At 35.4% G+C, this 72,089-nt stretch overlaps 3 protein-coding genes across 7 annotated transcripts; 1 reads left to right on the top strand and 2 right to left on the bottom strand.

The window, feature by feature from the left end:
* Positions 1-1,060: 1,060 nt before the first annotated feature.
* LOC109021444 (cyclin-SDS) lies at positions 1,061-5,352 on the bottom strand. Its single transcript, XM_019004062.2, has 7 exons — positions 4,198-5,352; positions 3,862-4,029; positions 2,655-2,821; positions 2,400-2,528; positions 2,112-2,292; positions 1,348-1,392; positions 1,061-1,195 (listed from the first exon to the last, which is right to left on the bottom strand). Exons 1-7 carry the CDS (start codon positions 5,350-5,352, stop codon positions 1,166-1,168), a joined length of 1,875 nt encoding a protein of 624 aa, XP_018859607.1. The 3' UTR covers positions 1,061-1,165.
* Positions 5,353-27,762: 22,410 nt separating this feature from the next.
* Positions 27,763-41,582, top strand: LOC109021445 (vacuolar fusion protein CCZ1 homolog B-like). 5 transcript variants are annotated; one of them, XM_019004063.2, is made up of 11 exons: positions 27,764-28,092; positions 29,300-29,503; positions 29,874-29,967; positions 30,897-31,077; positions 31,175-31,213; positions 31,320-31,429; positions 34,541-34,636; positions 34,822-35,280; positions 36,784-36,939; positions 40,636-40,865; positions 41,214-41,572. In XM_019004063.2, exons 2-11 carry the CDS (start codon positions 29,322-29,324, stop codon positions 41,242-41,244), a joined length of 1,578 nt encoding a protein of 525 aa, XP_018859608.2. In that variant the 5' UTR covers positions 27,764-28,092; positions 29,300-29,321; the 3' UTR covers positions 41,245-41,572. The 5 variants fall into 5 exon arrangements, with proteins under 5 accessions (XP_035542463.1, XP_018859608.2, XP_018859609.2 ...); XM_019004064.2 differs by having other exon boundaries at positions 29,321-29,503; XM_035686570.1 differs by lacking the exon at positions 34,541-34,636 and having other exon boundaries at positions 27,763-28,092.
* Positions 41,583-41,952: 370 nt separating this feature from the next.
* Positions 41,953-44,790, bottom strand: LOC109021442 (G-type lectin S-receptor-like serine/threonine-protein kinase At1g34300). The gene has a single exon (XM_019004060.2). It carries the CDS (start codon positions 44,646-44,648, stop codon positions 42,246-42,248), a length of 2,403 nt encoding a protein of 800 aa, XP_018859605.2. The 5' UTR covers positions 44,649-44,790; the 3' UTR covers positions 41,953-42,245.
* Between the last annotated feature and the right edge of the window lie 27,299 nt (positions 44,791-72,089).

Here is a 72,089-nt window from a genome sequence, read left to right on the forward strand (position 1 = left end):
TTTTACCATTCAAAGAGAGAGGAAAATGATTAAATAATTAAATATTACTTTCCATTGTGAATAGTAACTAGCCATATTTTGAGAGGACTTAAGATTTACTATTCATCAAGTCTTAAGCTTTGGATCATTAGCTATTCCAATGTGGAGGCTTTTTCTCATATTTAGCTAAAGTTTAGACTTGCATTGACATTTGGTTAGTCCATTGCCAATGCTCTAATACATGGGTTTTGACGAAGGCTACTATTTTTTTTTTTTATAACAACAGATGTCATTTCAATAACATTTATTGAAAGAAGACATATAAATTTGACTTTAAACAATAAATCAATTATAAACATTAGTAGAAATTCAGTACACTATTATGAGTGACATAGTCCAGTCCAGACAGTTTATATCTAAAGACCGAAGTCAAAAAGATAGTACAACTCTATTTCCTACAGAGTTTACAATAACTAAACATAAAACTTTATACTCAATTAGACGGAGTATGGAGAAACCAAATCCCAACATCACAGACTAAACGGAGGGGGGATAACATGACGAAGGCTACTAGAACCATGGGGTTCGAGTAATCTAGATACAATCGTACAGTGATATATAAATACTATACATTCTTTTTAAAAAAGAGTGATCGTTAAAAAGTTAATTTTTTATATAAGTCTTATATTCATTTTAAAAAATAATATTTACAGTTATAGAATGTACAAATATCACATATTTATTTTGAAAAAATTAAATAAATATAAAATTCACATAAAAAAATCAACATTTTAACGAAGAATTTCATTTTCTTTCAAAAGAAATGTCTGATGCATGCATAATGATTGTATCAGGCATTGCTCTTTAAAATATTGTTCAAGTGTAGAACTAATAGCTTGCAGCGGGAACACATTAACAACAAATGACTTGGAAGGTTAAGAGCTTGAGAGATTGAGATACAGATGGAATTCTTAATTTCTATGCACAGTTTATAACAAGCAGTCGTAATTTGCTTACATTGAAGAAAGAATCTTTTTTTTTTTACTCCGTATTTTTCAGGTTTGAAAAAGATCACCTTGACCTTGTGCTGCTACCTTCAGCCAAGCCTTTGTGATGGCTGAAGAAAAATGTATACAAATAATGCTGGATGTTCCAATTCCTTCCCTGCTAGCTAGCTAGCTAGCTATCATATGTAGCTTAATAACCACTCGAGGCTCTGTTTCAGCAAATACGGGTATCAAGACTTGGAGCTTTAGCGTGCTAGTTATGACGAATAATATTACAAAATTGAAAAATTAATGAAAATAAATAAATAAAAAGTTGTAGCGTTTAACATTGCTCTAGAGCAATTTATTTTACTCTCCATACCTCTATGCATTCATTTAAATCTTGATCTTCTGTTCTGATGTGAGTCTGCAAAAATCATATGGTGAAAATAGTAAGAATTTGGATTTTTTATTTTTATTTTTTCTGTAAGGGCACAATCTCATCACGATGAGGCCAGTTGGCACAACCCAGTGTCGGGTTTTCTGATATTTTATAGAGAACTGAAACCAGAATTGAGTAATATAACAGAGCTACCGGACTATAGTAATGTAACGTAATAGCCCTTGTCATTTTTGAAGGGTTAATTATATTTGTCGTCTTTTTTAACCATCTTTGAATGTTGCGTCAAATGATTCACAGATAAATAAAAAATAAAAACTAATTTTTCAATCAATTAAAACTATATTAGAAGATGATAAAAAAAATAAATAAATAAAGCTTGAAACGAAGATTTTAGGGTGGGGGACTGCTACCAGGGGCAGGGGTTGTGTAATCCACTAGTTCTTAACCATGAGATAAGATGAGATGGTTTTAGATGAATTAAATAAAATATTATTATAATATTATTTTTTAATATTATAATTATTTTGAGATTTGAAAAAGTTGAATTGTTTATTATATTTTATATGAGAATTTAATAAAATTGTAATGATGAGTTGAGAATGTTTCTATATCCAAATGGAGACTCTGTGAACACTTCAAGCAGTAAAACAAACCGGCTCTTCTCATTAGACACTTAGAAGTAACTAACCTCAAGATTCGATGTAGCTAATAATGTCTTATATATTCCAAGCATGGATATGTACCTTGATCACTTTTTGGTGGAATGCTTCTTGACTGCTCTCTAGAGAAGCCAATATGACAAGAACAGCTGCAACTGTTGACGGCCAGTAGCAAAGCTGCTCACCAGCCAAAACGACCAGCACAGCCAGGAACTTGGCCCTGTTCTCCACCTCTGCGTCAGCTTTAGAAACTTTAAGGTAGAACCTATGGTATATGTCGTATAAGCATTAGTAGGTAGAGGAAACATTACAAGCTGCTTTAAATGTTGACCGAACACGTCCTAAGATATAATGATGGGTATAAGGATGTACCACAAGAAGTTGTAGATGGTGGGCAAGAAACACTGGAAATTGAGGAGCTCCTGTACTAACCATTCCATGGCCACCACTTCGCATCTGCTGTACACATTGCTCCCTATGCAGAAATTATCTTCCCGCACACTACAAAATACCCCCATCAGAAAAATTGCAGTTAGTAAAATTCTCATTTATCTGGACAACCATAGAATTTTAAGTCATTCATCTGGGCAGACGGTAGAATTCTACTAATCGTTTTAGCTTCGAAACCTGTTGTGAGGCTGATTCTCTTCAATCCTGGTGGCTAAGGTAAGACAGGCTATTCCAACAATTTGAAGGTTCCTCTCGTCTCTGAAGAATCCTTTGCTTAGGAATCGGTCTAGGAGGCCAACTCCTAGGAACATCGTCTCCTGCTGAAGCCTCTTTTCGGTAGATTGCTGCCGGTTCATACCAAAGTGCATACATTAGCAACTAGCATGTAGCACAAACAAATTAGTGACTAATGAAAAAATGTAAATCGGCCGGCCACCTCCCACCTTTCCCGAATCCTAGTACCATTGAAAAACCTCTTAAATAATTAAAGAAAAACCAAAATAGAGATGGCTGATATAAATGCACTAGTCCAATACTGCTATTTTGTCCAGTTATGAGTTTCTTTGGATTTTAGATCATGATAAATCTATGCTTGCAGCTTGGTACTTGGCGCCAAAGTTAGTCATTAATTACTCTTTAAAGGAACCAACAGGGGGCATAGAAAATTCGAGAGGAAAGAAAATTGTCTATCTTTCACATATATATTTGATGTAACAGATCAGGTTTTTCAAACCCAACACACTGTATCATCCACACTACTTGTGTATACGAAGACTCGTGAGGAAAAATCGTCCAACAAACATGTACTTAACACTGACAGCCTATACGCCATTTGGTGCTCTCCACATCCTATAGGTTCAGTTAGTAAGGAAATGCTAACTAAAACTATAGTGCCACAAGATTACGTGCTACTGGAGACCCTTGCTAATGTTTAATGACCAAACCGCCCTCAGAACATTTGTCGAATCCGCTTTACGATTGTGGCACAGTCCCACAGGGTTCCGTATCAGTTGCTGGCCAGTAGAAGAAAAACAAAACTCGTTAGTTCTAACTACCTAGCGAACACTTGAGCAGTGTCCCGATGGATCAATACACGAGAAAAGTGCATACAATGATGCGTCAGTTTCCCTGCGGTATGACTTTTCACAAAATGACTTGAAGGACCAATGATTGCTAAAAGAAAGAAAAGAATAGAACGGTCAATTTAGAGAATACTTTGCCTCTCCCTAATTTATTCTGTGCTTTCGTTGAACGTTTTCCCACTTTGCAAGTGTATAACTATCTCGGAGCACACTGAAGTGAGAAAGCTCGCTAAAACGGAATAGATTTCGTTTCCAACTACGGGGATTGATACATGAAGAAAGACGTCTGTGGAGGCACTGACCTCAACGATCCAGTGGACCATTTGTGACCGTTGTTGGAGGACGAGATCGCCGTACTCCGTCCGGGAGCAGTACTCCTCGGCGTAGTTATGCAGAGACACTGTCCTCCTCTCTCTTTCTCTCAACGCCTTGTAACTCTCTTCGTCCGCCTCATCCTCGAACCTCATATACTAATTGAAGATTTTCGAATACAAAGTACATCAAATAAGACAATCCGTAAATGAAGATACGCTATACTAACTTAAAAATGAAAAGACGTAATATATTCCTGTGTCTGGTTGCCGAGGAGATGAATATAAAGAAAGCAGAAACCAAAAGAAGTGCAAGTGAAAGCTCACAGTTGCTTGATCATGATGCTCATTTTCTAGGGGTGTAACACTTCCTCTGTCTAGAGAAGTTGTTGACCGCGAGAATTCCTCTCTGTACTGAAGGAGCAGGGAGAAAGTATGTGAAGAAGTTGAATCTGCCTCGGACCGCTCGGAAAATTGGCTTCCAGAATCGAATGAAGACGAAGTGTAATCGGAAAACTCCTGTTCCGAATTTTCCAGGAAAAATTCCGATTGTAGATCAGAAAACGCTGTCCCGTGACTGGAAGAATACTCGGACATGTCCTCGTACGAGAATTGTTCTGTACATGCGAGATCAGAGTCGAATTGTAAGTTCTTTTGCTTCTGATCCACCGTCGACTCCGAGTTAGGAATCATGAAATTCGCATCGAAGAGATTTCCTGAAATTTCTGAAAGGTCAAATTCCAATGCTCTGTTTTCAGTTTGTTCTGTTGCTTCCTCACCTAAATTCGCCACAGAGCATGATTCGACACCAGAGCTAACCGGAACGATCTGTTTAAATTTCGACGGAATGTTCATGTTTCTGGCACTGAATATCGTATATACATCGGAAAGTTGCCTAACACAAGAAATCTCCGATTTGGAGACCACTTCAGAGCCGTCATTTCCTTCAATCTCTTTCACATTTTCACTTCCTTTTCCACTTTCGCTCTTTAACTTGGAGCTAGTCTCTCGAAAAATTGCAGCATCAGCTCCTGAACTTGACTCCACACATGACAACTCGGGCACGTCCACTTCACCACCTTTTCCTTCATTTTCCTTCCTTCTGTAACACGATCTGGTAACTCTACGAATCCGCGCATCACGAACAACCTCACTTGCACGAACTAGAACTTTAGAACCTCTAATATCACCGAGCTGTTCTTTCCTCGATTTCAGCCTCGCATTGCTCTCCAATCCAACCGAAACCCTGCTGGAATCGCATGAAACTTCGCTACCGAAGTAGGAGCACGAGGTAGAGTCCAGAGAAAAGGAAAAACCAGAATTCTTCAAAGGAATAGCTAATAAATCAAGAGATGAATATAGGATAGGAGAGAACTGAGATCTTCTCCGGCGAGGTAGCTCCGAACGGAGCTTCTTCTTGATGATATACGGCACGGGTTCCGCTTCGAGACGTCGCTTCGCTCGGTTCAATGTGAATCTCATTGTGAGTGGTCGTTTGAGTTTGGGTTTCTGATTGAAGTTTGGGAGAGAGTATTCGATTTAATTTGGAGATACTGATTCGGTTTTGGTGAGAGAGAGAGGGGAGGGAGAGGGAGATGGAGGAGGTGTGAACGGTTATGGAAGTTGAGGCCTGCAGAGTCTTGAATTGGAGTACGGACGGCTTTTATATGATGTGGACCCACGTCAGCATGAGTTCTGTGGTCGACGTGGCCACCTATAAGTGCTGTCTTCGTAATCTTCTCATCATTATATACTGTATTCTCTTATTAATTTCGACAATTATGTTTTTTATTTATTTTTTGTTAAAAATAAAAATTAAATTTAAAATCTTAACCGAACGTATGAATTTGAACTTTTGCGGTTTAAAAAAAAGTGAGATGTGATAAAAAAGTTTTAGATGAGTTGAATAAAATATTATTATAATATTATTTTTTAATATTATTATTGTTTTAAAATTTGAAAAAATTGAATTTTTTATTATATTTTGTGTGAGAATTTAAAAAAATTATAATGATGAGATAAGATAAAATAAAACATTTTTAGAATCAAAATGAGACTAAATCTTCAATTTTTATAATTGTATGAATTGAAAAAAGAGTAATATTAAATACAAAGTTCAAATAGACAAGTCTCATATAAGTCTTTTATAAAATAATGGGTCTCATAAATAAAGAATAGTTTTTTTTTTCACTTTTTTAAGGTCGGGTCCACATTTTTTACAAAGATTATATGAAATTTGTCTATTTGAAACTTGTACAAATCACTTCTCTTGAAAAAATGATAGATGGAAAGTGTAAAATATGATTTCCCAAATTCCCACAAACAAAAATAAAACACAACATTTTCTATCAAAAATAATAAAACATAAAACACAACAAGAAAAACCTCGCCTTTTTTTTTTCTGCCACCATATTTATTTAACTTTCTAATTAAAAAAATGTAAAGATAACATAATTAGTAACGAAATAATTAAACTTTTTAATATTTTTTCATGAGAAATGATACTTACAGTTTTAAAATGTGTAAATCTCACGCACTATTTTTGAAAAAAATAGAGAAATCTAAAACCCACATGAAAAAATATTTTTTAATAATAAATCTTATTTTTTTTAAAAAAAATACTCGCACACTCTATAAATGAAAATATTATTTTCTTTTTTATAATGTATGTTGGACTATATATAATATTTAATATTATAAAATTGAGTCTATATACAATTATTAATATATTTATCAAGATAGGGGTATTAATATATTAAATTAATATATTCATTTTTCTTCTTTAGCAAAAAAACTATATGGTCAATGTTAATTACAAAGAAGGATATTAAATAATAAAAACTTAAGATAAAAATGAAAATACTTATAGTGTACAAACGATAAAATATAAAAGAACAAAAAGTAATCTTGAAGAGGACTCCAAGAAAATACAAAAATTATAAATTCTTAACATCTTTCTAAAAAGAAATATTTTAAATGGATAATAAGGGAGTTTGTTTAAAGAGAAAATCTATTTGAAAAGGGAGTTAGCACACTTTTTTTTAACACGCTCAGCACACTACCGATGTGGAAGATTTCCACGTCAATTGTGCTAAAAAATAATTGGTCTTTTTTGAAAAAAAAAAACACTATAAGTGGTGTGCTGCACACCATCTTCTTTGTAGCAAAATTCTAGTTTAAATCTCTTGAGGAAAAAATAATATTTTTTGTATATTTTTAAAAATACACCTTATAATTGTTTTTATTTTATGTAAAAAAAATCTTGGGGGTGGTGACCTCCTCCCATATTTGCCCCTGAGCAGCTCTTCATTCTCTCTAAATTCTCCCAAACTTCAGAATCGGCTTGAGAGGGTGGGAGCTTAGGCTCCTTCCCTTCCCCTCTCGGTTTTTTTCTTGTGCAGTGTTTAGATTTTGTTTTTTTATTTTTTTAGGCCAAATAAAGGGAGAATCGTCGTTCAAGACTTTTCGGCACCTAATAGCCAACACGTGCCCTACCAGGAGGTTGCCCAGCTGTCGAACTACACGACCACCAAATGTGGCTCCAACCAGAGTGGAGTGTAGCCCGCACGCGTGGGTCAAAAAATTCAGAGCTCCCTGACATGTGGCTCTTACGCGCCACCAATGAGCCCTCTGCCGCTGCAATGTATGGCTACTCCCGAACCAGCAACTCTAGATCTCCCAAGATCGACCATCGGTTCTCCCTCCAACCGCCTTTTGTGCACTATTTTTTATTTTTTACAGTGTTTTCACAATGTAGTTTATTTTACGCTCTGTCTTTATTTTCAAGAAAACAAAAATCCAAAAACGTAGTGTCTTCGGACTAATGTCCAAAAGGTGTTCTCTCCCCTCCGCTTAGGCGGTGATGATGGGGTTGTTTTTCTCCATATTCCGATTAACCGAGTATGAAGTTTTGTTACTTGGTTACTGCAACATCTGTCGTGAACAAAGTTGTGCTATCTCTTAGATTTTAATTTTTAGAGATTTATCGTCTAGACTAGACCATGTCAGTCACGAAAGTGTACTGAAAAACTACTAATGTTTATAAATGACTTATTTTTTAAGTCAACTTTGTATATCCTCCTTTAATGAATGGAATGAGATCCGTTATTATAAAAAAAAAAATATATTCACCCCTGAGCATGAGTGTAAATAAAAAAAATGTTTTTTTATAATAAATAAAGAATTTAAAATAAACAAAATGCGCCCAGTTCTGACCACCCTCACGGTGGCAAAAACATGAACATTGGTGGATGAATGACAACCAATGGCCACATTGAGTTTTGCAACTCATAAATTTTTTTAAATTAATTGAATTCTTCTACTCATCATCCATACAACACATATTTAGTAAGAGAAAAAAATTAAAAAAATTAAAAAATTATGTTTAGTGTATAATGTGAAGATGAGTTAAATTTTTCTTTTAAGTAACTTGTACCATGGGCTATTATTCCTAAAACAATTGCACATAAACTTAATCCTAAGTCGGCCATAACACAAGGGCGTTGGACTAAATTTATTTTAACTATCCAAAACGCAATTACAGTCTCATGATAAATTGATAATATATTAAAAGGAAAATATTCTAGCCACAAAATGATTACACAAAAATAATTCTATAAATTAATATAGATTGATGTGGTTCGTTAAAGTTAATTTTATTGTAAAGCAGATCTGGCGGATTGCATAAAACTACGTCAGTTTGTAGACTACTTTTATATAATCATTTTGTGCACTTAACACTCCTCATATTAAAAACGTGTATTCATCTTATCTCCAATACTTCGTATCATTTTTGCAGCATATATAGTCTCGTTTAGATAGTGAAAGTATTTCATCTTATCTCATCTCATAATTATAACATTTTCAAATTTTTATGCAAAATATAATAAACAATTCAACTTTTTGAAATCTCAAAACAATAATAATATTAAAAAATAAAATTCTAACAATATTTTATTCAACTTTTAACTTTCATCTCAATTCATTTTATCTAAATTCATTATCCAAACGGCACCTAATCACAACACGTGACCCAAATTCCCAGACTGCCAAAAAGAGAATATCTCCATGGGATTAGATGCACGAACTTATCATCCTCTTACTTATTGCTATAAATGGTAGGGTTGTGCAAAAAACCCGTTAAACCAAACAACCCGTCTGAACCGATCAGATCCGTCCGACCAAATACAGTTTTGCTTCAGTGTCGGGTTGAACCCGATAAATGACGGGGCAGACCGACTCTTAACATTCTTAAGTGTTCAAATGAAAATCCCTAGCGCAGCAATCCATTTCTGAAAATGAAAAGAAGCTTTTTGTTGACGTTGGTTATAGTGGCGGCCTCGTCCGTTGGAGTTGTTACGTTTCTTTTGATTCTTCTGGTTTGGCGGTGTTTTTGTTTTAGAGAACGTAAAGATTTCGCACCAAAAGCTCCAAGCTTTCGAGCAACAGTAGGGAGTTCTGCAAGAGTTCAACAAATAGTGAGTTTAAATCATCAACCTCGATACTCAGATGTCAGAAGAAGAGGGAATCAGTACATTTTCGCACGAGGGGTTTCGGTGAAACCTCTATTTAGTTGGGTTGATCATCCATCACTGGTTAACGATGCCGTCGAGAATGGATGGTCTCAATTTGCTTTCACCGGCAACAAATCCTCGACGACAAGATCAACGTTGCTGGGTTTCTGCACTGTCGGTGATCAAGGAATCGAGACCGAGGCTGAAAACAGTGAGCATAAGCCAACCTTCCATGGCTGCTGCGTCTGTAGTTAGGGCAGAGTTCTTCACCACCTCCCTCCTCCGCTCGCCATTTCCCACGTTCCAAATCTCTTCTCTCCGCCCAAAAACTCAAGTGACTTGCAACAAACAGAGTGATTTAGATATCTTTTCAGTCCCTTTTTTGTTTGTCTGAGCTTTAATTAGTCAAGAGTGTAGTGATGTAGTGCGAACGCTGAGCGGATTCGTTTTCGACCAGACCTGACTATTATGGGTTAGGTTGTTTTTGTTCATAGTATGCGGACGGATCGGGTCGGGGCCAAAACCAGTACAGGTTGGACGGTGTGCAGGCCTAATAAATGGATCGAGGATATAGAAGTTGAACAAGTCAATTGATAATGTTGGTTTCAATTCTAAACTATGAGCCATTCCACATGTTGCCTTGGAAAGAACTATTTACATATTAGAAAAGATATCAACAACCTCAGATAATCTGCAAGAGATAATTCCTGAGTTCTTGGAATGCCATTTCTTTGAAATATTGTGGAGGGAATCCTATTGGCGCTTGAATACACGACAATTGGCAGCAAATCACATAAAGGGAATTAGAATCATTTTAAATCTTTTTTATATGCTTAATATCCACCCTGATGAAGCCAACGATGAATTCTATGATCTACTACATACAAGTTGGCATAAAAATAGACTACTTGTTATACGACTCATTATAATTTTATTATTGTAGTTGATGATATAGAAACTTTCACATTAACGATGTGCATGCTGAGTATGTCAATAGAGTAGATTTCAAATAGATTTTTTCTTTTTTTTTTCGCTAACTATATTATTTTATTTACAATTAATACCATGAATATCATGTCGTGGCTTCTAATGAACGAACTAGAGAAAATCGAATGTGGGGGGAGACACAGTGAAGAAAGAAAAGTATTACAGTCATAAAAACATAATATAAAAATAAACTTACAAACTAATATGATTTCGTATAATATTTTATATTTATTTAATAATAAAAGTAATTTTACAATCTAATATATTATATCAAAATACGTTAATTTGTTAGTTTATTTTCGTAAAATCTCTTTGTGGCTAATTAAAATATTGCTAGCGAATAAAACCTATAAATATTGTAAAGAAAACTGACAATAAAGAAGTAAAGAACCATGTGCAAGAGGGAAGAACCATGGACATTGCCCGTGGAACCACAGAGAGGGAGGACTTATGTCAGCAACAATTTGTCATGACGAAGAAAACTCCTCCATGCTAAGACCTAGCTACCGATGTCATCCAAATGATCCTAAGGTGGGAGAAGCTAAATCAGCTCTCATGGCTATATACGAAGGAAACAAGGAACTTTAATCAGGAGATATTTCTCTATAAGTCATCACGGTCATTTAGAATGAGGAGTGAAAAAGTAAAGAAAAAAGGCAATGCACACCAGGTGTTTGAATAAAGTTCTTTGAAGAACTTTCTTACAGAAACATGCTTTTCATTTCAGAATATTCTCTTCTTTGCAGCACAGTATACACGAGGATAGTATATATAAACTTTTACATAACAGAATTTACAGTCTATTGCCATGCATCATTTGACACCTATCTAGCCTAGTCATTGTTTCCGTTACAAGAAGTTTCTGTAGACTTATTCTTCACTATTCTAGAAGGGTCTTTGGAGGCACACAATTCTGCTGCCTTAACATCCCGTCATGATGCAAGTGGCACTGAGGTAAGAGTGAGGCTTGATCGAAGGTGCAAATAACGGTTTGGTGAGAGAGGTTTTGTAAGGATATCAGCGATCTAATCTTTGCTGGACATGAATGATACTTGAAGGGATTTTACTGCCACTCTTTCACGTACAAAATGGTAATCAAACTCAACATGTTTGATCCGAGAATGCATAATTGGATTCATAGACAAGTAGGTGGCACCAAGGTTGTCACACTATAGCGTAGGAGGAGAAGAGAGAAAGACACCAAGTTCTCCTAAAAGAGACTGCAACCAAAGAAGTTCACAAGCAATGTTAGCAACAGATTTATACTCGGCTTCTGTGGAAGATTGAGCAATTGTGGGCTGTTTCTTGGATCCTCAAGAAATCAAATGATTCCCAAAATACACATAAAAACCACATGTGGATCGACAATCATATAGGTATCCGACCCAGTTAGCATCAGAGAAGGCAGATAATTGATGAGAGGAAGTGGGGGAAAAATAGAGACCGAGTGTTATTAAGATAACGTAGAATACGTTCGACGTCTGTCCAGTGGGGAAGCCGAGGACTATGCATATATTGACACACATGATTCACAACAAATGAAATATTAGGACGAGTAAAAGCAAGATACCATGAATCTAGGCTCTCTCATCAAACCCAGTCTTTGCTTTTAGGAACCACTATCGCAGTTCATAATACCACCAAAGTACCACCTCCTGCTAATTTCTCCCGTGGTCGTGGAAATGATTTCCGTGGGGGACGTTGAGGTCGTGGAAATGGCAGGGGTATTCTTCCTAGTCCACGCCCACCTCAACAACTGTTTAATTTTTTTTCCCTCTCACTCTGATAGCATGAAAAAGTAAAGAAAAAAAGGCAATACACACTAGGTGTTTGAATAAAGTTCTTTGAAGAACTTTCTTACAGAAACTTGCTTTTTATTTCATAATATTTTCTTCCTTGCAGCACAATATACACAAGGACAATATATATAAATTTTTACATAATAGAATTTGCAGTCTATTGCCATACATCATTTGACACCTGTCTAGCCTAGTCATTGTTTCCATTACAAGAAGTTTCTACAGACTTATTCTTCACTATTCTAGAAGGGTCTTTGAAGGCACACAATTCTGCTGCCTTAACAAGGAGTAATGGTACAGGCCTCAAATATATAAGTCTTGTACAAGGTTTTTGTAAAATTGTGGATTCCATTAAGAAAAAATGAGTTTTTCGTAGTTTTTCATAATGAGACTTAACTTTTTATAAAAGATTTACGCGAGATTTGTGCATTTAGAACTTGTATATATCATTTCTTTAGAATGAGAGCCTCACATCGGATTAGAAGTTGGATCCTATAGTGAAAGACATTCTCTGAATTTTGAAGGATGTAGAATATAAAAGCACATAAAAAAATACCAATTTCATTACAAACAATATAATCAAATGCATTGCTTTGGTATGTATTATAAGAAGTGTTAACGCCTAAAAATAGCGCAACAGATCAAAATGGGAGAAAGATTCATTCTCGGCATCGCTGGAGTTGTTCGAGTCTCGATCGGTGTGGCGTGGAGCCCCCGGCAGTGGTCTGGTGCAGCTCTACGGTGTCCGTGCAGATATCCATGATGGTGAACAATAAATAAATACAGATTAAATAAATAGAGGGAGACATACAGATTTACGTGGTTCGGCACTGGGCTATATCCACTGGGTTTGGGAGGGGAGAATCCACTGTAATATGCTTGTTTACAATCTCTCATGGCCTCTCGTCCTCACTATACAATAGAGATCTGAGTTCTATCCTCTAATTTTCATCCTCTCGCTAGAGTCTCAGTGGTTAGGTTGAAGAATGTGAAGTCTCCCACAAGTTTGGCCAAAAGTCCCTGAAGTCGTATGTACATGTGCCTTTTATCTCCTGCCCCATTTACTTTATGTCACATCATCCATTTTTCCTCCTGACACACATGCCCTCCCTCATGCTTTTGTTCCCTCATTCCCTCTCTCTATTTCTTCTCTCCTAATGAGTTTCCCCTCGTTGGACTAGGCGTAGGAAATGCCATGTAGCCATACTGCAATTCGTTATGCTCTTGCCCGCTTGTGCATGGCAGGATGCAATGGGCGGGATGCATGGACGAGACCCATGGGCGAGAGAGTAACTCTAGTGGGTGAGGTACACGGCCGAGCAAGAAGTTGAGATAGATCTCGGGCAGAGGAAGGGACGTTTGTTGCTTGCTGGTTGAGTTGAGTCATGTATTAGGCCGAGGGAGGGGAGTCCATGGGTGAGAAGCGTCTGTCCAAGGAGTATATGGTTGAGGAGTAGACTGCAAAGGAGGTGGTCACCCTCCAGCGGCTGAGAAGCTTGTTGGCCGAGGTTGCTCGCCAGTGGCCGAGGAGTCTGTCCGAGGAGTTTGTTCGTGGAGTGGCTGGCCAATGATCACATGGCCGAGGAGCTTGTCCGAGAGGCCAACAGCCGAGGAAACCAGGGTAAGGAACCTGTGACCGAAGGACCTGCCCTATGGGCGAGGAGCTCGTGGGCCATTAGTTTGGTTGTGAAGGTGTGACTAGTGGGGAGGCTCCCCACTGGGATCTTTAGCAGTCGAGCAGCAAATCGCCGGCGACAGATTTCGCCAGGGGTCACGGTGGCAACGTCATGCTACCTGCCATCCCATAGTGGGGATAGGGGGCTTACAGCAACTTCGTGAGCTTGTTGAGCGCCCGCTACGTGCACCAAGTGCACTGCCGCGAGCCACCTCACGTCTGTGGTGGTGGACGGCGACAGTCTCTGACCCAGCAAAAGGTGCCGACAGTCCAAGTAGTGACCGTCGGCTGGGACAGGAGGGGGGCTCCTGGTTGTTTGTTGTGGGCTCGTCAGGAGACTACAACGTGCACCAGGTGCACTGTTGCAACCACCTCACATCTACCATAGTGGTCGGCGACCGTCTCTGACCTAGCAAAAGGTACCAGCGAGGTGCTAGTTGCCGCACAAGGCGCACAACGACCATCTGTGGCCCTTTTAGGTGTACGGCACCCCTAAGTTCGCACTATGCATGTGCCATGCATAGTTGGGACATGCATCCATGCACTGCTAGCACTTAAGTGCACAGTGCTTGCTCGCCTCCGTAAGTGCCCATAGATATATTGTATATATTTTTGTCTTTAAAATGCATACCAACAGTGTACATAAAATGCATGGAGGACTTGTAGTTCAAGTGTCCAAGGAGTTTAGGCTCCCGACTTACACATTGTGTGCATGGAAAAGCATTTAAGTGTAGTGCACTTAATCGCTTGGGTGAGGAAAGGTTCACTTGCCTCTTTTCTGTAGTAGTGTTTTTTATAAAAATAAAAGTGGAAAGGCTGAATATACTTATCTGGAAGAGTTTCATCTGCTCCTTCAGAGATTATTTAGCGCATTGGAAAATCATCATTCTTCCACTTCTAGTTTTAAAATAATCTCGATCCCACATACGACATCAACTGTTAACGCCTAAAATAGTGCAAGAATCCGGAAGGAGAGAAATATCCATTCCCAACCCGACTAGGGTTGTTCGGGCCTCGATCGGTGTGGTGTAGAGCCCCCAAAAGTGGTCCGGTGTGGCTATACGATATCCGTGCGTGCATCTATGACGGTGAATAGTAAATAAATGTAGATGAAATAAATAAAGAGAGACACACATATTTACGTGGTTCGGCACCTACCTCTACGGGGTTCGAGGAGAGGAGAATCCACTATAATATGCTTGTTTACAGTCTCTCATGGTCTCTCCATCCTCACTGTACAATGGAAATATCAGTTTTCATCCTCTCGCTGGAGTCTCTGTGGTGAGGTTGAAGAAGGTGAAATCTCCCACAAGTTTAGCCAAAAGTTCCTGAAGTCGTATGTATCCGTACTTTTTATTTCATGCCCCTTGCTTTATGTCATTTTCCTTGGTTTTATGTCAAATCATCATTTTTCCCTCCTGAAGCATTGTCCTCCCTCATGCCTTTGTGCCCTCTTTCCCCCTCTCTCTTTCTTCTCTTCTGATGAGTTCTCCCATTTGGGCTGGGCCTAGGAAATATCATGGGTCTGTTATATTTTATCTCTTATAAGAAGGATTCTCATTAACCTCACCCCTGACCATCTTCTTGATCCTACCTTTAACATTAAACCTATGTGGGGGAGGCGTTGCTCCACCCCACCGGCGTAGAACCCTCCCCCATTTTTTTCATTCATTTTTTGGCTTCTTATATATTTTTATCAATATTCTTTTAGTTTTCTTTCTATTCTTTTTATATATTTTTAAAATTTTAATTAAGTTTATTAAGGTTTTTTATTTTTATTTTTTAAGCATTTTTCTTATTTTAGTTTTTTTTTAATTTTTAAATTTTTTAAATTTTAGGAGTTTTTTAGGTTTTCTACAATTTCCTATTTTTCTATTTTGTTAGAATCTTTTGGCTATTTTTAGGTTTATTTTTTGGTTTAAATATTAAAATAGTCCTTGCACTTTGCCCTTTAAACAGATTACTCAGTGGATTTTAAAAATCAACTTTTTGAACCTTATACTCTGTTCAACTTTGAGCATTTAGATCCTTTGGTTACAAAAGGATCATCACCAAAAGGAAATCCACCACGTCACACTATTTTAAATCAGAATTGCTACATACAACCGCGGTGTAATCGGCTGAAGTGGCATTTTGCCACGTCGGATGATTTAAAAAAAAAAAAAAAAAAAAAAAAAAAAAAAAAAAAAAAAAAAAAAAAAAAAAAAAAAAAAAAAAACCCAGACGAAACATGAAGAAGAGAAAGTAGCCCAGTTAATGCAAACTGTAAGGTTGAGTGTTTTCAGTGAGTCTCCCATGGCCAAACCAGCTGTGATTTTCTCTTCAACAATGTATCAAACACTTTGCTAGCATTCTTAGCCTCCATCGCAACAGCTCTTCTGCATTTATACCGTTTCTTCCTTGATACAACCAAACCAACAACAAGTTTTTAAGACGCCAAATACAAGAAAATGAGTGAACTGAAGCTGGTTATGTACTATATCTTCAATTCCCACACTTTTTGTATATTTTTATTAAATTTCTACTAATTTTTCTAATTTTCATCTCCATCTCTACGCTCTACAGGATATCTCCATCGTTACTCGAAATATTAAAACGAGAAACTCCTTCTCTACGCTTTAGTCCCATTTAAGAAGGATCCAACGTTATTTCCTCACCTGCAAGCATATTTGCTCAATCTGCTGCCTCCAACGTTACCTTCCTCACCACAGGTCTTCTATTCCTCTTGTTTGGAATCTTCCATAAGGGGTGGCCATAATACCATAGTGGAGTAAAACAATGAGTTGTATTACCATTTCCAAGAACCCCAACTATATTACCAGAGGAGAGAAATGTAGAGGGAGAATGAGAGGAAGAAGAGAGAAGACGGTAGAAAAAATTAATAGAGAGAGGGGATGAAATGAAGGAAAGAAATGTAGAAAAAACAAAATTCATCAAAAGTAGTGCCCGGTTGCGTGGGGGTTTCCCAGCCCGGTTGCATGTAGAGTTTTTGATTTTAAATAGGGGTGTGCAATCAGGCCGAATTTTTTTTCGGTCCGGTCCAAAATCCAGAAATGCTGGTGAATTTGGGCAGTTATATGCCCGGATTGGATCCGGGCGGGTAAGATGAAACCAGATCCGATGTAGACCTTGTTACGAATCCGTTATGTAACTGGGTCTTATCTAAAAAAAATAAAAAATAATTCAACTTTTTTTAAACCTCAAAACAAAAATAATATACAAAAATTATATTATAATAATATTTTAACTTTATAATATTTATATTCATTTTTTTATCTCTCATCTCTCAAAACTCCATAAAATCAAATCATTTATTACTATTCACATATTACTTCTCTACTTTTAACAAATCTTCTCATCTCATTTTACTATCCAAACCAGGTAATCTCATTTCAACATCCAAAACCACGACTTAAGAGAAATGTTATGCTAAAATATTAACATTTTTTTTTATAATAAAGGGTCACATTTCATTCATAAAAAGGACATACAACTTTGACTTAAAAGTCAGTTACAAACGTTAATAGCTCCTCAGCACACTTTCGTGGCTGACATGGTCAAGCCCAGACGACAGAACTCTAAAGACCGAAGTCTAAGAGATTCGTCGTACACATCTCTGTCCTCGACGGAGTAAACCAATAACTTGATGACAAAACCCATACCCCGACTACGCGAGGTAGGGTGCACCAATCCCATACACCGCCAAAGTGGAGATGGGGACATACCACCAGTTCGGACCACGGTCCGCAGGGACTAAATTTTTTGATTTTTTTTTGATTTTTTATTAAACAGGACACAAGAAAATACAATGGAACACAACTAAAAACAACAGCAAAAGAAAAAGCTCCGAACGGCTGCGGAGGCGCGTACAGAACACGCGCCACCCTGGGAGAGAACCATCGACCGATCTTGGAAGTTCCGGACTCACATACCCCAGGGCGCCGCGCGTGGCGACGGTAGAGGGCCTCTCGGCGTCGCGAGAAGGCCACTCGCCGAACGCCTCCAAGTTTTTTGGCCGCGCGTGCGAGCAACTCGCCACTCCGGATGGCATCGCCTTCGGTAGACTTGAAGATCGGCGGCTGGGCAACACCATGGAGAGGCGCGTGCTGATCTATTGTCGCCGGAAAGACCAGAGCCGCTGTTCCCCCTTATTTAGCCTACATAACAAAACAACACAAAAACGGAGCGGCTGTGTGCACAGAGCGGACGAAGGTGGGGAGAGGGGGGAGGAGCCGAAGCTCCCACCCCCTCGATCCCTCGAACCAAAGCTGTATCAAGCGCTGAGGGAGACGGGTTCGAGGAGACCCGCTTCGCTAAAATATTAACATTGATCATGCATGTATGCAGTAATTTTTCTACTTTTTTCTTTTTCTTTGAAGCCGCCTTAGATTTAACCTATTTGTTATGCAACTATACTGTCTTCAGAATGCGCATTTTCACAAACATCTCGAGTCTTATTTTGACACGTCGAAGTCATATATACACCAATATTAATTAACATGCATGCATAAGTGATTGTCTCATGCAACACTATTGAAAATTTCTAGCATATTTTTCACTAGTTTTGTGATAAATTAATGCTTGGAGTAGCATTCCCAACCAAAGTTAATCTTAATTTCAATTTCCTGATATACATGTTCTTATTTTATCACCAACTAATAATTACTAAGTAAACTGAAACAATCAGTTTGGGTAAGCTTATATTGGAGGCATATATATAGTATTGAGAGTTACATCTTGATATTGTTGTGATTTATTATTATTTATTTTTTTCTATGTAAATTGATGTTTTGCATTATGATGTAAACAACAATGTAGTATGTAGTATGCATGCATTTTGTGTGTTGATGTATTATTATTTATTTTGTATAAAAAAAATAATAAAACATAAAGGCCTATAAAAAAAGCCTTTTGAATTGTTAAAAAGATTTTTTTAAAAAAAATATTTTAAAATTTTAAAAAGTGTTTAAAATATATATTTTTTTTAAATCTAGTTATTAAACATGATATTCAAATTTTAAAAAAAGTACTATAAAAATATTTTTAAAAGTTTTAAGAAGTCTTTTTAAAAACTCAAAAATAAAAAAGGTAATAACCCAGATATCCGGTTACAACCCAGATATCTAGATTTACATCCGGTTATCATCCAGATTTTTTTCAAGCTTAACCGGGCGGATAACCGCCTAGTTCTTAAAACCCAAATCTAGATCCGGTTATAGTCGGATCTAGATCTAGATCCGACTATAAAAAACAATTTTAAAAAACAATTGTCTTGGATTCAGATCTAGATCCGGTTCTACACCTCTAATTTTAAAAAACAATAAAGTTTAAAACTAAAAGAATTTAAAAATAGTCCAAGACAATTAATAAAATTTAACGGAGGTGACTACCGCCCCCTAGACATGAATTGGGGTGGTCGTGGCCATACTAGATCAACTCAAGCTGGTGTGGCCGCGACTACCCCTTGATAAGAGGTGAGGTCTAGCCTCCTCTTGATCTCTATTATTATTATTATTTAGTTTTTATTTATTTTTATAAATATTGTGACATGTGACACATTTTTATTGATTATGACGTGGTATGTGAGCCACGTGGTTGGGGTTCCCTTAGTGGGTCTAACATATCCGTATATGTAATGGAATGATTTATAAACAATCAAAATTGAGAGTATAAGAATATGATAAAATAATTAATAGTAGTGGAATATTATCAGAATATTTCATAATCATTAAGGCTTATTTGGATAGTGAGATGAGACGAGATGGTTTTAAATGAGTTGAATAAAATATTGTTAGAATATTATTTTTTAATATTATTATTATTTTGAGATTTGAAAAAGTTAGATTGTTTATTATATTTTATGTGAAAATTTAAAAAAATTATAATTATGAGTGAGATGACATGACATGAGTTTAGATAGTTTCTATATCCAAACGAATATTGTAATTTGTGTAAAGGTTAAACCACATGGACTAATTTAGTATTATCCCCCTTTTTTTATATTTTTATTTTTTGTGCTAACTTTTCTTTTTTCTTAAGAAAAAAACTTTTTAGTTACAAATGTTATATATTATTTAAATTTTCTTAGAGTGGATTTGGATTGACTCACTACTATTCACAAATTTCAAATAATAAATCTCACTATTATTTACAAACTACCTCAACTCAACTTATCTCATCTATTTTCTCAATTCAAACGGGATCTTAAAATAATTGCATACATGTCATACTCATGGCACATGTCAACTTTCAATTGGCTGACATGTGGCATTAGTATGCCACGTGACAATACTCCCCTTTGAAAATTAACATGAAATTGATGGGAATAGCAAACTTAGAGTATTTTTAAAAATTAAGGAGCCTAATGTTCAAAGGTTCAAAACTAATGTAGATTTTTGTAAATAAGTACAAGTTCAAGTACTAATTTTACAATTAACATGAATAAGAATGCAATTCATGTATTTAATCTCAAATTTCCCTTTCTTTTTTAAATACTCTATCATTCTCACCAAACACAAAGATAATAAAGGTAAGGGTTGATTACTAAAATAGTTTTTAAGGTTTGCCCTCAAGACAATTGATCTATATAGTTTAATTTCAAAATTAATTCCCAGTGGTTTCAATATTGATCAAACCAATCCTTCTCCTAACATTTCAATATTGATCAAATCAATTTTTTTGCAACTATTTTACAACTTATTTTCAAATAACTAATAAAATCATGGGTCATGCTAGCAGGCTGCCCAGCATTTACCACTGGGCAAACCACTAGTTATAAATTTTTTGTTCCTTTTTTTTATTATTTTATTTTAAGTATTTTTTAAAATTCTTAATCACTAAGAAAAAATAAAAAAATATACAATTTTACTAATAGTCATTTTCTTATTCATTAAGTAAAAAATTAATAAATAAATAAAATTTAAAATGCATGAACGGTAAGTTTGAGCTGCTTCACTAATATTTTCCTAAAATCATATCACTACATTACAAATAGATTTTAATATTACAAAATCACTGTCAATTTCTTATAGAATTGTAAAATATTTGTAAAATAGTTATAAAATTATCATTTTCCTTTTATTAATTAACTTTTAAAACTATTGATGTGACATGCCACTTAATATTTAAAATTATATTAACATCCAATAAAAAGTTATAAAAGTAATTTAAATTAGAAAAACTAAAATCAGGATTGGGAGAGGAAGGCTCTTCGCTACTCATTCCTAACATCCATTGTTAAAGGGATTTGTCGTTTCCCTATTAACTCAGCATTTTAACCACTTCGTCTTCTCCAAACGTGAAGATAACTTACCTAACCAAAATGTTCTAGCATAAAAACCCCCAATTAGTTGCAAACATGGATAGCTTTTTTAACCAAAGTGTAAGGAGATTTTCCCCTCAAGGCCCAATTAAATCCGACCCAGAGCAGAAAGCCATTAACTCGGCCTACCAGGAGGCTCCTCTGTACATGACATATAGGAGGGACGGTGCTGCAAAGGATGAGACTCGTTAATCAAAGAATCCCTTGGATAGTGTCCATTCCTCAAGTGCTTGCCTGCACAACATGCATGATATATAGGGAATCGTTGATCTACTATTGAGTCCCACATTACTCAAGTAAGACTCTTGTATTGCTTTAGCCTCTTATATAATAGTTGGACTAGGTGGCTAATGCAATACATGTATATCTTGTAAGCAAGTTTTACACTCTTGTGTATCTTGTGTACCTAATCCCAGGTACGAGAATACTCTCTCTGATTCTTAGACTCTTACTTATTTTCTACCCTCCAATAATATTTACTAACCTTGACATCAGAGGTTACTCGGTCCCGAGGCAGCCCTCTCAAAGCAGTAGTCTTTTCTACCTTATGCAGGGCCTCATTTTTGAAAGCCTGAGTTATTGGAGCTTGGCCTAAAGGTATGCGAACCACGACACTAACATTGGCGCTGTCGTGTTTTAAAGTCTTCAAAATATTTTAAATGTCCAAAATTATTTTAAATGGGGTATTTTTAGTATTATTGAACCAAACCTAATTTTCAAGTAAGCCTTTTTATATTTTTTTGGAGTCCCAAAAATAATATAGTTTTAGCAAATCATTTTAATTAAATGATTTTTGTCCTTTAAGAATATTATGTAATATTCCTTATTTCATTTTATGTTAAAAATTCTATTTATTTAGATGATTTTATTCTTTTAAAAATATTTAGCAAACTTCATCATTTTATTTTGATGAAAGATTATATTTTTAGAATTTAAACTGGGTTTTAAATTAATCATATGGTATTTCTATTTTAATTCTTATTTTTAGTTAGTTTATTTTTTGTGTTTAATTTTCACCGTTAGATCAATCTAGGGATCCCCAGATGAAGGGTTGAGATTAAATTCCAAAAATCCTAACTTTCCCCTAGAGGTGCTACCCGCCCCCTACAAGGCGGGGGGCCACCCCTATCCTGCCCTCGCATGGGTGGGGGTTGTGATTTTTCCCTCGGGCTCCGCTCCCATCCATGCAGGGGCGAGGTACCCTGTCCATTGATGGGGGTGCGGGGGTGGACCTCTAACTGTCCACCCCCCGCCCCTCCAATCTCCACAACAATTCAATGATTCACAGCACATTGAGCACAATCAAGCAATTCACAAGACCACATGCACAATCAAATCCTCTACAATTCACAATCCTATTCTCCTTTAATCTCATTCTCCAATCTCCATCCACAAATAATAAAGAAAAATAAAAAATTTGGGGCGATTCACGAAGAGATGCAAGAGTGAGTCATTGAGCCTTACTTACATTCACTCAGTGCTAAGGCTGAGATGGCGATGGAAATCTGCGACGGCGACTCGAAATGACGATGGTGATTGGTGAGGCAAACGACGAATTGGAGAGAACCGAGAGGTGAGAATTGCAGAGAGAGAGAGAGAGAGGAGAAGAGGAATCGCGAGGAAGAAGAGAAACATGGGCTTGGGGGCTCTTCGATTGGGTATTAACCCAAAATAAAAACGCCGTCGTTTTTGTGCCTAGGTATTTCTTTTTATATAATATGTATTATATATAATATATATAATTAATATATATATTACAAACGGAGCGGGGTGGGGTTCCGCCCCATCTTGCCCCTGCCTCCGCTTGAAGCCCCAGATGCGGGCGGGGCAAGCCAGGATCCCAGTGAGCTCGGAGTCGGAGGCGGGGCCCTGCTTCCCACCCCTACTTTCCCCCCTCACTTTCCCTCTTCCCTCTCTCTCCTCCCCTCCCTCCATGTCCCCTTCTCTCTCCCCGATCTCCCTTATCTCGCACGCCTCAGTTGCGGCCAGCCCCTCTTCGTCGCCGCACGTATGGCACCACCCTCGCGACGGGACTGGCAACCTTTTTCCACCTCTGATTGCCTCCCCCACCACGGATCTCTCTCTCTCCCCGAAGCATGCTTGTAGCCCCTCTCTCCCTCCTCCCTCAGTTTCTCTCCACGGCGCCGCACGCTACCATTGTGAGCAGCCCCCATGAGCTTCATTGACCACCTCTTCCTCCTCCTCCCCCAACCCCACTTCCCTCCCTTTCTCTTCCTCCCCGAGCCTCACCTTTCTCTCGGGTCTCCTAATCGCCGCCGCTGAGAGACGTCGCAAGCGACCAGCGTAGCCACCCACCACCAACTTTCCACTGGAGCCTCTGCTCCTCCCTGCCAAGCCTGAGGCCTCTCTCTCGCACTCCCTTTTTGTTCCTCTCGGGCTCAGCCCCTTTCTCCTCCTAGCGCTGCAACGACACCATTAGCACCACCATGGGCCCACGCCACACTAAGCAACCACCGCGCACCCAACCCCTTTCCCTTATCTCCACGGTGCACGGCCAAACCCAGCCACAACTCACAAGCCATTAACCACCACGGTGAGACCAAAACCTACCACTTACCGCCACCACAAAGCCCCACCAAACCCTAGCTCCAACCACCCAAACAGCCCCTCCCTACACAAATGTAGCCACCACCATGAGACCACTAGATAGCAAGCGGCACACGACAAGTCAGCCTCGACGCATGGTGGATTCCTATTCCTTTCTCTCGATAGTTATTTTATTGTGAAGCTATATTGGCGTTGTGGATTTTGCTGTTGTTGTGAAATGTGGACTGTGGTTGTGGTGTAGTTGTGAAGTGTTGGGAACTATGAATGGTGCTCTATGGAGTAGTTTGTATTGTGGCTGTAAGTAGTGTGAAATGGCGGAGTTATGCAGTTATGACGTAGTGGTGGTATGGCGTGATGTTGTGAAGTGTTGAGATTAAATGTATAGTTGTGCTGTGAGAAGAATGGGATGATTGAGTAGTTGTGCTATGGCCGGATGCCATGTGAAGTGATGGGATCACGGTGCAGCTTGGAAGTGGTTGGGAATTGTGTGAAGTGTTGGGATAGTTGTGTAGTTTGTGAAGTGGCATGATGTCAAGTGAAGAGTTGGGATTCTGAAGGTTAGGAAAGACTGTGAAGCATGATGATTGTATGTGTTTGAGTTGGATGTTGGTGTCGGGTGTATGAAGCTTGTTTACACAAGCGGGCGTTTAGTGGATTATATGTTAGACGCATGTGTAATTTGGTTAGACGCATGAGTCGGATAGACTTACCATATGTAATGGATAATCTGTCTTAAGCATGAGTACACGATGTTTAAGTCTCAATATTGGCTTAAAATTGTGTATTATGCATGATTAAGATTACGATGAAGTGTTAGTTAGATTATGCATGAATGAAGGAATGGATGTATGTATTGACTAGGTTGAGTTGTATAACTTGGTTGGTCCAAGTTATGCATCGGAAGTGACGGTTTGTAGGAAGAGTATGATGAAGGTGATTGTGTGTCTTAACTTTAAAATGATGTCAAAGTTATGTATGCATGTAGGTTGCCATCTGACACGCACATGAATGGATTGCATGAAATGTAAATAGCATGTAGCCCAAGTAAGTGTTATGTTCATATTTTTTTAGAGTTTTCTAATGATATGAAAATGAAAACTGAATGTTTCTTCTTATGATGCTTTATGAAATGATGTTTTATGAGAGTATGCTAAGTATTAATGTTTAAAATGTATGTGTATGTAAAGACCTTCTTTGCCAGCCTCCATTTATGCACCTAAAGTAATAATTGTATGCATGTGAATTGATGTTATATGTAGTAGTTATTGTTCTTATTTTTATGAAAGAAAATGTTGAGGTTTATACTTGATGCTTTTAAATGATGTTTAAATGATGCAATGAAAGTATATTTAAATGAGATTATGAAATGAATTTTAAATAATGTTATAAAAGGATGTTTAAAGAATGCTATGAAATGGTGTTTATGATGATGTTTAAGCTTAAGCTATGAAATGATGTTTACTGATGATGTTTATGCTTATGCGTTTAAATGATGTTTATGAAATGAAATTGACTGACGAATGAAATGAATGGAGTGGAAAAGATTGAAAGGAATGAATGAATGAAAGGAAAAGAAATGAATGAATGTTTTAATGTATAAAAATACAAAACGACCATGACTGACTGAATGAATGATGATACTAAAGGTCTGGGTAGATTGCAATACTGGGTAAGTAGTACCGGTAGTACACTCAGTGTTGGCCCTTTACTAAAAGGGATTCCCAACCTATGGCCCCGAGCGGAATCCGGGTCTAAAAGACCACTAACCCCAACACACGGGACGTAATAGTGTGTATCAGCCAGAGGAAAAATGAAAAGAATTAAGTTGAATGTTGTGTAATCATTTCGCTCTTTATGAATGATATACAAGGTGTGGGGAATGTTTTATGAGAAAGGAAAATATGAAAAACCCCACCTTCTAATGTTTTAAAGGAAATAAATGTTTTATGTAAAGTATGTAGATGAATTATGAATGCAGGAATGAAAACCTATGTTAGTATAGTTTTACAGTATGAAGTAATACTTATTGAGTATTCGACTTATTTTAATTTTTATGTATATCTCTCCCCCTCTCTTCTTAGAGACAAAACGAGGAAGAAGCATTAGGACGGACATGACCCAAGGGAAGTGTGACAGAAGTCTAGACAAGTTTTATGTAACGTATGAAAGAATATTTTTTGTAAAAGGACTTTTAATGTAATTTGATGATTTCCACTGTAACTTTAATTTATAGAACATGTTTTAATTTTAAAACATAAAATCTTTGAAAGTTGAGGAGAAAGTTGGAAGGAAGCGGCTAGAAAGGGAAGAGTGAATTATGTTGATGGGTATCAATGTCTTACCTAAAATACAACAAGCATATTTTCGTTAATATCAAATAAAAGTTATGGCAAAACTTAATCCAGATAAGCAGTGAAGATTTGTGACAACTAATACGTAAATCTCTTATTTTTGTGACATTTATATTGCTGGGATGTTATTGATCTTTGTAAAAAACCATATGGTTGGACTTGAGGATATTGTTTGTAATGTTGGATATTTGTATAGTACTCAAAATTCATTCGAATGAATTGTTTTCAAAGGCTGGAGAATGCATATGAGAACAAAAAAATAAAAAAAGAAAAAAGAAAGAAAGCATAAATCAGGTAAATATTAATCCTGAAATGAAAGCGTACATAGGAATGAAAAAACCAAATTAACAACATACGTAATACTATACTTGTCATTTTCTACTTCTTGCTATATAAATGTCATTGATGCTCAATTAGATTTGACTGGAGCTAAGAATGCGCTAAAGTGTTTCTAGTTTGATGAGGACGTTGAATGAATTTTATAAGTTCACTTCTACGATTACACGAGAGTTTAGGATGACTACCATCAAGTTGTTCGCAATCGAAGTCGAATATTCTATTATTTTCTCACTCATCTTAGATAATCATGTTATGTAAAATTACACATATTTTCATAATGCTCTTTTAGATTTGTGATTTTGCACATTAGAGCTGGTCCATAAAAAATTGTAAAACGTCGTTGAAGGACCCCAAGTGCATGTTTTACATCCTTTTTTTGTTGATTCTCCATCTTTGTTGAGAACTATCTCCAACTCATTATTAGAGATTAAGTGAAGAAGCAATTTGTAAAGAGAAATGATATTTGTAGTAGTGAGTGTATAAGTGCCGTACAGTTACTTTAAAAAAAATGAATAAATATGGGACCTACATAAAAAGAAATTAATTTTTTAATAGTAAATCTCACTTTTTTTCAAAGGGACTGCACTGCGTTTGTGCATTTCACGACTGTATGTTGCATTATTCATTAGCAAAAGCAAAAAGAGCCATAGAAAGAACCAAGTGAAGAATGAGGCCCGAATGAAATTCTTTTCTTGATCTCAAATGGAATTTAGGTTTATGTGGATATCAACGAAAGAGCAAGCTCTCATTTATACGCCAAAATAATATAGTTAGGAAAAAGACAACAATGATTACCATTAAAAATTTAACTACTAGAGGAGGAAAATTTTTAAAATATGACATTTGGAATCGTTAAAAAATGACTCCATTAAATCTTATCAATTTGGAAAACGCAAAAAATAATCATATATCATATTATTAAGAACGGATAACTTTTGAAAATATTATTGTCTTAAAAAAAATAATTAGAATTTTTCTTAAAAATATTTGTTAGAAATCAATAATGTCAAATAAAAGGAAAAAAGATAAAAAAAAAAAACAAAATAGTTAAAAATGTAAAATGAAATAAATAAAAAAAATAATAAAAAAAATTATTTTAACAGAATAAATAAAGAATATGGATAAGAAGTTTTAGGCCTGGATTCAGAAACGATTAATCTCATTTAATTATTATAATTTTTTTAAAATTTTATATAAAATATAATAAATAATTTAATTATTTTTTAAATAAATAAAAGTAATATTAAAAAATAGTATTTTAATAATATTTTGTTTAAATTTAAATTTTTATTTCATTTTCATTTAACTCAGTATCCCAACATTCCATTTGAAAGGTAGAAGGAAAATAGGAAAAAATATTTTTGCGTAAAAATTTGGCAAAATATTTTTCAGCCCAATGTGAATGACCTGATACTACTATGGGAGGGTAGTGAGCTAACAATTCACTCCTCAGATAACAGAATTCTCCTCCAATCCCAACGTAAATTCCATACCAGAGCGAAAATAGGGTTTGTTCCTGCGTGAGTTGCATGAATTCATTTGGCTTCTGTAAACTGGATTCTTATTTGCCCATACAGCTTTAGCCTTTGGACGCATCCCGGGCGTTTTCTTTCAAATCTGCAAAATCCCCAACCCAGAGCCCGACCTGTGAGCACCCCCCATATTTATGGTAACTTTTCTTCATCCATAACTGGCTTTCCACTTTTGCAGCTGCCATTTTCATTTTGCATTCAACTCTCGATTTTTATTTTTCCCTCTAGCGATGGAGAATTAAATATCTTTTTTTTTTTTTTTTGTTGACCAAGAATTAAATATCTTCTTGATAAAGTTTTTCATGTAATTGTTACTGTGGAGATGCCTTTTGAGTTTCTTATTCCAACTGTTTGTGAAAATGCCTCAGTTGTGTCTTTTGTTAAATAATTTAACATGAAACATTAATTTCTTAAAGGATCTTCCATCTTCTATAATCCACGATATTAAATAATACAAGTTATAAATGTAACTCTCTCCATTGCAGTTTAATGGAGCATTTCACCTGTTTATGAGAGGACCACCCTATCAACTTTCCTCTAAGCCTCTCCTGGCTAGAGGCATAATTATGTTGTAGGGGAGAACCCTTAACCCTCTCACTGCTTAAATAAACTTCTGGCCATCTTGAAATCTAGAAGTATTTTGTGTCCCACTATAACTCATTACTTAAGTGATATAATTTGAACTAGTATAAACCCATAAAAATATGGATGTGTGTGGCATCAAGTTGTAATAAAACTCTTACATCTTTCGCATGGCTAGATATTTATATGTTAAAGGAACATGGTAGATCTATATGTTGGACATTCTACCTTAATTTTTTGAAAGAACCACTATCAACAGACTACATTGCATGCCTGCGTGTTTGGAAGAAGAGTGAGAAATTTGGTTCTATTGAAAGTTAAAGGGTTGTTTGAGTCGTCTTCCTATTGTATCCATTTTTACATTCTCAATTGAGTTTTCTGCTATGAGATGCAGTAACTTCAATGAATTGATTTTCCTTATCAATTCCAAAATCTCTGTATTCTTTTATGCTAAATTTGAACGGTGGTGGGTTCCCAGGCAGCATTCATCGGAAGTGAGGACCAAGGAATGTTCCCTTTTCACTATTTTTCTTGACTTAAATTGAGAAAGTTAGAAACTAATTTGGCTGATTAAACTTGATAGAGATATCTTGGTCATCATTTTCAAGTTTGATTTTGGACAAGTTTGTTAAAAATTTTCCACAGTTATGCAAGATATTCCAGCATTGTTGGGCATTCTTGCTAGGAGTTTTACAGTAATTTTTCCACAATTTGGCTGTATCTCATCTAAACACCCCCTTCTTTTTTTTCTCCCTGTCAAAGTTTATGAATTGTGGAAGACAGAATGGGACTTTCATCGGCTGATACTGCCACTGAAGCCATACAACTTTGCATATTTGATTTAAGACGGGGACAACAAGAAGGACAGGAGCTAGACAAGATATTGTTTTTCTTTCCTGCTGATTTTCCCTTTTCAAGACAGCTTTCCGTAATAGGGCTAAGTGAAGGACTTATCACGTTTACAAGGTTAGTACTTGTGTGTATGCTATGTCCTCCCCTTTATTTCCCCTTTGCTTTACTTCTGATGAAAGAAGCTTGGGTTAAAGATGCCGCTGGTTTTTTAATTGTTTACTTTTACATTCATAATACCATAGCAATTTACTGGGCCACTTTGGGGTTTTTTCAATGAAGAGGTAACAGAAAAAATTATTGGTTTATAGTGATAAGAGACATATTCTTACAAAAGCATGGTTTTACTCATATATAGGGCTTAAAAAATCCTATTACAAACGAAGTAAAATAATAGGGCCTTTTGTCACGTCCTAACATTATCAATACGTTTTCATTTTCTATTTTTAGCGTTAACTTAATGGTGCAACATTTCTTTTTTATACAGAATATTTTCTCCAGAGGTTGCTTGTGAGGTCATAGAAGCAGATAGGCACACTCATGTATTTTATGAGGCAGAACCAGATATCTGGATGGTTATGGTAAGTTACCTCGCTTGTATTGTATTTTTTCGTACGTATTTCTATATTATATCTACTGAATACTTTGATGAAGCAGTTGCTATTATCATTGATGATAATGTGAATTTTAATTCACCAATAAAAAAGGCATAGATGTTAATATGCCCTTTATTCATTTGCAGATCTGGCATAGTGTTCCCTGCCTCTTTTTATTTGAATAATCTACATCTCAGACTGTAGACTGGTCCTTCTCATCACATAATCAATTTAAAACTTCATTCTTTCATATCTCTGTTTCCATTTTATTCTTCTTGATTTGCCTACTGTTTTGCACTCAAATCTAAGCCTTGGAAACACATATTGAGTATAATATGATGGCATATGGCATATTAGGGATCGACCACTTGTTAAGGAAAATAGGGCTTGAGTTTTCTTTGGAGATTTCCATTGTCAATGTGTTGACAACATTTTCCTCTATTCCATTTATGTGGATTTGGCTCTATAGCATGAAAGCTTTCCCTCGATTCTTGTGCCCTGGGGAAATGAGTCACATTATGTGGTAGAATCACTTATCTAACTCACTCACTAGCTGACAGGGTAAATGAAAGAAAAAAACAAGGTATGGTCTGTGCATCCATTCACTCTGTCAATTTCCAGTTTTGGATAATAAAGGGTGTAGAAAGGATAGGAAGAAATGAAATCTCAGCCTATGCTTGCCAGAGAAGGTGGTTGCATGTGAATAACATTTAGTGCTCAGTATATCACATTCTATAATCCTTTCTGGAGTTTCCTTCATCAGAAGTTATTCATGAAATAAGATAGGTTTGGTTAATGTTTAAATTTTGGTTACATGAATGTTTGAATGGCATCAATTATAGGTTTTGGTCGCATGATGTTCAAATCTCATCACTTATTTGCTTAGTTCTAAATTATGCTCTGTTTTATTGAAGATAGTGGAGAAAAATGAGTCAGAAGCTATATGGCGGGTTGATGCATTACAAAAAGTTCTCAAAGAAATTCACTCTCTTTTTCTAATGTTTCATGGATCCATAAGAGCATTGCTTGAGAAAGAACCTGCTGGAGGATTAATTCGATCCCATTTGTACCCTTTCATCATTGATTATCTAAGAGGTAAATCCAAGCAATCACATGCCCACAAAATTATCCTAAATCTAAATTTCTTTTGTCTATGCTTAAAAATATTTCATTGTAAGTCACTAATTGTCAGCATGTCAAAAGCGGTCTCCATTGGATAATTGCTGCTGCGGTAATGCTGAAGTTGCTGTATCAAATGCTTCCCATTGGATTTGTGCTACCCACGTAATGCTCAAGTTGCCATATCTCATACCTTGTAACTTTTCTCTTTGAGGCAGATTTTCTTTTTGGCAAGAAACTCCTGTTACCGTCATTCCGTGACTGTTTAAAGGAGCGTGGAACTGTGCAGATGTTAACTGTAAGTCGGGAGGCTGCAATTGAAGTTCAGGTTTGTCTTTGGAAACAATGTTCATTAGTAATATGGAGTGAAAGTCCTTCGCGTCGTCATGATTAAACTAAGTATTTGTGTTTAATGCTTTGAGAGTGTAGAGTGTTATTTTTCTACATGAATTTTGTATTATTATTTTTCTTATTTATGAAGATCTGATTTCTGGTATGCTGTGGTTGTTTACCTTCTGTCATTTAGGTGTGTAGTTGGTTTAACTCTTTTTGAGTCAGATTTTTATGCCAGTTTGTTAAACTCTTTTTAAATAATATTTTAACTGTCTTTGTATGATTTTCATCATATTTTACAAATGGGAGCTTTGTTGGAACAGGGTACTGCGATTTGCGGTAGTGGTTGTTGTGATTTGTGCTATATAGTAAAATATCTCATCAATATTTCCTCATGACTAGTGAGCAGTATCGGTGGGTTTTATACTTATCTATTATATTTTATTTTTGTTAGATCATTAGTGGTGAATGAGCTACTCTTTGGCTAAAATTTGACTAGAAAATTCACCTTTTGTAGTTTAGCTAGCCACTTTTCAAAAGCACCATGTAACAAACTCTCTGAATCTATCTCTATTCAGTTTAAATATTTATTTCCGTTCTTCCTTGACAATTTTTTATTCTCATGGCAGTTGGATGGTTGGTTTGAACTAACCATTTTAAAAAAATACACATGAATCAAAACATGACAATTTCCAATGATTATATATTTCCAATGAATATATTATTTATTCAACTGAACTATATAAACGTGCACTGCTCTGAAATGGGTTGTTAACATATAGTACTTGATACACTGCATGCATACACTACATCCCCCTTTCTGTGAAAATAAGAGTTAACAACAGAACATATAGTACTTGGCAGAAAGACACCAACAGAATGTAACGTGATACCTGTTCCATTCATTTGCTTTTCTCTCATGATAGAGTTTCAGGTAAGAGGGTAATGGGTTCATAATTTTCAATTCCAGAACTTGAACCCGTATAGAATATGTGCTAATTCAGAGCAGATATAGTAGCAATATAATGCAAGTGACTAGCAAGAAATGCAAAAAGTCTTGAATATAAAAAAGTTCACAGCATGCCAATTGTGCAACACAAAGTTTAAAGGTTGCATTTAGTGAAGCAAATAATGGACACTTGTTTGTTCCCAACTCCAATGATATGTACACTTGTTTCTTCACCCTTAATAAATACAACTACTAATAATGGAACCACTTGGCTGAAGTGTGATACCCCCATATGATATGGATAATGGTAGGTAGTGTATGGGATCCCACATTGCTTGGGAAGGAGAAGTTCTTGCTCTTTATAAGGTTCCAATGGGGCTCTAATTGTATCATTGACTAGTCCTTTTGGAGTATAGGCCATGTGGTTTGGGTCTTCTATTGGGGCATTACATGAAGCCAGCCAGCTTTCAGACCAACCTACTTAAAGCCACTCCACTGCTTTCACTGGATTTCTAATTCCGCTTTAAATATTTGAAGTCAAATTCCTATTCGAAGTCCACAAGATGCGTGACTGTACATGGACCCATCAACATAACGAAAAAAGGAAAAAAGAAAAGGATGATTCAAAGATTAACAACGCCACAATGGACTTAGAGAGGGGGGGGGGGGGGTTCTGCCAAGGAGAGAGCATACACGAATGAACTTGAATGAGGAGAGCTTTCAGGAATGAAAACTAGCTTCTGATTTTTCTTAGAGGGTAGAGGTGTGAAGAGAGAAGAAGAAAGAGCGAGAGACACGAAAGAAATAAAAAAAAAGCAAAGAAATGGAATGGCCAGCAAAATTGGGTCAACAGTTTTGGCCTCCGGAAATGACTCTAGCTATTTTAACTGTTCATTTAACTAGTTCATTTTATGATGGTTTTCAAGGGAACTGGCTAAAGTATAGCCAAGCAGTGGGTTTGTCGAGCCCACTACGAATGCTCTTATGTATTATTGTTATCGTCATTATTTCCAACATCACCGTCAAAACTTCCAATAGTTTTGCAATTTTATTCGTCTTCTGGTGATTTGTTTTACTTTAAGTGTTTGGCTTAAATTGTCTTCGCGTTATATCCTGTCCGCTGTATAGTAATTGTTCAAGTTAAGCAAGGGGACGTCATATTTTGTTGAACCTTCTTCATGCCCTTACTAGTTTGGTTGTGGTTGTCATTGAAATGGTCCCATGTTCATTTGAAGCACGAGTCATTAAATGGGAATGCTTCCAATAATTATACTGCTACTTAAAATGCTTTGGATCTCATTCTCTTGTTTAAATATACATTTGTATCTTTCAAAAATAGCACTTTTTCAGAACAATTATAGGAGTGTAACTGAGTGCCACATATTTATGAGACTGAGCTTTCATTCGCCTGGAAGAATAAAGTAAATTTAGGATCTTTGGACTAAGGGGAAGTGACATTAATTGTAGTTGATCTCATGTATGATTGCTTTCTTTCTAGATTAGAATTCACGTATTTTGCCCTATCTCCAACTGCCAATTATTTTCGTCTTATTTATTTTTGTGTAGCTTTAAGGATCAACATATACTTATAAAAAAAGGAGCAACATTTTAACTTACCTACCTACGAACGGCTGACCAAAATCTTCCAAAAGGAGGAACTTAAACATTTAGGCCCCGTTTGGATGTTGAGATGGTCTCATCTCATCTCATCATAACATTCAAACACCACTCAAAAATTTCAAATCTTCAACTTTTTCATCTACCCATTATCTAATCGTTACAACATTTCCTAACTTCCAAACTTCCAAACAAAAAACAATTCAACTTTTTTAAATCCCAAAACAAAAATTATGTCAAAAAATTATATTCTAACACTATTTTAAATATAATATTTTTATTTAACTTTTTCTCTCTCCTTTCCCAAAATCCCATAAAATATTTTAACTCAAAACTATTTCACTACTATTCACAAACCTATTTCATTATTATTCACAGATTTCTCATCTCATCTCATCTCATCTTAACATCCAAACAAGGCCTTAGTATTTTCTTTCTTCTTTTTAACTTCATTGGACTCCTATATATTAAACGTGATGGTGAAATGTAAACTGTTTTGCAATTTTTGTTCACCTACTTCTAACGATATCTTGCTTTCAGTCACTTGTCAGGCTGCTAGAAGGTTCTGCGGGAAACAAACCATGTTACTCGCTGATTTTATTTCAGGACCTGCTAGTTTCCACTACACTTTCTCCCGTATGGATAAATTCTTGTTTGATCTTTATGCTTTTAAATTTATACCATATAGCTTAGATTTCCATCCATAAAGTCGACAAGATGCCCAGAACTGATCGGCATTCCTGTTAACAGAATGATGCTAGAGATCTTTGGTGAAATAATTTTATTTCCCTCTCTAACCTTCATTTTTAAATATTTTCCAGGTTGACACCATAAGCTTATTTACATATGCTGTTCTAAGGTTGACTCCGCATGCTCTTTCCTCTGGAGTAAGTTCTTGGTCCTATTTACGCAAAGGAAGTACAGCATCTCACGTTGCCACTGGCTCTACAATGACCCACTCAGCTTCTGTTTTAGAACAAATTTATGGTTCTCGGGATACCTCCCATGGTGGAGATGACAGCTATCATGTTGCAAGACCCTTACAGCAAGACAGGTGGTCTAAAGGCAATGATGGTTTTCTTGTGACTGACTTATGGGGTGCAGAGAATGGTAGTTCAACTCCTGCTGCTCCAACCATTTGGCTCCAGCAGACAGAGGAGAGAATGTATCTCAGTGCTTACCAGTATAGGAGTCTTACATTAATCCTTCTTGTTCCTGTTGCCTCTATTCTTAATTGGGAGCAAGGTGTTTCTTTGGTGAAGCAGCAAGTTCATGAAAATGTCAGTCCCTTGCTGTTCTAGTGATTACAATTTTGTCTCTTCTGAATCCTTTTATTGCTTGTTTAAGCAAATTTTATACCTTAATTATTGGCCTAACTTATACTTATTGGATCCGTCACCCTCTCACCGATTCAGTGATACTTTTCTTAAATATGCCATATTGTTGAATCTTATCTCATTTGTTTAGTCAGAATCTTGTTCCTTTAGATCCTTCTACCTCCTCCTTAGCACTTCATCTCTCTGGGTCTTTTTTTAACAGAGCACAGGGTCATACAAACAATCACACATATCCTTTTCCAGCTTATTAGGGCTATTACAGGTTGATTGAATATAATACTATTAGTTTTGGCAGATTCCTAGCAGGATTAGGCAACTTTGAGAAATATTATATAACTGAAAAGCAACATCCAATGTTATACATCGAATCATGTCATTTATTTTGCTTGCTTATGTGGCGTCTTGAATACACAAAAAAGCATGTTTTTAAGCATTGCAATGCAGGTTCAAAGAAGAATGATTCTGTAGTACACGGCAGTGTCAATGTGTGACGCCGATCAACTGCATTCAGAATTGATATATTTCTAGAATGAGCATGACAAGTAACTCCTGGTGGTGAAGTTAAATGTTGTCACTTGTTGAGAGTTCTGATTATATTGTTCTCGAATACATTGATAAGAAATTGGGCTTTTTTTTTTTTTGTTTTTTGCATTATATTCTTAATAGTTTTGGATTTCATACACATAAACATAGTTTTGGGGGAATGACCAAGTCATGTAAGTAAACATACTTGAGGGAGCAATGGAGTTACAGAGCAGAAAGAAACAGGAGCAGGTAAAGAAATGGAAAATGTGAAAAGTGAACATGGAGTTATTGCCTCTTGAAGCCCTCGACTGTTTTGACTTGGAACCAAAATACCCATTGTTGATTGAAATAATACTCTGACAAATGACTGACCTACTTTTGTTTCTCCTTTATGTTTTTGTTGGTTGTCTTCAAATGATTGTCCATTTTTAGAAGTTTTTAATTTTCTAAAATCGGTTGTTTCCTCCTAATAATAATTTACTGGAACAACATAGTAGAAGGGTAATCCTAGAAAGACAAGACTGAAGTAGTAGTACTTGCTCCTTGCTCCTTGTATTACTGCTACTTTCTTTTGCCTTGTTAGTAATGTGCTTTTCCCAAGGTGTGACAAGTAATATTTAGGTCATTTCTGGCACTCCCGCTTGATGTTGATGATATTGTTTGCTAAATAGACATTATTTATTGCCTGTGTTTTGCTCATTCATTTGCAGCTTTCTCGCTTTACATTGCACATTAAAGGCAGGGAGTTTTTGTTTTTGGGGGCAGGGGGGGTTATTAGTTTTGTGCATCGAGGGGCTCAGTATATAACGTTGGGCTCATTATCTATGTGCTTAAAGACTTTGAAAAAATCAGTGATATTGCATCAAGAATAGGAAACATTTCTACTGGCTGAATCTTACACTTCCTTGCTGAATCTGTCAGGCATCACTGAAGATGTTGAAAGTTGAAGAGATACTTTCAAAAGGATGGGGTGGTGAGAATGCTTATCATGTCAGTGGGTATCGTTATCTGCTAGTGGATGGTGACAGAAGTGTATCCAGATCTTCTCCACCAGGAAAGGTTACAACCCTAACAAAGGTAAAACATCATAGCATAGTTTAGTTTGGTGATGGCATGCTTGCTTGTTTGTTTCTGTGGAGGCATGAGTTTTTGTCTTTTTCCCCCTTTACATGAATATATTTAAACTTATTTATTTATTTTTTCTGGGTGGGAAGTACAAAAAATTTACCTGAATCTTTTTCTCTTTTATCCTTATCTATTTGGCATTCAAGATCCAACTGCTCTAATGCATCGTATTGCCTTTATATCAAATTAATGAAATTATGAATTCGGCACACCTGGGCGAAAACCTCCCTGCTTTTCCTTTTGGACAAACAACTTTGGGCAAACCCAGAATGGGCAGGCACGAGCAATCTGGTGTCCAAGTCAATTGGTCAGACGACGACTGCCAATACCATTCTCCTGTGCTTCCAGACATGCCAAGCTCCACAAACTATCAAAAAGAAAGAAGAAAGCTAGTAAATTGTAAACTGTGGAGGATGTTGAGTCGGGATCTTCATCTAGTGACACCATTTGTTTATGAGGTCAATTTGGTGGCTTTTCTTTTCAATGATGTTGAGGAACTCATACTTTCTCACTTCCAAATTGGATAGTCTCATTTCGCATTTTCAATGGTCTGTGTTTGTTGGAAACTCTAACTGCCTTTTCTCCTTAATAAACTTCCCAAATAGTTGAGAGTGCTGTCCTTTTCGCTCTCGTTGGTTCCACATACTAACTTTTGCCGAAATCGTCGTCATAAAACCATATGATTTCCAGTAGTGTAAGGACAAGTGGTAGCTGCCAGTTTGTTGTCTTTCTAAGCATAGTTAAGGAATTTGGTGGATATGCAGCTGGTAGGGCTTTCAGAGGAAAGAGGTGCCTGGGCTGAAAATTTGCCTCCTCTAACTTTGTTCCTCATGAATCACTGAAATTTATTGAAAAAAGATATTGGATACTGTAACAATAAAAGAATCAAGTCATGATGGTAGCCAACTGGGAATCTTTGTAACAGCATTAAATTATCTAATCTTCTCTTTGCCGATGACACTTTAATTTTCTGTGAGCCTAATCAAGAACATCTTCGATCTTTGAGAGCATTGTTGTTATGTTTTGAAGCTGTTTCGGGTCTAAGGATTAATCTTAACTAGTCTGAAATCGTTAGTGGGTGCAGTAGCCAATATTTCAGATTTGGCTAATATTTTGAAGTGTAAGATTTCTTCATTGCCACTGAAGTATCTTGGTCTTCTGTTGGGTGCCTCTCACAAATCTATTTCCATATGGGAAGGGGTGATTGAGAAGATTGAGAGAAGGTTGGCTGGATGGAAAAAACTATACTTGTCTAAAGGGGGACAAATTACTTTGATAAAGAGTATGCTGTCTAATCTTCCCATGTATTTTCTTTCACTTTTCCCTTTGCCAGCAGGGGTTGCAAAAAGAATTGAGAAAATTTATCACAATTTCTTATGGGGAGGTATAGGAGAAGAGAAAAAGTTTCATTTGGTTAGTTGGAACAAGGTTTGTCAACCAATTTCTTGTGGAGGATTCGGGGTGAGAAATTTGAGGATGTATAACAAAGCACTTCTTGGGAAATGGCTTTGGAGATGTCATTTAGAGAGATGCTTTTTGGAAGAATGTTATTGCTGTAAAATATGGGAGTGGGTGGGGGGATTGATGTTCTAATGAAGTTAGAGGAGCGTATGGGGTGAGTTTATGGAAGTTCATTAGGAAAGGTTGGGGGGAGTTTTCGAAACATATTACATTTAAGGTGGGGGAAGGGAAGAGGATTCTTTTTTGGCATGATATTTGGTGTGGGGAATCAGCTCTCAAATCTAATTTTCCTCTCTTTATAGGATTGCAAGGAATCAAAATGCTGCTGTGGCAGATAATATCTCCAACATACGGATAATAATATTCTGTGGAATGTTGATTTTATCAGAGAGGTAAATGACTGGGAAGTGAATGATGTTTCTGATTTTTTGGGAAGACTTTATAATTAAAAAATGATGCAGGGAAGAGAGGACTGTTTACTGTGGGACCATGCTAGAAAGTCTAGGTTTTCTGTTAGTTCTTTTTATAAGGTGCTGACTTGTCATTCTGGTTGTGCTTTCCCTTGGAAATCCATTTGGAGAGTGATGGTTCCTACTAGGGTGGCGTTTTTCAGTTGGGTGGTTGCTCTAGGGAAAGTTTTGACCATGGATAACCTTAGAAAATGTGGTATGTGCATTGCCAATTGGTGTGTCATGTGTAAGAAGGATGGTGAATCTGTAGATCATCTATTTCTTCATTGTGAGGTGGCAAAGTCTTTATGGTATGTGGTTTTGAGTTGGACAGGTTTATATTGGGTGATGCCAAAGGAAGCTGTGGATCTTCTTGCATGTTGGAGAGGTTTGGAGGGAAGGAAATGTGTAGCTGCCAGATGGAATATGATTCCTTTGTGTTTAATGTGGTGTTTTTGGCTGGAAAGGAATGGGAGATGTTTTGAAGACAAAGCGTTCTCTTGGAGAACTTTGGAATTTTTTCTTTTCTACTTTGTGTTTGTGGGCTAGGATTTTTGTAAGGGATGATGATAATTTACTGAATCTGTTTGTCTTTTTCCAGCTTCTAGAGTGTAGGAGGCATTTCCTTTGTATACTTCCTGTGTATTTGGGCTGTGCCTATTCTTGGTAATAAAATCTCTTATTAATTATCAAAAAAAAAAAAAAAAGTCTGCAACGGCTTTTCCTCTCTTTGGTATGTCCTGGGTGTTTCCCTGCATATTCATGATTTTTTGCTTAGATGGAGATGTGAGCCTTGAAGACTTATTTTTGCCCTGCAGTCTTGTTGGTTGGTTTTGGAGTATTTTAGAAAATCTTTAGTTGGGTGTTCACCACTTTAATTGAGTCACATAATATATAAATATAATGCTTAAGAACAAATGCAACTCATTTTTCAATAACTCTCTGGGTTCTGATCGCTGTGTATCCTCTTTTCCTTTCATTTTATTTTCTTTCCTATCGTCAGTATTGTCATAAACATTGGCAACAGGGTATGATTGCAAGATGATCCATATTTGCATCAGAGTATGATCAAGATGATGATGGTGATGATCATGATTGTAATGATGACTATGGTTAACGCTAGATATATTTGAGTTAGCATGATGACCCATGTTTTCTTCACATTGAGGCCTCCAGCGTAATGCTGAGCAGATTACCTTGGCTGCTTGAGGACAAATCTCCTGGTGGACCCAGTCGTTATTACTATTATTGTTATTCTTATGCTATGTGATTGCAAGATGTTTGAGATTAAGCATGAAAAGTGATACTGGGTTGTAGCCAAAGAAGTTTAGCATGAAAATGAATTCTGGATGAAATCCCCTATCAAAAAAAAAAAAAAAATTCTGGATGAAATCCTCCAAAGCCTTGCTGGCTGGGTCCACTACTGTTGTCTGGGGCCTAAATCTTGTGGTCAGTGTATGAACATAGACGGCTAGATTAATTGACTGGATGGACAAATCATTTTGTTCCAATCTTAAAATGCATCTAAAATTATTTATGGACGATTTTTATTCTGGGAGTCTTGCATGTTATTCAAACCTTCAGCTTTGCATATTAGGTTAAATGTTGGTTCTGTTGCCTGCAACTTGACAACATAATTTCCGATAGTGGATGCTGACTTGTCAGTTAAGAAACACCCATTTTTGGTCAGCTGATTACTTTAATCAAGCGATTTAATTGAAGTATTGTTCTGTTGCAGGAATCTTTGCTTGTCTTAAGTAAGGTTAGAGAAGAGGTTGATTTGGAAAAAGGTCAAATGGTAGGGGATAATGCAGCTCTTGAGAAAGATTTGGAAATATGCATTAGAGCTAAAAATAACGCCTGGGTTATTGCTCGGATTACAAAAGGGAAAGAGGTTTATATGGTTCTAGAGAGAGCCAATGAAACACTGCTTTATGCCTCTGAGGCAGTCGAGAAGTTCAGCAACAGGTAACCAGTTATTATTTTATGCTTTCTTTGGGGTCAATTGTTTTTAAGTTTACCATAACCAATTGAAAAAAACATGCATATCATGGCCCGGTTTAGTCCAAGTTATTAGGTTGCATATCTTTCCACACAAGAACAATCTTTTTGTTGCAGAAAATCCGTAAGTGATAATTTCCATAGCTGCTATTTCTCGGGAAAGTGCATCTTGTGCTAATAAGTTCTCTCTTACACTGTCACCGATGAGTATGGGACTGGTTACTGGATTATATAATACAGTACTTAAGTCTTTTATCTATCAAGATTGTAAATCAAAGCATATGGTAGTCATCTATTTGGTTTTCACTTCTGCAGGTATTGCAATGGAGCATTTTCTTTGGATTAGGGTAAAATCCTTGTAGTTTCTAATGCCCAAAAGAAACAACTAGCAGTGCATGAAGATGGTCAGCATTCTGTTATTTGTTACCCACCTCTTTCTTCCCTGACGCGGGCATACTTTTGCTGTATAATTCTCTAAGGTCGAAAAAGTCTTTAGAAAAGAAAAACAGTCAGTTGCATGTATCTCCTGATATATTTGTGCACTACGTTTTTTCTCTTCCTTTTTTCTTAAGAGGAAAAAAATGTCTGTAGTGTTAAGATTAAACTATCTCACCTCAGCCCGTTTGGATACGAAGGTGAGATGAAACCATCTTATCTCATCCTATTTCATCTCATTTTATTTAATTTCAACTAATGATCTCACTAGTATTCATAAATCATTTCAACTCATCTTATCTCATCTCATTATTCAAACTGGCCAAGTTGATAGATCACAGGTCGAGAACATACACTACCAACTTTATTACATTATTGCCCCTCACCTCTCCTGATGAATAGATCCCACATTTTAAGAGGTCTTGTTTGGTTATGCAGTTCAGATGAGATGAGATGTTTTGTTAAAAATTGAATAAAATATTATTATAATATAATTTTTGTTTTGAGATTTGAAAAGATTGAATTGTTTATTATATTTTGTGTGAGAGTTTGAAAAAATTATAATAATTATATGAGATGAGATAAAATCAAATCTAAGGTTGTCATCAACTGCGACATGAATACAAAATCACCCACTTTGATATACACAATACCAACAGCTAGTGCACCTGTGTGTGAGAGAGTCTCACCGGGTTGCAAGGTTGCTAATCATCAAGTAAGATAAAGTTTGAAGTTCCACTCTGACATTTTACCATACAACTGTCCTGCACACTTGCGCAGACTTCTTTATTCTAAACTCCGACGAAAATAGATCCACTTTGACATTTTAGTATTTTACCAAGCGGTTTTACAACATCAAGCTAATTTACACGCAACTGCTGAAAAGGCGCGAGGCCGGTAACAAAAGGGTTATTAATCCCCAAGAAAGAAAATGGTAGGCTTTCCTGGTTCTGTGATCTCCACCGTACCTTCCAACATCTTAGCCACCTTCCCCATCGGCGGCCTCTTCTCCGGTCGATCTTGAAGGCACCACATCGCCGTCTTCACCATCCGATCCACCAAATGAAAATGGGCTCGACTATCATAACTATGTTTGATTCGACGATCCAGGATGTCCTCCACCTTTATCTCCTTGTATACTTTCTCGAATGCCCACCCCGGGAAATACCAATCCTCGCTGTGCTTCACGGACCCTTGCATCTCAAAATTCCTTGTGCCTGTCACTATTTCCAGCAGCACCATCCCGAAGCTGTACACGTCGGCCTTTGCAGTAATCGGGTCTGATCTAACCCATTCCGGCGCCATGTACCCTCTTGTCCCCCGCATCCGTGACATGCTCACCATATCCTCCTTTTTCTTCAGCTTTGCCAACCCAAAGTCGGATATCTTGGGGCAGAAATCATCCCCCAAGAGTATATTCTCTGGCTTAATGTCACAATGCAAAACCCACTCCAAACACTCTTCGTGCAAATACGCTATCGCTCTAGCCACGCCGAGCGCAATCCGGTATCGAACGCCCCAATCCAGTATCGGGTTCAGGCCGTTTTCAGAAAGAGGACCCATTTCCAGCTCCCCATCTTCTCTGGAATTTGCCCGAGCAGAACGAAAGATGTACTTGTCGAGGGAGCCATTGGGGACATACTCGTAGACAAGGATTCTCTTACCCTTCTCCGCACAAAACCCCCACAATCTAACCAAGTTGAGGTGGTGCATCCGGGCAATAATTGTGACCTCTGCCCAGAACTCGGGGTCGCCGCCGGCAACATGTTTCAAACACTTCACCGCGACGACGCGGTGATCGGGGAGCTCTCCTTTATAAACATCTCCGAATCCACCTTTGCCTATCAGGTTGGAGAAGTCTTTGGTGGCTGCCTTGAGCTCGGCGTATGTGAACCGCTTGGGTCCACCTGCCGGAAGGAACTCGAGGCCTAAGGTCTGAGCCATGTCCCTGTACTTGATGTACTTCTTCAGAAAACGCCAGAAGAAAAACACCCCGGAGAGCAGCTCTGCAGCAAAGAGGGTACAGATTATCGCTATATTTCTCGCGGTGGTGCTGGATTCTTCGGGCGGTAGAGGGAGGCTTATATTGACCGGGCATGTCGTTTCCAGCAACTTGGTCATGCCGCTGAAGTTTGATATGTCTGTCTCCGAACTGTCAACGCGCAAATACATGACGGCCTCGGTACCCGGCGACCAGTACCCATATAGCAGCCGTTCGAGTTGAAGAGAGCAAGAACCTTTTCCGTCATACTTGAATCCAAACCCAAGACATTTGGCGACTTTAGAGCAGTTAGCTTGACACTCCGCCAGATTCCTAGCAGTAATCTTATTAGTATTGTTCGCCCCACTGGAATAATTGACATAATCAAGCGGAAGGAACTTGGTCTTTGCCGGGTTGTTGATCGGAATTTTGATGTCGCATCCTTCTTGTGCTCCACCGGAACGCGGCCGAAACCCTGGCGGACATGTACAATTGGTACTAGAATTCGAGCCATCACTTATGCAAATAGCGTTAGGCCCACACGTGCCATAAACTCTGCACATTTCTTGCATTGCTTTCCAAACAACGACCCACGCTTTTTGATCTGGATCATAACTGTAAATTCCGAGATTACCATCGTCGTCAAGCGTCAATCTTCGCAAATCTGTAGAACCGAAATCCGCAGGAATGAAAAACTCTCCATTCTGGACCATTTTCCCGTCAGTCTGGAGCATTTGGAAAGGTCTTCCCTTTGCGGCTTCCCAATAACTATCGGTGTTATTGAAAAGCAACTTCGAGGAGTTTGCGAAGCTATACTTACCATTCTTGGAAACTAATGTGGTATTAGTTATAATCTGGTTCGGCAAAATGGTATCTGTTGGGAATTTGAAACTCTGCCAGTTTGCGAAAGAAAGATTACCCTCATTGCTTAGGCTGAGACTGGAGTTTGGGTTTCCTGAGGCATCCCGCGGCCACAAGTTCTGGCCCGAGAAGTCGTTGAGACGGAGCTGTCCAGAGGTGGTGATGACAAGCGATGCGGAGCCGTTGACCGCAGAGGTCTTATTGGTTGACCAGACGATGAGACTTCCGGAGACGTTGTAGTACCAAACTGAGAAGTTGTAGTGCGTTTCGGAGCTGGGTAGTAGCTGGAATCCGGCGGCGAAGACGGAGTTGGGAGAGACAAGGATTCGGTTCTGGCCTGGGCTCCATGGGGAGTCCGACGATTTGAAGGATGAGAAAGTCAGAGATGGGGCTTGTTGTTGGGCTGAGGATGGTGGACTGATTGAAAGGAGGAAGGCGAAGAGGAAGAGGAAGGAGAGGAACTGGGTAGCCATGGAAATATTGGTTTGGGGAGGGGGAGGTTCTGTGGAATTGTGAATGGCTGGGCGAAGGAGAGGTTTTTATTTACTAGGTTGTAATTAGTACAATGTATTTCCATGGCGGCTGCCGGCTGGTGGTGGATGATTCTTCTGGCATTGACCAAGACTATTGACTTGGGATAACGGCCCACGGGGGTTACTGATCCTTGTGGTCCTCGCTTTGATCGCAACATGAACCCGACGTTCAACGTTCAACGTTCAACGTTAGAGCATTCATAATGGATTTTATAATCTTATTCTTTAAAATATATTATTAATTTTTTCTATTTTACGTACTAAAACATACATTATATCAATTTATCTATTTTTTATATTATTTAAATAAAATATATATTTTTTATAAGAGTAAATAATATATTTTTAACATTTCATATTCATTTTAAATGTCATTTAACTATCAATAAATTTATAATATCTCTTCATATATAATGTCATGAAATTATGTCTTATACACATAAAATAAAGGTTTATAAGCTAAAAAAAATTAAAAATATAAAAAATGAGATTATAGTATGAGAATATTAAAAAGTATATATACTTATTTATTTTATCTAGCAAATTTGCAGTGCCTTTACATCTTTCAATATTTATTTATTATCAATATTATTATTATCATTAAACTTTTATTACTTATTTATAATTTGTGATTTATAGCTTTGGTATCAGAGTCATTGGTAATTATATTGCTATATTATTATATTTTGTTGTTATCTTCTATTTTATATTGTTGTTTAAATTTGAATGACATATTTTATGATGGGATTATTATTATGCTCAAAATATTGGTTTTCGTAATATATATGTAACGATCCGATCCTATATTTTTATGGATAAATTATAGGAAATTATTTTTAAGCTCAATAAATGAGTTAAAGCCCATATGAGAATTATCAGATGATTTTTTTACTAAACCTAGAATTAAGGTTCCATTATTATTATTATTATTATTTCCTTTTCGTCATGAGTGGTAGAGTCCAAATACTATTATTATTCTTATTTCCTTTTTGTCATAAAACTCCTAGTTACCGGATTTTCTTCGATAAATTTCAAATCCGTATAAAATCTAGTTCCACTCCCACGCACGTACGTCTCTTTTTCTTCTTCTTCTTCACTAGGGTTTTCATTGGTCTATATATAGAGGCTTATTTACGTCCAGTTCGAGCCAATATTTCCAACGTGAACAACCAGCCTCTTCCTCAAGCCGAAACCAAACCCACGCCTTCTTCCCCATGTCGCACTCTGATCACCTCCACGCCAACCCAAACTGCAAGCCGCACTCCTTAAGCCCTTGCATGTTGCCCTCCACTTCATGCACAGCCTCCAGGCCACATCCAGGAAAGAAGCAATCGAGAACCACCTTTCCCTCCACCGTAAATCCCAGAAAATAACTTCACTGCCGAGTTGGTCCATATTTTTCCTCCACGCACAGAACCACTGCACGCCACTGGGAACCCACTGCACCACCTTGCCAAAGCCAAGCAAACCACGACCCAACTCCTCCCTCTGACCACCTCGTTGCCCAGCTAGCAGAACCATTACTCGACCTGCCCTTGGAAAAGCCAACAAGCCGCTGCCATCCACCCCTGTTTTTAGCCCTCAAAACAGAGTGTTTTTGGAGCCTACTGTAGAGCCAAGCCTCCACCTTGTCAACCGTCTCTCCTCGTCGGAAGCGTCCTCAACACACGGCCGCAACTCGGCTAGCTATGCCCCGGACCACCATACGTAAGTCCTCTCCCTCAAGCGGTGTCCTTTCCCCTCTCGTTCATCTCGTCTCTCTCACTTTCCGTCTCTCTCTCTCAGTCGCTTAGTGGCCCAATCGCTGTAGTTGCCACCACGCCCAGCCACGAGCCGCCGCTAGTTGTTGATCACGGTAAGCCCCTGCCCTTTGCCTTACGCGTAAACCCATCCCAAATGCATGCAACCCGTTCACGCGGTACATCTCCACCCTTGACCAACCTATTAAGTCTCTTGGCTTTAATTTATAGATGGGAGTATTACATAGCATACTGTATAGGTAATAACCATAATATAGACTTATTATAAATGGACGGACATAATTTTGTTTGCGCTTAATGGGATATATATATATATATATGTATGTATTTATGGTTTTAAGAGAGTTACATACGAAAGGTTAGACTATTTTAGAAAAATTTATCAAATGTCGGGAAATTTAAGTGGGACATATAAACTCTAGATACACAGAATTGATGTCAATATTATGGATTCAATGTGATTTTAGAGTTTTGAAAGACCAAAGTTTATGAAAAATATAGATTAAGTTGGAATTTCTAGTTTAATTACGAGGTACGTCTTTAAGTAGAAATTTACGTAAGCTACGTGTCTATCTTATAGGAAATCAGTCGCGCCCCGGAAATAGTGGATTAGCGTTGCAAGGTAAGTAGTATGATTATATACTTACACGTATGTACAGTGAACTGCTTGTCTTTTTATAAAAGATATTATGCATGTATGCCCTTCATTGGAAGCCCCTTTTTACGTACCCAAGACATGATAAAATTATAAAAAATCCATGATTTTATGTAAAGTATTATGCATTAAGTTATTTAAGACAGATCATGATTTTATGAAATGAGTTATGCATCTACAGATTTATAAAAAAGTCATGATTTTATGTAAAAATTTATGAATATTGATGATCTTATGTGATAATTTATGCATTAAAATAATTATGGGAAGTCATACATGATTTTATGTGAGAGATTATTCATAAAATTATTTATTAAATGCATGATTTTACGTAAGAGTTATTTCATAAAATTATTTATGAAATGCATGATTTTATGTGAGAGTTATTTCATAAAATTTTCTATGAAAAATCATGAATTTATGTGAGGAAACATGTATCACGATATTTATGAAATAATGCGATTTCATTTGAAATCTATGATACGATATGACAAGTATGTATGAGATTTCTGTTGAAATCTATGAAATGACCAGTATACAAGTATGATTATGATAAGATATGCAACGGCCTGCGTTATGATATGAAAATGGTACCTATGTTATGGGCATATTGCATTGCCAGGTCGTGCATGCTGGTAGTGCACCCAGTATGTCTTCCCTATGTATGGATTCCACGACCCGCGGCCACGGGCGGAATCAGAATCTATTTAGATTCGCTAACCCTAACTCATGGGGGTCAACAGTGGGTAACGACCTATGATAAGTGAAAGATAAGTTAATGTTAATGTTCATGTTATTTATGAATGTATTTATGAATATGCACGTTTTTCAAGAAACCTTATGTTTATTATGTTTACTGTATGATGTGTTGCTTATTGAGTATTCGACTCATTTTAGATTGTTTTTATGTTTTTAAACCACTCCAGGTGATGACATTTATGAAGATGAGACTGCAGGACAGGACTTGACCTAGGGAGGCGAGGCAGAGGCCTAGACAGATTATGCTATGACTATTTCTATGGTTTAAACTTTAAATAAATTATTTTGATAAGTACATGAGGCTTCCGTATTTTTAATAAGTGCTTCCGCAGACTTTATTTTGAATTTTCAGTATTTATTGAAGTTTGTTATTTTATTAAATTCTTTCGCATCTGGCACGTTGTTAAAAAGGAAAAACTTTTATATTTAAGTTTTGTAGTAGCACACTAGCTTTCCAAAAATTCTAGAATGTCTTTTTGGGAAGCGGGGTGTTATAGTTGGTATCAGAGTCAGGTTGAAGGATTCTGTAGACTTTTCAAAATAAAGAGAGGAAAACTTTTGCAAAGAAAGTTAAAAAAAAAAAAAACAGAGCAGTTTTGGAAAATAGAAAAGGAAGGGAAGAAATGTCTAGGCCGAGGTCTCTCCCAAGGTAGGTTCTGCTCTACTTTAAGTATGTTATAAATTTTTCTTTTAGTAGTTGAATGCATTTTGATTGACATTGTTAAAACATGCATATTAGAATGGCACCTTGTGGAAGAAGACCACGCGTACCCCCCTTTGAGAACAATACCGTACAAGATGATAATTCAGAAGTACTCACTGCTGCAGCGACACGTTTCTTTCAAAGGATGGTCAATGGTGATATGGTGGTTGGTAGAACCCCACAAGTAGGATGCACATTAGAACAGTTCTCCCGCCAGCACCCACCTACTTTCGACGACAAATCAAATGCCATGGATGCAGAGAGCTGGATCTAACGATTGGAACAGATCTTTGAGGCACTTTATTGCACAGATGATCAGAAGGTGACTTATGCTGCTTTCAACTTAACAGATGCGGCAAACAAGTGGTGGAAATCAACACGAGCACTCTTGTAGATGGAACTAGGAGATGGAGTCCCTATCACATGGGAGTGTTTTAGAAAGATATTTTTGGAGCGTTTCTTTCCTCAGACTCTTTGCAAGTCTAGGGCCTGTCAGTTTGCAGATCTTACCCAGGGAACAATGACAGTAGACCAATACGCTACCAAATTCATGGAATTGTCCCGTTTCGCCAGTTACTTAATTCCAGATGAGGAAAAGAAAGCTGAAAAGTTTGAGCGCGGTCTAAATCGCAGGATTAGGGAGCGCGTACGTACTCTCAGGATTCGGAGTTTCACAGAATTGGTCACCTGTGCTACCATTGCTGAAGAAGACATTCAAGAAAGTATCAATTACAATAATCAAAGGAAGCGACAGCAGCAGCAACAACTCCAACCAGCATCACATAGGGATAAGAGGCCTTTTCAGGATAATGGACAATGGCCATGACAGGGCGAGACAGGGTGGCTTCCTATGTGTGGGAAGTGTAGTAAGAGGCATGCATGGAAATGTTTGATGGGAACCGAAGCATGTTTCAAGTGTGGGAAGGAAGGACACCATCTTCGAGATTGTCCTGGGAAGAACATAGCTACTACTCAAGCTACAAGAGATGGACAGAAGAATATGGCACCAACTCGAGTTTTCTCCTTGGCACAGTTGCGTGACACCGATGCGCCCGCCAATGAGAACACAGGTAACTAATTTCCTTAATTAGAAATATTGATTATTGTTGGAATATTAGGTATGTAAGTTGTGGAATTCATGATGACTATTGGAAATATTATAGGTGTTATAGGTAACGAAATTCTATCTCAGCATGAATTATAGGAGTTAGGATCTAAACTTTGGAGAGCCTCAGGTTACGATTTATTTGAGATTATTATTGCATGTGGAGAGTTCTATTATTCTATGTGGAGAGTCTTAATTACTTTTCTGTGGAGTTTAGATAATCTTCTAGTCAAATTATTTTTGGCTTATAATCGAACCCATTATTGACGTTTACAATTTTGGAGATCAATAAGTGAGATTTAAGAATAAATCTTGAAGGATTAAAAGTATGGGAATAATAGGGTCGATTAAATGATCAAGGATTGAGAATAAAGACGACGAAAGAATGTGGAGAATAAGTACACTGGTTTTTAGGTCCAGCAAATTCTGAGGACGGAATTTCTATAAGGAGGGGAGATTGTAACGACCCGATCCTATATTTTTAGGGATAAATTACAAAAAATTATTTTTAAGCTCAATAAATGAGTTAAAGCCCATATGAGAATTATCAGATTATTTTTTTATTAAACCTAGAATTAAGGCTCCAATATTGAGTCCAAATACTATTATTATTCTTATTTCCTTTTCGTCATAAAACTCCTAGTTACCGGATTTTCTTCTATGAATTTCAATCTGTATAAAATCTAGTTCCACTCCCATGCACGCACGTCTCTTCTTCTTCTTCACTAGGGTTTTCATTGGTCTATATATAGAGGCTTATTTACGTCCAGTCCCAGCCAATACTTTCAACGTGAACAACCAGCCTCTTCCTCAAGCCGAAACCAAACCCACGCCTTCTACCCCACGTCGCACTCTGATCCCCTCCACGCCAACCCAAATTGCAAGCCGCACTCCTTAAGCCCTTGCACGTTGCCCTCCACTTCATGCACAGCCTCCAGGCCACATCTAGGAAAGAAGCAACCGAGAACCACCTTTCCCTCCACTATAAATCCCAGAAAATAACTTCATTGCCGAGTTGGTCCACATTTTTCCTCCACGCACAGAACCACTGCACACCACCGGGAACCCACTGCACCACCTTGCCGAAGCCAAGCAAACCACGACACAGCTCCTCCCTCTGACCACCTCGTTGCCCAGCTAGCAGAACCACTTCTCGACCTGCCCTTGGAAAAGCCAACAAGCCACTGCCATCCTCCCCTGTTTTTAGCCCTCAAAACAAAGTGTTTTTGGAGCCCACTGTAGAGCCAAGCCTCCACCTTGTCAACCGTCTCTCCTCGTCGGAAGCGTCCTCAACACACGGCTGCAACTCGGCTAGCTACGCCCCGGACCACCATACGTAAGTCCTCTCCCTCAAGCCGTGTCCTTTCCCCTCTCGTTCATCTCGTCTCTCTCACTTTCCGTCTCTCTCTCTCTCTCTCTCTCTCTCTCGCTTAGTGGCCCAATCGCCGTAGTTGCCACCACGCCCAGCCACGAGCCGCCGCTAGTTGTTGATCACGGTAAGCCCCTGCCCTTTGCCTTACGCGTAAACCCATCTCGAATGCATTCAACCCGTTCACGCGATACATCCCCACCCTTGACCAACCTATTAAGTCTCTTGGCTTTAATTTATAGATGGGAGTATTACATAGCGTACTGTATAGGTAATAACCGTAATATAGACTTATTATAAATGGACGGAAAGAATTTTGTTTGCGCTTAATGGGATATATATATATATATATATATATGTATGTATTTATGGTTTTAAGGGAGTTACATATGAAAGGTTAGACTATTTTAGAAAAATTTATCAAACGTCGGGAAATTTAAGTGGGACATATAAACTCTAGATACACAGAATTGATGTCAATATTATGGATTCAATGTGATTTTAGAGTTTTGAAAGACCAAAGTTTATGGAAAATATAGATTAAGTTGGAATTTCTAGTTTAATTACAAGGTACATCTTTAAGTAGAAATTTACGTAAGCTACGTGTCTATCTTATAGGAAATCAGTCGCGCTCCGGAAATAGTGGATTAGCGTTGCAAGGTAAGTAGTATGATCATATACTTACACGTATGTACGGTGAACTGCTTGTCTTTTTATAAAAGATATTATGCATGTATGCCCTTCATTGGAAGCCCTTTTTTACGTACCCAAGACATGATAAAATTATAAAAAATCCATGATTTTATGTGAAGTATTATGCATTATGTTATTTAAGACAGAACATGATTTTATGAAATGAGTTATGCATCAACAGATTTATAAAAAAGTTATGATTTTATGTGAAAGTTTATGAATATTGATGATCTTATGTGATAATTTATGCATTAAAATAATTATGGGAAGTCATACATGATTTTATGTGAGAGATTATTCATAAAATTATTTATTAAATGCATGATTTTACGTAAGACTTATTTCATAAAATTATTTATGAAATGCATGATTTTATGTGAGATTTATTTCATAAAATTTTCTATGAAAAGTCATGAATTTATGTGAGGAAACTTGTATCACGATATTTATGAAATAATGTGATTTCATTTGAAATCTATGATACTATATGACAAGTATGTATGAGATTTCTGTTGAAATCTATGAAATGACCAGTATACAAGTATGATTATGATAAGATATGTAACGGCCTATGTTATGATATGAAAATGGTACTTATGTTATGGGCATATTGCATTGCCAGGTCGTGCATGCTGGTAGTGCACCCAGTATGTCTTCCCTATGTATGGATTCTACGACCCGCGGCCATGAGCGGAATCAGAATCTATTTAGATTCGCTAACCCTAACTCACGGGGGTCAACAGTGGGTAACGGCCTATGATAAGTGAAAGATAAGTTAATGTTATTGTTAATGTTATTTATGAATGTATTTATAAATATGCACGTTTTTCAAGAAACCTTATGTTTATTATGTTTACTGTATGATGTGTTGCTTATTGAGTATTCGACTTTTTTTTGATTGTTTTTATGTTTTTAAACCACCCCAAGTGATGACATTTATGAAGATGAGACTGCAGGACAAGACTTGACCCAGGGAGGCGAGGCAGAGGCCTAGACAGATTATGCTATGACTATTTCTATGGTTTAAAGTTTAAATAAATTTTTTTGATAAGCACATGAGACTTCCGTATTTTTAATAAGTGCTTCCGCCGACTTTATTTTGGATTTTCAGTATTTATTGAAGTTTATTATTTTATGGAATTCTTTCGCATCTGGCACGTTGTTAAAAAGGAAAAGTTTTTATATTTAAGTTTAGTAGTAGCACACTAGCTTTCCAAAAATTCTAGAATGTCTTTTTGGGAAGCGGGGTGTTACAGTATATGAGTTAAACTATCTAGATTATAATTTAAAGTTTGAATTAGAAATCTTGATGAATAACATAAAAGATCTTAAGAGAAAACAACAATAGATGAGACAAGATTATACTTTAATGATGACTAAATATCATGTATATCATAGTAGACAAACGGCAATAGATTACTTTGAAGCTGACTGCAACTTCCTACGAAGCAAAATTAAAAGTGTAAGAAATCATTTGAAAATTTTTGCTTTGTTAAAAAAAAAGGGTATGAAATCACTGATACAGATTTTTACAAAGATAATCCATAGCAAAAGAGAATGAAGTTTATTGGAAATCTTGTGTTGGAAAGCCATGAAAATCCGTTGGTCAGCCCATTCATGTTGAAAGGCTTTAAGGATGGTCCTGGTAGTGTTCCATCAAGTTCTTAATTTACTTATTTATCTTTGGATATAGGAAATTTTTGTTTAAAAACTTGTCTCAATGAATTCTTTATTCAAACCTAATGAATCAACTACTAGTATCCTCATAGAACATGATAACATCAACTAATAAGATTACAGTATAATAGATATAGAAAGAAATCTACAAGATTGGACAATTCCTAATGTTTCAAAAAATCAAATATACAAACATTCTATTTTTTCTTCTAAATTATCATTTCTTACAAATTATACAATTAAAACAGTAGAAAAAACTATTAGTTTAAATAATGATTATGAATCATTACAACTATTAACAAAAGAAGCAATTAAACATCACAAAGAACAGTAATACTCTTTTATACATATTGGACTAGTACAAGTAGTTATAAAACCCCTCACCATAAGTGGATTGAATACCTAAATATTACTCTGTTCAAGAGATAAAGACACTATAATTTTCATGATTCATTACTTGGAATGGTAGAATCAAGTTTATTCCAAGGTCCAGTTTATTTTAATTGTAATCCCAATTATTCTATTTCATTATTTGATGCTAATATCTTATTTGCTTTAACATTAAATATTAAAACAAACGGTTATCAAATGATGAAATGGTCACATCTTTTAACAGTAGTATATAGAATTCATTATAAATTAATGAAAACAACATTAGAACCACAAGCTCTTATTACCAGTCCAAAATGATATACACTATTATTACAATCTAGTACACAAAACTCTAGTATACAAATTTCTAAACAAATCAATTGGAATCAAATTACTCTCGCTAATAAATGACAATTAGAAAACATTACTCCATTACTTAAGGTAGAAAATAATTCTAAAGATGATCTTGAATATATAGATAAAAAAGCGGACCAAATAGTCTAAATAGCCTTTCAACTCTTTAGAAGATCTCTTTCACATTATTCTTTTCCAGCACCTTCTAGTTTTGAAACACCCAGATATGTTCTTACGTCAATCTCTCAGAATAGATCTCAAAATTTTGACACCAGATCCCAGAGTGTAGACACATAGATTCAGAGAATAATTCCAGGAAATATTATTGCTACGCTAATATATACTGTTAACCATCCAAATAGAGCATCCACTTCTCATAATCTTGAAAAAGAACATTATTCTCCAACATATTTAAAAGTAGTTAGAGATGATGCCCAAATGTATACTCTGAATAAAGAAGAATTTGAAATTAACAAAGAATATTTCAAAGAAAATTATATGAAAGAAGAAAACAGTCACAAAAGATTAGTATTTTTCTCAACTTTTAAAAAAATAGAAAGAGATTATATTTAAGAAAAATATTATGAGTATTTAGAGAAAATATAGATTAATATATCTTTCCTTACATGATTTGAAATATATAAATCAAATCAATTGTCTATCATAAACAGGACTACTAATCAATGGATTAAAGAAGAGAATAATCAAATTGTTTATGAAGAATATCTCCTTTTGAAACCATCAAGTTCAATTAAACAAAATACTCAAATATTGGCTTCACCGATTAAAAAACACAATAATACAATAGAAGGTAAAACACTGATAAAAATATTGATAATATAATCTAGCAAAACAATTACACCAATTTATATCTTAAAACCATGAGTAAACAATTAGAAAGAATTGAATCCCAAATATATCCTATTAATCTGCCTATTAAAGAAGTAAAAGAAACCCCTTTATTTGTTCCCCATGAAATCTCATCTCATTTAAAAACTATTTTTTCTAAAAACAAAAATGATTTATTGGAACAAATCTATAATAAATTAGAAAAATTAACTATTAGTAATACTGCATCTATCTCAAAATAGCCTCATATTAATGTATTAAGTAAGACAGACTCACCTGCATTATCTGATTCTGAAATTAGTAATATTGAAAACTAATTTAAAAATTTAGATTTACAAATAAATAAGATTTAGAGGAGATCATGTTAATAATTTTCAGCTAGAGATTCTAAACATCATGTTTCTATTACTCGTAATTGGTATCTAAGGCCTACTCCACCAGATATGCAATTTGAAGAAAGAGAACATATAGTAAGATCTGATTTCGCATTAGATGTATTATATGAATGAAATATAGATGGATTATTTGATGATGAAATATTAAATCATTTCCAATAAATGATTATGGTTGCTAACTTCTATAAAAGTAATAGAAAAACTGATCACTAAGTAGCACATATTATTGTTACATGGTTTACTGGCCAACTAAAAAGCTGGTGAGATCATTATCTTTCACACGAACAAATGACACAAATATTAACTGCATATAAATATGATGAAAACATGTAAATGATTAAAACACAAAACGGTTTACCATTAGAAGATACTGTAAAAACTTTAATATATGCATTAACTAAACATTTTGTTGGTGATCCTATTCAATTCAAAGAAAGAACCAGCGATCTATTGATTAATTTAAAATGTCCTCAATTATCTGATTTTCGTTGGTATAAAGATGTATTTCTAACTAAGGTTGAGATCATAAATGATTGCCAACAGCCACACTGGAAGGAAAAGTTCATAGCCGGACTTTCATATTATTTTGTCCAAAAGGTACGAGAATCATTAGTAAAATTAGATGGTACTATCGACTTTCAAAATCTCACATATGGTGATATAATAACTACTATTAATAGAACTGGTTTAACTATGTGCAACGATTTAAGATTAAAAAAGTAAATGGAGAAAGAAAAGAAATTTGCTATAAAAGAATTAGGTACCTTTTGTGAGCAGTTTGGTTATACCCCATTACTAGCCCCCCTTCAAGAAAATACAAAAAAGGAAAAAGAATTTATAAGAATTATTCCAAAAATTATTCTAACAAAAAATGAAAATATAAAAAACCCTATAAAAGGACAAAAGGGAAACAAATATAAAATAAACCAATAAAAAATCCTAAAAAGACAAATAAAAAAATAAAAAAATTATTTGTTATAAATGCAGAAAAGTTAGACATTATAAATCGAATTGTAAAATCAAACAACAAATTAATGAACTAGACATATCTGATACATTAAAAGAAAAATAATTAGACATCTTTATAATACATTCAAGTGAAGAGAGAAAGCTCTTCAGAAGAAAAAGAAATATAGCAATTAAAAGAATCAAGTTTTTCAGAACAATCTTTTGATAGTGTTTTGATAAGAATAATTGTATTTGTAATAAAACCATTAATGTACTTTCAAAACAAGAAGATGTTATATTAGAATTAATAGACAAATCAATGATCCTTAAGAAAGAAAAGATTACTTAGAAAAATTAAAAGATACTTTTAATGGTCAAAACACTTCAGTAACATCTTCAGCACCTTTCAATTTTTTAGAAATAGTATGAAGGTTCAAAATAGAAAAACAAAAAATTGCAGTGCAAGATCTACAACATGAAATTAATGAGATAAAACAAGAAATTATAAATTTGAAAACATCCAATTTTAAACTAGAAGTTTCAAATGAACAATTATTACAAGAAATTATAGAATTAAAAATAGATAAAAATGTAAATAATCTTCATAATAAAGAACATAATAAAGAACAAGGAGACTGTTCAACAATAGTTATGAAGAAACAGATAATTTCATTAATATCCTTGATAAGATTAATTTTAAAAAATGGTATGCTGAAGTAACAATCTCAATTAATCAAGATTTTTCTTTCACTACAATTGCCCTATTAAATACAAGAGTAGATTTAACTTCTATACAAGAGGGATTAATACCTTCTAAATATTTTGAAAAAATAAAAGAAATATTATCTCAAGCTAATGGAACAAAATTAAATATAAATTATAAATTATCTAATGCACATATTTGTAATAATGGAATTTGTTTTAAAACAATATTTATTCTAGTAAAAAATATTAATACCAAAATAATATTAAGAAACCCTTTCCTTACCTTACTTTACCCTTTCTCTGTAACAGAAGAATGAATCTCTACCAAAATGCTTGGACAAGAGATTCAATTTAAATTTTTATTTCCCCCTATATCAAAAGAAATTACCTCTTTAAAAAAAGTTTCATTAATAAGAGAAATTAATTTTTTAACAAAAAATTGAATTAGAAGAAAGGAAAAACATATAAGTTTCTTAAAACAAGAATTAAAGTATAAAATGATTCAAGAACAATTAAAAGATCCATTATTAACTCAAAAAATTAATAATTTTAAAACTATAAGTGAAAATGAAGTATGCTTTAATCTGCCTAATAGTGGTGAACAATGGCTTAATGCTGGTTGATTGTTATTTTGTGAAGTAAAAATTCGACTACTTTCCTGGAGGGGAAGAGGAAGGAAAAGAGGTTCGGGTCCATAATATTCGCACCATAGTGAAAACCATTACGGGAGTATGTTGATCTCTTTTCATTTGTCAAAATGAGGGAACCACAAATGACGCAAATTTTTATTTTATTTTAGAAACATTTTTGTTCATACTTGCCGGTAATCATGATAATCATAACATGTAGGATCATAAGGATGAGAAAACTTTCTTGTTAAATAGGGATTTTCTTTCTATTGTTCCAAAGTGAGAATTTGTTTAATGGTAACTTTATGAAAAATAATAATTGGGGATGCAGGTGAAGAGTGTCAAGTTTGAAGAGAACAAAGGATTTCAGAAAGAATAATTGAGTCGGTGTCTACTAATATGAATTCATAAAATTGTTGGATTTTTTTAATGTTTTGTGGAACATAATTCCAATTTGGTAAGAGAAGCTTATCAAGTAATTTTTGTGGGTCAGATAGATGTTGAGTTTCAGATTCGATGGGAAAGACTGAGTGCCAGTGAGATTTAATGATAATAGGAGATGTGGATGGCTGAGGTAGTAATGGAGGATTAATAATTTGGGAAGGAGAAGAAGAAGGAGAGGAAACTGCTTTGGAGTAGGTTGGTAATTTTGGAAGAGCTAATGGTGAGAATGAATTGTAAGACGGTCTAATATTTTGCGGTAATGACTCTAGTACCGTATGTGGTCTTGGACTTGCAGAGAGACAAGGTGAATGATAAGGAGAAGATGGTGGTCGTGCGTAAGAAGATTTAGACTTTACTTTTAACTTTGAGGTTGACACAATTTTCCCTGTAAGAATTCTCGGGATAGAAAATAGGAAGAAAATTAGATTTTCCTTTAATATATTCAATATCAAAATAAAAAATACTTAATATAACTTGCCATCTAGCAAATATTTGTTTAGCAGCCAGACTTTTCACATCTTTAATCAAAATCTCATTGGCTGATTTACAATCTATTCTAAGCAAAAAGTTTTGATTCAACAAATCATTTTAAAATTTAGAAATACATAATATAATAGTCAAAATTTCTTTTTTAATAGTACTATAACTCTTTTGGGCAGGATTCCAACATCCTGAATGGAATCGAACAATCTTTTTCGAATCAATTGATAATTTTTGTTTCATAATTCCTCTATAACTAAGATCAGAGGCATTTGTTTCAACAATTTTTAAAGTATGAGGAGATGGAAGTCCCAAGCATGGTAATTTCTTAACATGAGACTTAATTTGTTTTATAATATTGGTATGTTTTTCTGTCCATGGAGGTGGATTCTTTTTTAATCTTTTAAATAATGGTTTACATAATAGCCTAAGAGATTGATAAAAATCTACAACATAATTGAGACTTCCTAAAAATCTTTGTAGTTGTTGCTTGTCTTTTATTTCATATGGAAATTTATCAGCAAATTCTATTGTTCTGCTAATTGGTGTAATAGTTCCTTGATAAATTTCATGTCCAAGAAATCTAATTTTGTCTTGGAATAATTTTATTTTTGGTGATGAAACAACTAATCCATTTTGTTTAATAATTTGGACAAAAGTATTTAAATGTTTTTAATGTTATTCAATAGATGAAGAAAATATTAATATATCATCTAATAAATTATCGAAAAATGAGTAAAAGAAGTTAATATCTCATTCATAATAGTTTGAAATTCATTGGGAGCATTTTTTAATCCAAAGGCCATGACGTTCCATTGATCATAATGTCCAAAGGGAACTATAAATGCTGTTTTATGTCTTTTTCAGCAATTTGGATTTGCCAAAATCCACTTTTCTTGTCAAATTTTAAAAATATTGTAGCATTATATAATCGAGATAATAAATCTTTTTTATTAGAAATTAAATATCTAATCCATTGTAATACTTTATTTAAAGGCTTATAATTGATGACTAGACGATGAACTTCTCTTTCTAATTCTGCCTGTTTTTAAAAATAAAATGCAACACAACTCCATTGTGACTTATTTTTTCTAATTAATCATTTTGTTAATAAATCATTAATTTCTTTTTTTACAAAATTCTAATAATTTATTATCCATTTGAATCGGTCTAACCTTAGTTGGAATATGTTTCTCAGAAAAGTTTTTTTTATAGGGTAATTCAACTATATGTTGTTTTCTATTCCAGAAAGCATTGGGCAGATTAGAGCATACTTCATTTTCAGTTATAGTTTTAAAATTATCAATTTTTTGAGTTAATAATAGATCTTTTAATTGTTCTTGAATCATTTTATATTTTAATTCTTGTTTTAAGAAACTTATATGTTTTTCCTTTCTTCTAATTCTATTTTTTGTTAGAAAATTAATTTATCTGGTTAATGAAACTTCTTTTAAGGAGTTAATTTCTTTTGATACATGGGGAAATATGAATTTAAATTGAATCTCTTGTCCAAGTATTTTGGTAGAGATTCATTCTTCTATTATAGAGAAATGGTAAATTAAGGTAAGGAAAGGGTTTTATAATATTACTTTGGTATTAATATTTTTTACTAGAATAAATGTTGTTTTAAAATAAATTCCATTATTACAAATATGTGCTTTAGATAATTTATAATTTATGTTTAATTTTGTTCCGTTGGTTTGAGATAACGTTTCTTTTGTTTTTTCAAAATATTTTGAAGGTATCAATCCCTCTTGTATACAATTTAAATCTGCTCCTGTATCTATTAGGGCAATTGTAGTGAAAGAAAAATCTTGATTAATTGAGATTGTTACTTCAACATACCATTTTTAGAAATTTATCTTATCAAGAATATTAATGAAATTATTTGTTTCATCTTTTATAATTATTGTTGAACAGTCTCCTTGTTCTTTATTATGTTCTTTATTATGAAGATTATTTATATTTTTATCTATTTTTAATAATATAATTTCATATAATAATTGTTCGTTTGAAGTTTCTAGTTTAAGATTAGATATTTTCAAATTTATAATTTCTTGTTTTATCTCATTAATTTCATGTTGTAGATCTTGCACTGTAATTTTTTGTTTTTCTATTTTGAACCTTCCTACTACTCTCGAAAAATTGTAAGGTGCTGAAGATGTTACTGAAGTGTTTTGACTATTAAAAGTATCTTTTAATTTTTCTAAGTAATCTTTTCTTTCTTGAGGATCATTGATTTTGTCTATTAATTCTAATATAATATCTTCTTATTTTGAAAGTACATTAATAGTTTTAGTACAAATACAATTATTCTTATCGTAACAATAGCAGACTTGTACTTCATCTTCTTTCGATTCACTATCAGAAGATTGTTTTGAAAAACTTGATTCTTTTAATTGATATATTTCTTCTTCTTCTGAAGAGCTTTCTTCCTCTTCACCTGAATGTATTATAAAGATGTCTAATAATTTTTATTTTAATGTATCAGATATGTCTAGTTTATTAATTTGTTGTTTGACTTTACAATTCGATTTATAATGTCCAACTTTTCGGCATTTATAACAACCAATTTGTTTTTTCTTTTTATTAATCTTTTTCGGATTTTTTTTATAGATTTATTATATATTTGTTTAGCTTTTGTCTTTTTATAAGTTTTTTATATTTTCGTTTTTTGTTAAAATAATTTTTAGAATAATTCTTATAAATTATTTTTTCCTTTTTGTGTCTTCTTGAAGGGGCTAGTAATGAGGTATAACCAAACTGCTCACAAAAGGTACCTAATTCTTTTTTAGTAAATTTATTTTCTTTCTCCATTTGCTTTTTAAATCTTAAATCGTTGCACATAGTTAAACCAGTTCTATTAATAGTAGTTATTATATCACCATATGTGAGATTATGAAAGTCGATAGTACTATATGATTTTACAAATGATTCTTGTACCTTTTGAGTGAAGTAATATGGAAGTCCAGCTATGAACTTTTCATTCCAGTATGGCTGTTGGCAATCATTTCTGATCATAACTTTAGTCAGAAATACATCTTTATACCAACGAAAGTCAGATAATTGAGGATATTTTAAATTAATCGATAGATCACTGGTTCTTTCTTTGAATTGAAAATGATCACCAACAAAATGTTTAGTTAATGCATATATTAAAGTATTTACGGCATCTTCTAATGGTAAACTGTTTTCTGTTTTAATCCCTCGCATGTTTTCATCATATTTATATGCAGTTATATTTGTTTCCTTTGTTGATGTGAAAGATAGTGATCCACCAGCCTTTTAGTTGGCCAGTAAACCCTGTAACAATAATATGTGCTACTTGGTGATCAGTTTTTCTATTACTTTTATAGACGTTAGCAATCATAATCATTTATTGGAAATGATTTAATATTTCATTTTCAGATAATCCATCTATATTCCATTCATATAATACATATGGTGCGAAAGCAGATCTTACTATATATTCTCTTTTTTCAAATTGCATATCCGGTAGAATAGGCCTCAGATACCAATTATGAGTAATAGAAATATGATGTTTAGAATCTCTAGCTGAAAAACTATTAACATGATCTCCTCTAATCTTATTTATTTGTTAATCTAAATTTTTAAATTGGTTTTCAATATTACTAATTTTAGAATCAGATAATATAGGTGAGTCTGTCTTACTTAATACATTATTATGAGGCTATTTTGTGGTAGATGCAGCATTACTAATAGTTAATTTTTTGAATTTATTAGAGATTTGTTCCAATAAATCATTTTTGTTTTTAGAAAAATAGTTTTTAAATGAGATGTGATTTCATGCAGAACAAATAAAGAGGTTTCTTTTACTTCTTTAATAAGAGGATTAATAGGAGATATTTGGGCTTCAATTCTTTCTAATTGTTTACTCATGGTTTTTATATATAAATTGGTGTAATTGTTTTGTTGGATTATATTATCAATATTTTTATTAGTATTTTTACCTTCTATTGTATTATTGTGTTTTTTAATCGGTGAAAGCTAATATTTGAGTATTTTTTTGATTGAACTTGATTGCTTTAAAATGGGGTATTCTTCATAAACAATTTGATTATTCTCTTCTTTAATCCATTAGTTAGTAGTCCTGTTTATGGTAGATAATTGATTTGATTTATATATCTGAAACCATGTAAATAAATGTATATTAATCTGTATTTTCTCTAAATACTTGTAATATCTTTCTTAAATATAATATCTTTATATTTTTGTAAAAGTTGAGAAAAATACTAATTTTTTATGACTATTTTCTTCTTTCATATAATTTAGTTTGAGATATTCTTTGTTAATTTTAAATTCTTCTATATTCAGGGTATATATTTGGGCATCATCTCCAACTACTTGTTAATATGTTAGAGAAGAAGGTTCTTTTCCAAGATTATGAGAAGTGGATGCTCTATCTGGATGGTTAACAATATAGACTGGCGTATCAATAATATTTTTGGGAATAATTCTCCGAATCTGTGTGTTTAGACTCTGGGATTTGGTGTCAAAATTTTGAGATCTATTTCGAGAGATTGACGTAAGAATAGATATGAGTGTTTGCTAATTATAAGGTGCTGGAGAAGAATAATGTAAAAAAGATCTATCTAAATGATAAAATTAACCTAAATAAAAAAAATATCAGGAAATGAAAACAAAATGAGTGTATTAAAACTTTTTTCCGTGCACTTGCTTCTTAAACATTGATATAGGATGCCGCTATGGCAGGAAATAGTAAAAGTAAAAATAGTAAAGTAAAAAGCTGGAAATAAAGAGAGAATGAGAGAGAAATAATGAATAAATTTTTGATAGATGAACAGTTTACTCTACATGTAGTGGGTTACTGTAGCGAATTGTATTTTAGATTTCCTTTTACATAATTGGATGGAAATAAGTTTTTGAGCAATTATTCAAATAATTTACATTTCTTGTATAATATATAAGCCATTAAGAATACTCTGAACAAAGTTAAAAAAGTAAACTTTGAAAAACAAAGAATGGTGGGAGAATAATATATTAATATATTTTTTTAGACTCAAGAAAGGAGAATATCTTAACATTAATGCCATTGTATAGTGTCATCGATGAGTCGGGCATGTCAAGCCAACAAATGAGCTACTTCATTTTCTTGTTGTTCAACATGAGTCACTTCATAAGTCATGAACCTATGAAAGAGAAGCTGAATTTGCCCGGTCTAAGAAAAAGGAACACCTCTTGCTCTAATTGCATCAATAACCACCAATGAATCTATTTCTATTATCAAATCAGAAAAACCATATGCAAACCTCGAAATGCAACCATAGCTTCTATATCATCAACTTCAAACACACCAACTTTCTTAAACACATAGCAAATAAAACCTCTCCTTTATCATCACGGACAATCACCCCAAGTTCCACATGACCAGAAGATTGAAACAATGCACCATCAAAATTAAGTTTAACCTTATCTTGTGGTGGTGGAATCCATGAAACTACACGGTCCTTACTTGCTACCAAATGATGAGACTTTACGGTTTCATCTTTCCAAGTGATCTAATCTTCGCAAAGATGTGGGAATAGAGGAAAATTTAAAGTCTGATCAGCTTCAGAAGATGAAAAAACTTCATGCACTAGATGTTGGTTCCAAGTCCTTGAATGCTTATTCAACAAGCAACTAACAGTAGCATTAGAGGGTAAGAGCTGATGATGAGATAGAAACTAATGCATCGACGAAATTGGGAGCCAATTATCTTATCAAATCCTAACTTTCTCCCCTTGTCCAATGTGCCACTGACACCCAAGTTGCAAAACCTGTTTAGCTGCAAAGATGCTTCTCCATACATAAGAAGGGCTATGCCCTATACTAGAGTGTAGAAAATCTAATTTGGGAAAGTATTTAGCTTTAAACACTTCATAAAACAAAAATGAGTGTCATGCAATAATCTCCAACCTTGTTTTGCAAGCAAGGAAATATTGAATAACCCTAAATCCTTGAACCCAATCTTACCATGAAATTTTGAAGTGCATAGTTTTTCCAACTAATCCAATGAACTTTGTGTACATGACCATGTTGACCCCACCAAAACCTTGCAAACATCGCTTCAAGCTCCTTACAAAATGATTTAGGTAATTTAAAGCAACTCATAATGTATGTTGGCAATGCTTGAACAACAGCTTTGATCAAAATCTCTCTACTAGCTTGTGATAACAATTTTTCCTTCCAACCTTGAAACTTTTTCCAAACCCTTTCTTTCCTATTACGAGACTTACCAATAAAAGATAGGAGGCCCAAAAAATGATCATGGTGTTGTAATGAAGTAATATTCCAAGTCTCTTAATATCATTCACCACCTGATCTTCATTATTTCTGCTTATTAACTCAATCTTGTCCAAATTAATTTTCTGACCAAAAGTAGTCTCATAAAGATGAAGTAAATGTTTAAGACACTCATTTTCGGCATATGTTACTTGAAAAAAAATTAAACTATAATTTGCAAAGAATAAATGAGTGATAAGATGAACACCTAGACATACCCTAACACCCTCAATCATCCCATAAGATCAGCGTGCTGAAGAAGAGTAGATAAAGCTTCAGTACATAATATAAATAAGTAAGGGGATAATGAGTCACCTTGCCACAAACCTCTAAATGCAGCAAAAGATGAAGTAGGAATCCCATTAAGAAGAACCTTGTAAATAACAAAAGTTAAACAAGACAGAACCAGTGCCACCCATTTTGAATCAAAACCCATTTTCAACAAAACTTGCTGATAGGGCATTAATCGAGCTGGTCTTTGGCTTGCTAAACTCGGCTCGATTCAAAAAAATCGAGTTCGAGCTCCAGATTTTTATTTCATCTTTATTCGAGCTCGACTCAGTAAGCAAAACTCCCAACTTGAGCTTGAGAAGCTCGGCTCGAGTTGTTTATTTTTTGAATAAGACTTAATAATTAATAAATTAGATAAATAAAAAATAAAAAATGTAATATTGAATTTGTACAACTAACAAGTAAAACTTCTATTGAATTATAAGATTTTTAAAATTTATAAATAATTAATATCTAACTAGTTGATATTTATCCATAATAATAATGTATATATGCCTACATAAATTATTAATACATACACAATATGATAACATATATCTATTTCATATATGATTCCCACATACTAGTATATGAAATTATTAAATCTTATTGAATAATTATTGTAAAAATTATAAAATATAGCTATGAAGTATATTTAATATATAAGCATAAGTAATTAGGTTACATATTCTATATTTAATTATAAAAGTGTTATGTTTATTTTATTAGCTAATACATACATATATATATATGTATAAATACATATGTATATGTATATATTTATCAATATATGAATGAGGTTTAATCGAGTCTAGATAAAAAGTCGACTCGAGCATAAACGAGCATGCCTTAACGAAGTCGAGTTGAGTTTTCTTGGATATGTGTCATTTACTAATCGAGTGGGTATCTACTTTCATGGGTGAGTCTTTTTTTTCACGAGTCGATTTCGATTCGAGTTTAACCGGGTGAGTACCGAGCGGGCTATCGAACAGACTGATTCATTTACAACCCTACTTGCTGAAGAAAAACTCATTCCACTTTGTCATAAGTTTTGCTCATATCAAGTTTCACTAACAAATCACCTTTTTGCCTCTCCTTTTCTTCCATATAGTATTAATAGTATCAAAAGCAATGAGAACATTATTAGTAATGAGACGCCCCGATAGGAAAGCACATTGAGTATTAGAAATCACAAAAGGCAAAATAGTTTTAAGTCTATTAGCAATGACCTTGGTAATAATCTTATAAACTACATTGCATAAACTAATGAGTCAATATCCAGTGACTCTCTCATGTTGTTTTTCTTTGGAATAAGAACTAAAAAGTTTCATTTAATTCAAGAGAAACAACCCGATGATTCAAGGAGTGTAAAACAACATTTGTAACTTTATCCCCCACAATGTCAATATTTTTGAAAGAAAACTGGAAGAATAAAATCGGGTCCAGGTGCTTTCAAGGGTGCATTTGAAGCAAAGCTTCCCTAACTTTGTCCAGTGTATATGGTCTCAAAAGATTAGCATTTATAGTTGTGGTAACCTTTGACTGCATTAGATCAATAACGGAATCCATAGAAGTCATGTTAAAGGTAGTAAACGAATCTAAAAAATAGGAACAAATCACTGATTCCAACTCCCTCCCCTCCCGCCAAACTCCCAAGTTATCCTTCAATCTAAAAATAAAATTTCTAGACTTGGTATTTTGATGTGAAGCCTTTTGATGAAAAAACTTGGTATTTTGATCCTTGAGTTTAACCACAATACTCTAGACTACTATTTCCAAAACAACTCATTTCTTTCCAATAATACATTAATATCATGTCTAAGAGAATAAATAACAGTACTCATAGAAGCTAAATTCGGATTAACCATCAAACTTAGACAAAGCTTGTCTTTTAGTTTCCAACCGAACTAGATATTACCAAAGTGATCAAACTTCCACCTTTTCAAGTCACGACTACATTGTAAAATGACACGTGACAAATTTCCTCATCTATAGAATTTGCCCTTAGGTCCCACAACTTAGAGGTGATTTCCTCACAGCCATTTGCACCAACCCACATTGTTTCAAATCTAAAAGTTATTTTCCTTCTCCATTGAACATCCCAAGCACCAATCATATTCATAACTTAGCAACTATGATCATAATAAGAGAGGTGCAAATTACTAACTTTATAACGCTGATACAAACTCAACCACTCAGGATTAGCTACGAATCTACTAGTTTCTCTCGACTAAGAGCCTCTAATGCATGCATATTTGACCATGTAAACGGAGACCCATCTAAGACCAACCCCTTAAATTGACAAAAGTCCTTAATTTCAAGAAAGTCAGCCATTTGCGACTCAGGCTTTGCATGACCACCACGCTTTTCAAAATTGAGAAGAACTTCATTGTGTTGAGTTTTGTGGAGCCTGGCTCAGTCAGCTCGAGCGGAGCATTCAGGTCGCTCGAGTGGAGACGTTACAGAGAGTTTGTTCATGAGCCGCTTGACAGATGGCTCGAGCAGATGTGATACAGAGAGTTTGCTCATAGCCGCTCAACAGATGGCTTGAACAAACGGCCATAAAAAAGTTCACTTGATGAGCGCTCGACACGCCACTCGAGTGAATATCGCAAATCGTGAGAAATTAGGATTTTTTGCCGTGTAACCCTATATATATGTATTTTTATACTATGGTCGCACATTGAGCATAATAACTCACCTCAAACATTGTACCTTGTGATTCCTCGAGTTATTAAAATCCTTTGCAGCTCTGTGGACGTAAGCAAGTTGCCGAACCATGTAAAATTTGTGTCGTGTGATTGATTGCTTGTTTTTTCTCGTTTACTTTCATTATTGTCATCATTTTTTCACAACAATTGGTATTAGAGACAGGCTCAGGTCTAAGAAAAAATGATGGCTGGGGAAGAAGTTAACGTATCTGGGATTTAGAAGTTTGCTGGCACATATTTTGGATACTGGAGGATGCTAATAGAGGACTACCTCTATGGGAAGAGATTTCGTCTTCCATTATTAGGGAAGAAGCCAGACAACATAGAAGATGCTAATTGGAGCCTATTAGATCGATAGGTTCTAGAGGTTATTCTGCTAATCCTGTCAAGATCCGTTGCACACAACATCATCAAGGAGAAGACTACTGCAGATCTTATGATAGCCTTTTCAAGTATGTATGAAAAATTGTCTGCGAATAACAAGATACACTTAATGAAGAAGTTATTTAATTTGAAGATGGCAGAAGGTACGTCCATTGCACAACATTTGAATGAGTTCAATATTATCACCAACCAATTATCTTCAGTTGATATTGAGTTTGATGATGAGATACGTGCATTGATATTGTTGACTTCACTGCCAAATAGTTAGGAAGCCATGAGAATGGATGTTAGTAATTTTGCTGGAAGAATGAATTTAAAATATGATGATACTTGTGATTTGATTTTGGCTGAGGAGATGCGCAGGAGGGATTCAGGCGAGACCTCGAGTTCAAGTTTAGCACTAAATGTGGATGCTCGGGAGAGATTACAAGATCAAAATAAAAGAATAGGGGCAAGAGCAAGTCAAAGCCTGGACAACAGGCAACTTGTTGGAACTGTGGCAAGACTGGTCACATAAAGAAGAACTGTAAAAATTCGAAGAAGGCGGAGAATGACAGTGCTAACGTAGTAACTGAAGAAATACATGATGCACTACTGCTCACATTTCACAGTCCAGTTGATGACTGGATACTAGATTCAAGTGCTTCCTTTCACACATATTCTCATTCGAGAGATAATGCAGAACTATGTTGCTGGTGACTTTGGGAAGGTGTACTTGGCTAATGGAAAGACATTGAACGTGGTGGGAATGAGAGACGTTGACATTGCACTCCCAAACAAGAACAAGTGGACCTTGCAAAAGGTCAGACACATTCCTGAGTTGAAGAAAAACCTCATCTCTGTAGGACAACTTGATGATTGTGGCCATTCAGTAATGTTCTCAGATAGCACCAGGAAGGTTACTAGAGGGGTAATGGTACTAGTTGGGGGAAAGAAAATTGGTACTCTGTACATGACAACTGGTTTGAGTGACACCATTGCCACTACCGTTGCAGAGAGCACCGCAGAGTTGTGGCATTGTAGGCTTGGCCATATGAGTCAGAAGGGCATGAAAGAACTATTGTCTAAAGGCAAGCTACTAGAACTTAAGTCAGTTGATCTCTGCATGTGTAAGAGCTGTATACTGGGGAAGCAGAAAAATGTCAGTTTCTTGAAGAGTGGCAGAGCATTGAAATCAAGAAAGTTACAGCTTGTGCACACAAACTTGTGGGGACCTTCTCCAGTGTCGTCTCTTGGAGGTTCTCATTAGTGTCACGTTCATCGATAACCACATCAGGAAGGTATGGGTCTATTTTTTGAAACTTAAATCTGACGTATTTGATGTGTTCAAAAAATGGAAAGCTTTAGTTGAGACAAAGACAAACTTAAAGTTGAAATGTTTAAGGTCTGACAATGGTAGTGAATACATTGATGGAAGGTTCAAGGAGTACTATGCAACTTATGGTATCAGAATGGAGAAGACCATTCCTGGGACACTACAACAAAATTGTGTTGTTGAACGTATGAACATAACCATTAATGAACATGCTAGAAGTATGAGGTTACATGCTAGACTACCATCTACATTTTGGGCAGACGTAGTGTAACACCGCGCTTAATTAACTCTAGATTAACCATTAAGTACTCTAGATTAGGTTTTCATTTTTCTTGGTTAATCACTTTCATTAAGGTTGATAGTGGGATTTGCATTAATGTTGGTACTTAGTGTTAATGAGCTAAGGATTAGAGAGGCAAGCCCATTAGTAATTTTGGCGAGGCTTTTTAGAACTCAAGTGCATTCATGGGCCTAGCCCAAGAAAAACCTTGAACCAAGCCCTTAGGAAATGAAGGCTAGTCTTGGCCCAAGTATAGGAAGGCATAAGGCCTTTGGTGTAGATTGGACCCTTGGCCCTTTTCAAGCCTATATGGCCCAAAGCCATGTTTGAATTCATTTTACCATTCAAAGACCAAAGGCCCAATACACCATACCATTGGTTTCCTTAAGCCCAAATCACACTAAAAGTACCCAAATTAAGTTTTGAAAATTTGCTAAGGCCAATAACCATCATACTTGAGGTTAGTGCACTTTAAGCTATGCTTTGAAGCTTAATCATGCTTAATCTTTTCTTAAACTTTTTCATTCAAATTTTCTTGAATTAATACTCTCTCAAACCATGATTAGATCATGTTAATACCCTAGCTAAACCATTCCACATGTTATTAAGAAAAATGACATAACAAGCCCAAACCATGCTTCAATCGATTTTGTGCATTGCCAAAAACCATGCTTGAACTCTTTTGCTCTTGGGTCCAACATTTTTGTGGTTTATCCTCAAGGGTAATATGGTCCTTAAACACCTTATGAGACCCTCCAAAACTCAGTTTGAGCCTTGGACGAATTGGTTGCATCAACCAACTCAAAGAACCAAACCGGGTGCACCTTGGTCTAGTTTGTGTAGGAACCAATTGGATTGAGTTTGAACCAGCCTCCTGCCATGGTTTGCACCACCACCCCATGCCATATCCTTCTCCACCCAATCACCAAGAAGTCCCATGACCATCATGAAGGATTTTGACTCATTTTTGCTGTCCAAAAAGATCCAAAACCGAACTGATTTTCTGCCACCACAAAACCACCTTCATCCACCTTTTTCAAGAGTGGTTTGAGGGATCTTCTGCCATCAAATGATGCCCCAAGACCTGGAGTCATCTACAGGACCCTTGCAACTACTGTGGAGAGGAAATGAGGGTGGTTTAGGGCACTATTCCATTTTGCACAAGTGACCTAAGCTCATGCAAGCAAATCTGAAAATTTTTCATATTTAAGCACCTCCCACTTCACCCAATCACCAAGCACCCAAGCCAACGTCCCTCACCCCTTGGCTACCTAGAAATACTTTTCTCTCCTTTTCATTTCATCCACACCACAGCTCCAAGTATCATCTTGAGCCTTGAAAGCATTTCCCCCTCTTAGAGATCAAAAGAGTGCAAACCGAGTGAGTTTTGGTGAGTTTTGATGAGTTTTTGAGTGTTCTTGTGTAAGGCAGTCTAGATTGCTTGGAAGGCTACAAAATTTGTAAGTTTTCTTCATTTTGATCTTAGCTAGTATGTCAAGCTTTGTTTCCAAGTGTTGGTATGAAATTTGGTTGAGTTTTGAGAAGGTTATGATGCTTAATGCAAAATTGGGTCAATTAAAGGAAGGTTTGAGTGATTGAATGTTTTTAATTGGAAATTTAGCTATGGCATGTCCTAAGCATGATTTGATATGATCTATCAATATCCTAACATGATTATGTAAGGTTAAATTTGTGATTAGAAGCATGTCATGATAGGTTTTAAATCTATCTTGTTTTGTCATCAAGCATGAATCGGTTTTAAGCATATTGGTGATTAAGGATTTCTTAGCTTTGATTAGTGTTGGGAAGAACTTGATTACTTAAGGATTAGACTTCATAATGTCCCTAAAGATGTTAGTGATTATTAATGATTAAAGAAATCTCATATGCATGCATTCATAGGGATCAATAGTTGAAAATACACATAGGCATCAACTAGGATGCATGCCACAGGTTGGGACTAATTGGACAAGTTCCACTTTGAATTTTGAAAATATAAGGGCATAGATGGTTTTAGAATGCCAAAAATATGAAGTCCATGAAATCTGGTTAAATTCAAGTTCGTTTGCAATTAGTGAAAATTTTGGGCCTAAATGGTAATTTTTGAATGTCTAGGGGTATTTTTGTAAATATCCAATTTTTGAAGCCATTGATTTTGAACCTATCCATAAGAGTATTAATCCTAACTTAGTATACACACGATTTTCACAGCTACGATGCT

Source organism: Juglans regia, chromosome 16, assembly GCF_001411555.2.
Source record: "Juglans regia cultivar Chandler chromosome 16, Walnut 2.0, whole genome shotgun sequence".
NCBI classification, from domain to species: domain Eukaryota; kingdom Viridiplantae; phylum Streptophyta; class Magnoliopsida; order Fagales; family Juglandaceae; genus Juglans; species Juglans regia.

What these genes read in the sequence shown, in the direction of transcription:
- LOC109021442 (XM_019004060.2), bottom strand. Translation starts at nt 44,648, where the DNA reads ATGGCTACCCAGTTCCTCTCCTTCCTCTTCCTCTTCGCCTTCCTCCTT.
- LOC109021444 (XM_019004062.2), bottom strand. Translation starts at nt 5,352, where the DNA reads ATGAGATTCACATTGAACCGAGCGAAGCGACGTCTCGAAGCGGAACCC. An exon ending in AGCATCATGATCAAGCAACT is followed by an intron (nt 4,030 to 4,197) that starts GTGAGCTTTCAC and finishes ATCTTCAATTAG; the next exon opens with TATATGAGGTTCGAGGATGA. An exon ending in ATTTAAATGAATGCATAGAG is followed by an intron (nt 1,196 to 1,347) that starts GTATGGAGAGTA and finishes TTGCTGAAACAG; the next exon opens with AGCCTCGAGTGGTTATTAAG.
- LOC109021445 (XM_019004063.2), top strand. Translation starts at nt 29,322, where the DNA reads ATGGGACTTTCATCGGCTGATACTGCCACTGAAGCCATACAACTTTGC. An exon ending in ATTGGATAATTGCTGCTGCG is followed by an intron (nt 31,214 to 31,319) that starts GTAATGCTGAAG and finishes TCTTTGAGGCAG; the next exon opens with ATTTTCTTTTTGGCAAGAAA. An exon ending in AGGCTGCAATTGAAGTTCAG is followed by an intron (nt 31,430 to 34,540) that starts GTTTGTCTTTGG and finishes TCTTGCTTTCAG; the next exon opens with TCACTTGTCAGGCTGCTAGA.